The sequence below is a fragment of the Phascolarctos cinereus genome, unplaced genomic scaffold (assembly GCF_003287225.1).
Source record: "Phascolarctos cinereus isolate Bilbo 61053 unplaced genomic scaffold, phaCin_HiC Scaffold_89;HRSCAF=628, whole genome shotgun sequence".
NCBI lineage: Eukaryota > Metazoa > Chordata > Mammalia > Diprotodontia > Phascolarctidae > Phascolarctos > Phascolarctos cinereus.
The window spans coordinates 1-55974 of record NW_027556290.1 but is presented as its reverse complement, the minus strand read 5'-3'; the positions used below and the strand labels follow the sequence as shown (position 1 = coordinate 55974).

The following is a 55974-nucleotide window of genomic DNA, read 5'->3' as shown; positions in this document are numbered from 1 at the left end:
ATTGCTATATTTTTGGTTTTTATTTTACTATCAGGCAGTTTTAAAGTTTCTGTTTTGTTTTAAGGAAAAGAGTTTTAGTTCAATCAATTATCTTAGTGGAAAGAAACTTTGGACTATGTTGTGTTAACTGAAAAGGAAGTCAATTTTGCTTAGGTTCATTATTTACTTATGTTTATTATTTAATTTGGGATAAACACATATGTGGGGCATGTCCCAGAGTAGATGTGTTTTATAGACCACTTATCACCAGTTCTACTTAGGACGGAATTAGAATTAATTGCAATTGAAGTGGAAAATTAATTGGATTAAATTTTTTTAAAAACAGAAAGATCAGATGAATATATATATATATGTAATGTGGAAACATTTTCAGAATCCTACCTTCTATAATATTTAAAAATATTTAGCTTTGAAATTCTCAATTATTTGAAGTTTTGTTATTTTAATATTTTATTCCATTGACATGTAAATTTTTTTGCATTCATTTTTTAAAAAAATTGACTTCCAACTTCCTTCCCTCCCTCTTTCACCTTCAATGACAAGAAGGCAAGGAAATATGCAAATCATATTTCCATATTAGAAATGTTCAAAACCAAACACAGACTAAAAACAAGAACCTGGAAAAAAAATAAAGTTTAAAGAAGTATGCTTTGATCTACATTTAGATTTCTTTAACTCTTTCTTTGGAGGTGAATAGCATTTCTCATCGTAAGTGCTTGGGAATTGTTTTGGATCATGTTATTGCTGAGAATAGCTAAGTCATTCATAGTTGATCATCATGCAATCCTGCAGTTACTGCGGACAGTGTTGGTGTGGTTCTTCTCATTTCTTTTTGAACAGTTTATGTAAGTCTTCTATTCCAAAATGCTATTAAACTGTGCATACCCTTTCATCCAGTAATGCTAGTACTAAGTTTATATCGCAAATAGATAAAATATAAAACAAAACAAAAAAAGGCAATGATCCTTATATACAATAATATTTATATCAGCTCTTTTTGGGTGGCAACGAATTGGAAATTGAGGTGATGCCTATCAACCGGAGAATGATTAGACAATTTGTGGTATAAGATTGCAATGGAATACTATTTGCAATGAGAAATGGTGAGGAAGATTCAGAAAAACCTGTAACAAATTTGTCTCTAAAATATTTGAATCAGTTAAAAACTCTACCAAGAGTGCTTCAGTGTGCCAATTTTCTCAGATCTCCTCCAAGATTTTTCATTTACCTTATTGCCAATCCAGTAGGTGTGAGGGGGTACTTCAGAGTAGTTTTAATTTACATTTCTGTAATCAATAGCAATTTAGAGTATTTTTAAATGAGTATTGATTTCTTTGATTTCAAACTGCGTGTTCATATCTTTGACCTGGTTAGCAATTGGGGAACAATTTGTATTCTTAGTCATTCAAAGTTCACTCCTTATTTGAGAAATGAAGGCTTGATTAAAAAGAGACTTCTTTAAATTTTTCACAGTTCTTTCCCTTCACCAATAATGATAAAGTTCAGAGTAAGAAGTATCATTTTCCCATGTAGGAATGTCGACAATTTAACCTTAATTGAATTCCTTATGATCTTTCTTTCCCATTTACCTTTTAAGCTTCTCTTCAGTCTCGTATTTGAAAATCAGTTTTCAAATTCAGCTCTGGTCTTTTGATCAGGAATGCTTGAATGTCCTCTATTTCATTAAATTCCATTTCCCCCCGAAATTATGCTGGACAGGTGATTCTTCACTGTAATCCTAACTCATTTTCCCTCTAGAAAATCATATCCCAAGCCCTCTGATTCCTTTATGTAGAAGCTGCTAAATCTTATGTGATCCCAACTGAGACTTCATATTATTTGAATTCCCTTTTTTTCTGGCTACTTATGATATTTTCCCTTCACCTGATTCCTCTGCAATTTGGTAATACCAATCTTTGGAATTTTAATTTGTGTTATCTTTGAGGAGGTGAATGGCAGATTCTTTCAATTTCTATTTTACCTCTGGTACAAGATATCAAGGCAATTTTCCTTGATAATTTCTAGAAATATAAAGTCTAGGCTCTTCTTTTAATCATGTCTTTAAAGTAGTCCAATAAAGCTTAAATTTTCTTTCCTGTATTTTTAGTCAGTTTTTTTTCAGATGAGATATTTCACATTTTTTCCTATTTTTTTCTTCCTTTTGATTTTGTTTTATTGTTTCTTGATGTTTCACAGAGTTATTACCTTCCACGTGCCCAATCCTAATTTTTTTAGGAATTATTTTCTTTACTGAACTCTTGTGCTGCCTCTTCCATTTAGCCAATTCTATTTTTTAAGAATCTATTTTCTTCATCAAATTCAGTACATTTTTTCCCATTTGGCCAATTCTTTTAAAAATTCTTGTTTTTATTGAATAAACACACACACAGACACACACACACACGCACACATACATGCATACATGCATGTATATTTCCATTTGGTTGAGTGGCTTTTTAAGGAGTTCTCTTCAGTTGATTTTTGTGCCTCTTGTATTCATTCTGGTTTTTCATGTTTTTTTTTTCTTTTCCAGAATCTTCCCCATCTAAAGAACACCAGATGCTTAGTGAAGTATGATTGAAGGACCTTCTGTTGTTTTGGGAAGTCAGGCTTAGAAGTGCTGACCAGACATGTTTCTCTGGATAGAGTAAAAGCAATGATTAGAGGAAAACATGTCTTAAATGATTATGTCAACAAAATAGAGAAAGAATAGACTAATTAATTTGTGATGCAATTAAAAAAAGTAGAAAAAGAACAACACAAAAATCTCCAATCAAAAACTGAATTGGAAAACCTAAAAATCATGTGAGATTAATAGAATTGAGATTAAAAAACATGCAATTAATAAATAAAACTAGGAGTTGATTTCATGAAAAAAACAAAGTAGACAAAGAGTTAGTTAATTTGATTTAAAAAGAGAAGAAAACGAAATCAGTGGTGATGAGGGTTGAGAGGTTGGGACCCCTCAAAAAAACCAAAGTACAAAATGGGTCATCTGGAATGAATTCACAAACTCAAGCAGTCTTGAGCCAACTTGCCAAAAGTTTATTCTTGTGCTTTTCAGCAGGCAAGGATTCTTAAGGAACCTGCAATCTTAAAACAGTGTAGCTAAAGTTTATGTAGTATAACATATGACAAGACATGTATAAAATATGCTAACTAAGTGATTCAGGGAGGGATTAGGGAGTGTTTAAGGAAGGGTCAGTCCTTAACGAAACATACACTTCTATCTACTGCACAGGCGTTTTACTCAGAGTTCACTGGGAAAAGCCCACAAGGTGTGCAACATGGAGGTGTGGTTTTAGGCCTGCTACCTCACTAAGGTAACTAGAGTTCAGGGGTAACTGAGAGTTGTAGGGTCTCCCACCAATTAATGTCTTGTTTGAGAAGATAGATATAAGGAGTACACTTATATCTTAGGTCTAGAATACAGTTAATGAGGAGCCCAGGGTGTAGATAATGAGGTAGGGTGGTAAGAGGTAGTCTAGTGGGTGAAAATGTCTTTATGACCCAGTGCAAAACCAGTTTAAACTAATAAATCCTTCAGGTGCTGTTTGGTACTGCACCAAGGGGAGATATAAAGGTCTTGCTGGGGTCCACTCATGAGTAATTGCTAGGCACAGTGTCCTTGGGCTGGGGAGAAACTGTCAGGGGCAGTGTTTCTGAGGCTAGGGAGAAATTAGGGTCCAAGTACAGGCACCCAAACACAAGCACCCAAGCACCTCAACAACTAGTTTCAAAACTGAATATACAACTAATGAAGATGAACTGAATTTTAAGGAGCTATTTTTCCCAATTATATTACAATAAAATTAACAATTTAAGTGAAATGGAAGGATATTTACAAAAATATAAATTGCCTCAATTAGCAGAAAAACAAATTGAATAGGTCATAAATTAGATTCTTAAGAGAAAAGCGTCAGGATCAGATCAATTTAAAAGTGAATTCTATCAAATCTTTCAAGATCAATTAATTACAATATTAAATCAATTATGTATATAATACATAAAGAAGAGATCTTACGAAATTCCTTTTCTTAATCAAATATGATATTGATACCCAAACCAGGAGGGGTAAAAAACAGAAAAAGAAAACTATACATCAATTTCATTAAAGAATATGGATGCAAAATCCTAAATAAAATACCGGCTAAAAGGTTACAATAATATATTGTGAAGATTATACATTATGATCAAGTTTGATTTATACCAGGAGTTCAAGGATTTTTTTAACATAAGGAACACTGTTAATATAATTGGGTATATGAATAATAGAAGTAAAAAAATCATGATTGTATCAATAGATGCAGAAAAGTCTTTGATAAAGTTTAACACTAATTTTTTTTAAAAACAGTTGAAAGTATGGGTATAAATTAATTTTTCCTTAAATTGATAAATAGAATTTACCTAAGACTATCAGTAACCATTATTTGTAAGAGGGATAAAGTAGAACCCTTCCTAGTAAGATCAATCTTGAAACAAGACTGCCCACTGTCACCAGTATTATTGAGGAGTGTATTGGAAATCCTAGCAAAAGCAATAAGCGAAGAAAAAGTAATTGAAGGAATGAGAATAGGTAATGAGGTAATAAAGTTACCCCTTTTTGCAGAAGATGTGATGAGGTAGTTGGAAAATCCCAAAGACTCCACGAAAAAGTTAGTTGAAACAAGAAATAATATTAGGAAATTAGCAGGATATAAAGTAAATCCATAGAAATCATCAGGACTCCTACACGTAAGAAATAAAACCCTGTCTGAACAGATAGTAAAACTAACCCATTTTAAATAAATCTAGATGGTATAAAATACTGGAGAGTACAGCTGTCAAAAAAGAGTCATGAGCTATATAAACAAAATTATAGACACTTTTTATACAAATAAAATCTGATTGAAATAATTGGAAAAATATTAACTGTTCATATGAACTTAGGGCCAATATAGTAAAAAGGACAATTTTACCCAAACTAATTGAAATATTTAATGCCAACCAAATTATATTGCCAAAAATATCCTTTCTGAATTAAAAAAATAATAAGTTCATTTGGAAAAAGAAACAGTCAAAAATATCAAAGTAAATAATGGAAAAAATGTTAAGGAAGGAGATTTGGCTGTGCCAGATCTTAAACTATAGTATAAGGCAGTAATTATCAAAACTACCTGGTACTAATTAAGAATTTCAAATCAGATCCATAGATAAGATTAAGCACCCATTTTACAGCATCAAATAAGCACAATAACTCTGTATTTGACAAGTATGAAGTCTTAAGATTTGGGGATAAGATTTTGGTAAAATTTTTGAGAAAACTGGAAAGCAGAATGGCAGAAACTGGGCATAGATAATATCTTATACCATTTACCAAAATAAGGTCAAAATGGATATATCACCTAAATATAAAAAGTGATTTTATGAGAAAATTAGAAGGACATGGAAACAATTACTTATCAGACTTAGTGATATTAAATATCGATATTTCACTTATTGACTTATGAATAAATGAGATAGAGAGGAAAGTTAGGTGTAAAATTAATCATTTCATTTTACATTAAATTAAAAATGTAAATTATTATATTACATTAAATTGATTTAACATAAAGAAAACTATTTACCTCAAATGCATTAAATGAAAAAATATTTTTACAAATAAAACAACTGTAGCCAAGATCAGAAGGAAAAGGATACTCATCAATTGGGGAACTGCTGAACAAGTTGTGGTATATGATTGTGATGGAATACTATTGTGCTATAATAAATGATAAGCCTGATGGTTTTAGAAAAAAAAGATGGAAATTCTTGCATAAAATAATAATGAGTGAAATGAGCAGAAACGAGAATGTAGTATACAGTAACACCAATATTGTTTCAAAAACAACTTTGAGCAAATAAGTTATTTCTTCTAATATAAATACCTAAAATCACTCTAAAGGACATATGTAGAAATATGCCATCTTCATCTAGAGAAAGAACTGATGTATAGAATAATTATACATATGTATATTTTTTTGTGTGTCTAATGATAGCTACCTCTAAGGTGGAGAGGGAAGAAGAAAAGGAAAAGAAAATAACAAAAGAAATCTACATGATAAAAAAGAACCAGAGGGCTAAATAAAATTAGAAAAAATACAGTGGTCATCTCTTGAAAGAAAACCCCAAATTAAAACTTCCACGAATATTATAGCCAAAATCCAGAGCTTCCAGGTAAAGGGAAAAAAAAATTGTACAAGTAACCAGAAAGAATTCAAGTACTGAGGAGTCCAAGTCAGGATCACAAATGATTTAATAGCCACCACTATAAAGAAGTAGAAAGCTTGGAATAAACTCTTCCTAAAAGTTTACATCCAAAAACACCTTACTTATCAAAACTGTATAAAACCCTAAATGAAAAAAAATACGGATCTTTAATTAAACAGAGGACTTTAAAGAATTCCTGATAGAAAGAACAGAGTCATGAAGAAACCCTGAAAGTGAAATACAGGAGTTGAGAAACAAAAATGCAAACATGAATGAAAAATCTTGTTTCTCTGAAACCACCTCCTAGAGACAGCCAGTGGTAATGGATAAAGCTTTGGGCCTGGAATAAGGAAAACCTGAATTCAAAACTGTCTGCAGACATCAGCTTTGTAAGTCTGGGGTACATCAGCTAATTTTTTTTTACCTTGGTTTCTTCAACTATAAAGTGGGGTTAATAACAGCACCTTTATCATAAGATTGTTGTTAGGATAAAAAGAGACATTTGTAAAAATCAGTTAACACAATTCTGGGAATATAATAGGCACTGTATGAATGCCTACTACCTTCTCCCCTCTCCCTGTCTTCCCTTCTCCTTTTATCATAAACATACCAAGGACAAACTCCTTACATTTAAATATGGGGAGGTTGTGTCCCTATGGAGGAAGTCTAACTAGACAGAAGGTGAGAGTGGTTCTGTTATGTCTTCATGATCCTGAGAGCAGAATGGAAAGGGGAAGAAGAATATTCACACAAGGGAGATAGGGAAAGAAAGGTTAGAGAAAATTGTGTCACATAATTAGGCTGCACAAGTAATATGTATATAAACAAAACCACCTGACCCTTGTCCCTTATTTTCATCTGAAGTGTCTAAATAAAGGAAGAAAACTCAGACACACACACAGAGTTGAGTACAAAATGTCAGATGATGTGAGTGAAAAGGTCAGAAAACAGATTAGAGAGGGTTGAGAAGTGCCTTAAAGGAAGGTATCTGGTATATACTTTTCCTAGAAGTTAGTGAAAGGGATAACATTTGGAAAGATAGCTTGAAGATAATAGAGCATGAGAGAGCCTTTTCAGGCTTGAGAGGTCAAGATATATTTTTTAAGAACAGAAATTTAACTATATTCTATAAGCTGCTTTAAATTGTTGTGTTTCCTATAGCAATGAGGGGGGAATTCAAATGTAGGAAGAAAAAAAAACAGAAACAAAGAAAAGAAAATCCAGGTCTTGCTTTACATGATAGGAAATTTGACAGTCTCCAAGGCCGATTGGAGGATAACTTGTGTAAAAATACAAACCAGAATTCTAATGGTCCCTGATGAGAATTATTTTTTCCTCAATAAGTAAAGTTCTAGTGTAAAATGGACAGAAGACAGAAAAATGTTGTCTCAGCTGATGTCACTGTGTACAGTAGGTGGCAGCAGACTTGGTTACTCTGGGATAGAGGTCTCTGCAATCTGAGGCTCAGGCTATGACTTTCCCCACATTCTATAGAAGATATACACATTCCCCAAGGGATATGGTGTCACTGTGTCATCATACACAATGAGTCCTGAGAAAAAAAACAAGGGACTCTTTGGAGCATCCTGGAGACTCAGGGGGCTTTCTCATGCCTGACCATTTTGTGCCTCAATTCCTCCAGCTCAGAGGGATGTGAGCTTGTATGTGCTGGTAAGTTTTTTAACCCCAGCTGTCCAGGTGAGAAAAATGAATGCATTATGCACTTTTAAGTATCATCTACATTTATTACCATTCTTTCCCAACCTTTTTTTTTTTTCTAAACAATATAAAAAATCAATGAAAGTCAAACCCTGATTTTGGGTGTCTGCTGATTTCTGAAGTATAAGTACCCACATTGAACACTTCATAATGACCTGCCTCATGCCAACAAAGCATATCCTGCATACTACAAGGGATGGTGAATGGGTTTGGGGATACATAGCTCCCGTGGAATCCAACCACAAAACGAAGGAACACAAAGTAGTTCTATAAGCAAGCAGAAGTGGCAGGAGTAGGCTCAGAAATCCCACAAAAAAGCATCCTAAGGCAGATCCAATAAGGCAGATGCTGAAGATAAAAAAATGACGAAAGCTTAGAGTGCTTTCCTAATTAGAAATGGCATTGAGATAAGCTGGAAAAATAACAGCAACATAGAAAAGCCTATTGAGCAATCTCTTGGTATTGAAGGTAGATTGGAGTGATGGAGAAGGATAGACACTGAGTCCTTACCAATAATATTTGGATTCTCAGTGTCACTAACCTTCCCCAGGATTTGAGAACTAATTTTGGGGGAAACTTCTCTGCAGCTCAGGGAGGGGACTCACCACAGTGGGAAGCAGTTGCTCTTCCTCACACTAAACAGAGGAAGACATGCAAATTGTGCTCCTCCCTCTATGGATGAAAAGCAGAAAAAACCGATGTCTGCAGCTCTGGAAGAGGAGCTTTTCTTCTGTGTGGCCTTTCTCTACTAAGGACTGACCTTGTGAGGCCCGAACAATGAGTATTGGACTGCATGAAATTTTCATTCTGACTTTTTTACAAGGTAGTTTTGTATATTGTTTGTTTTTTGACCAAGGGTACACTCTTTGAAGGGGTGTATTTATGTGACTATTGTTTTAAATGACTCTGTTTGCAGGTGTCCATTGTGATGTTCAGCTGGTAGAGTCTGGGGGTGATGTGAGACAGCTGGAGGATCTCTTTGCCTCTCCTGCAAACCTTCTGGATTCACCTTCAGCATCTGTTAGATTAGCTGGGTCTGCCAGCCTCCAGGGAAGGGGCTGGAGTGGCTTGCATCTATTTATAGTAATGTAGGAAAAACATTCTATGCAGACTCTGTGAAAGGCAGATTCACCATCTCCCCAGACTACAGCAAGGTCGTGCTGCATCTGCAAATGAATTCCCTTAAAGCTGAGGACACAGCCTCGTACTATTGTGCAAGAGACACAGTGAGAAAAAGGAGTATGAGACCAGACATAAAACTCCTTATTCAGACAGGTCACATGGAGAGTGACTTAGAGACGGAAGTCAACAACACAGAGCAGAAGGAGACCACTTAGAATAACAGCTGGAGCATGAGGCTGAAAAATTTGATGAATCAGGCTGACAAATTTTTCATGATCTGTGGTTTCTTTCTAAGTTACAGTGAACATCTATCCCTTTCTGTCTGTATGTATGTCTATCTATCTACGTTTCTATGTATCTATCTATCTATGTATCTATCTATCTATCTATCTATCTATCTATCTATCTATCTATCTAATCTTCTTTGTGAGATTAGACCTAACTGTCCATAGGGACTGAGGAACATGAGGATTTGAATGTTCCTCACACAAGAAGAGGAAAACAAATAGAGTCATGAAGGTGGTAGATGACTCAGATGCACTTGGAGTGGATTTGGACTTGGTATGGCTTCCCATTTTTCTTCTCCTACAGATGGAGCCATCACCTTCATTCTTGAGTATTGAAGACAGACAGGGATAGAGTCCAGCTTTTTGGCTTGTTGGAGTGGTCAGGATCACTTAGGTTCCAGGCCAGAGGCAGTGTACTTCTTGACCAGGACTGAGTCTCCCGGGCTGAAAGCATGCGCAGGGTCAGAAGTAGGGAAGAGTAGGGCCTCTCAGATTTCAGGAGAATCCTCTGTGTCCTGGAGCACCTGCAGGAACTTAATTAGGGAAAAATTAGTGACATCCACCAGAGTTCTTCCCTTATAATGGGAAGAATTGGCTGGGTTTGCTGAACAGGATTTCAAAGGGTGTGAGCCCTAGTCTTTGGGGGTACACGGCTATGGAGCAAAGCCAGTGGAAGGAGAGTAACCCAATTTTCCTGAGTTTCTAGGACCAATGTAGTGAGGAATTCCTTGAGCATTAGGTTGGCTCTTTCTACCTGCCCTGAGCTCTTGATGGTAGGCACAATGCAATTTCCATTCCACTCCCAGGGCTTTTGTTATTCCCTGAGATATCTTTGCAATAAAGGCTGCTCCATTGTCAGAACCTAGGCCAATAGGGAGACAAAGTGGGAGGAGGTCTTCAGGATCTTTTTTACTACTACTATGGCTGTTTCATGTTTTACAGGGAAAGCCTCACCCACCCTGAAAAAGTATCCAAAAACCAAAAGATACTGTGGCCTGCTGCTGGGGGCTTCACTTCTGTGAAATCAACTTCCAATATTCTCTTGGCTGCAAACCTTGTAGCCTGATCCCCATGGGGTAATTTTTCCCTGTTTTGTGTTAACTTGTGCACATGTCTGACACCAGGCAGTTGCACTGGTAAGGAGATTGGCCAAGTGTGGGATAAAATACCTGTCTCTTAGTAGTAGGTCCATTTTATGTGCCCCTAGGTGGGTAATCTGATGTAACCATGTGACCCATTCTCTTCCCAGTGCTTCTGGGAACAAGACTTGTCCTTCAGGGAGGACACACCTTCCAAGGTCGTCTTACTGCCCCCTTTTTGCTTTGCAAATGAATCATCCCAGGATGAGTAGGATGGGAGTGCCTGACAACAGGACATAAGGGGGTAACACAAGAGTCAGGTAGAACTTCCAGGGCCACCTCGCGGCTGCATTGGCTGTGAGATTTCCCACAGCTTCTAGACAGTCCCCAGACTGATGACCAGAGCAATGAATGATGGACAGTTTAGGGGGTAGCCAGACAGCTTCTAATAAGGCCAGAATTTCCTCCTTGTTCTTAATAGTTTTTCCCACCAAGGTCGGGAGACCAAGTTCACGGTATAAGGCAGCATGAACATGGGCTGTGGCGAAGGCATAACGGCTATCAGTATAAATACTTGCTGATTTCCCAGTATCTAGTCATAAGACTTGAGTCAGTGCAATGAGTTCAGCTTTTTGGGGAGAAGTGCCATGGGGCAGAGGGGCAGACCACAGAACTGAAAGAGAAGGGGAAGAAACTACAGCTGTCCCAGCCCATGGGAAACCTGAATCAATGAAGCTACTCCCACCTGTGAAAAGGGTCATTTGGGGTCCAAATACAAGCACCCAAACATAAGAACCCAAGCACCTCATCATTCCCCCCTTAAACAGGTGGGACCAAAATCTTTTGGGGTTAGGGACGATGGTCTCAGCTTCTGAAACTGCTTCCTGCTGGGTTTGGGCATAGAGCTGTCCTGCCTCCTGGGGTCCCTTTGGTCAAGGAGTCAGTTCTCTAGCCAGTGTCTGAAACTTGGTCGATGCCAGGTCCAAGAGGTGGTGGGTTGTGGTCTCAAACAGATGTTGGTACCCAGTCTGAGCAGTCATCTGGAAGTGGAGGCCACTGAGCCTAGAGGGGACAAATCTGGCAAGGAGATTAAGCAGACAATGGCCAAAAAGAAGTAAAAGGAATATAATCAGGAGTGGGACAAGAATAGTAGTTAACATAGAAAGAAGCCAGGATCCCCAAGAAGAGGATGGACTGGTGGACTAAGGGTTGTTATGGATGTCTCACATCCAGGTGACTTTCTCTAGTCCTATTGAGCTCCACCTATTGAGAGTTGTTAATATGCACACAGCAGGAGGTGTTGGCCAGGGCACAGACACCTCCACTAAGCAAGTAGATAATCCAAAGCTATCTGATTATCCAGGACCACATTTGCCAGGGAATACAGAGGTTGCTGAATATCCCAGAGCTATAAGCTCTGTCATTTGCCAATTGATGAATGGTCCCTGTCACATCTGAAAGAATGAACTCATGTTGTAAATGTCCATACCAAGGCATGAGATACTCTGCTCCCTTTTAAGGTACCAGAGAATATTGTCCCAGAACCCACACTTCACTCTTGTTAGAGTGGAGGTACTGGGTGTAGTAATATTGAAAATGGTCAGAGGGTGCCAAAAATCCAAGGGAACACACCAAAATCCTTATAAGGTGTTAAACACCAGGTGGCCAGAACAACAGTCCTGGGGTCCTGCCAAGTAGTGGCATTTTGCTTTACTTGTTCCCCACAATCCTCACCGCCTGGCCCATCCATCCCATAAAGGAAGGAATATCCTTAGGGGTACAGATGGGACCTGTTTATAAAAGATGCTGAGCATGGATGCCCCATGGATCAGTATGATTACATGCCAATATTACAGGTGAAAGAGAAACTTTCAAAAGATCAATAAGAGTGTTACAGCTAGAAGGGGGCAGTAACATTGTGTGTCAACTAGGAAGAGAAGGTAAAATGAGAAATACCTACTAGGAGAGTGGCAGGAGGAATTTGGTCATAGGTGCAAGTAGGGAGTGTTCCCTCAGAACAGGTGATACAGCTGGCAGAGGTAAAGTTCTGAGGACACATCAGTGTAGGCATCATTACAGGTGGTGCAAGTCAACAGACCAGCAGAGACATTTACAATCCCTTCCCTGGAAAGGGTCTTTACCTATACAGTGGCCATAGAACTTGTCTCCCAAGGATATTGAGATAGAAAATTTTCCTATAAAGGAGTGGCAGTAGAAAAGGGTGGCAAAGACCTCTGAGGTGGTTACATTGGAGAGGGGGGTTCTTGTAAAGAACTGCCTTCAACCAAAGAGGTTCCGAACTTTAACCTCACAACTGAATGGATACACAGTCTTGTTCTGCAAGCTTGTTTATCCTTCTCTAATTATACTTCAGAAATTGAATCTTTTACATATGATAAATTCAAAAACTAATTTTATACTTAGGCCATGGGATGACTACAAATTCAGATCAAAACAGCCAGATCTCACATACTTATATTGTTCTGATGTCTTTTACTGACCACTTGCTCTGATCAGAGAAATCTACCATAAAAGGAAAAGGCAGGGACATGTGACATCAACATATGACAGGATAGAATATCCTTACCTCTGTTTGAATTCAGATAACAGTCACAGTTCTCCAATCATGCAGTATTAATTCCACATCATAGCGACACTCAGGAATAGTCAGGTGAGAAGCATTCCTTCTGGTAGAGTCTGGGGGTTATATGAGACAGCCTGGAGGATCTGTTAGCCTTTCCTACAAAGCTTCTGAATTCACCTTAGCAGCTAAGCATGAACTGAGTCTCCCAGTCTCCAGGAAAGGGGCCAGAGTGGGTGGCAGTTATTTGGAATGATGGAAGAACCACATACTATGCAGAGTGTGTGAGAGGCCGATTCACCATCTCCACGGACAACAGCGACAACATACTGCACCTGCAAATGAATTTCCTTAAAGCCGAGACACAGCCATGTAGAAAAAGAAGTATGAGACCAGACATAAACCTCCTCATTCAGATAAGCCATGTGGAGAATGAGTTAGAGAGGGAGCTCAAGAACACCCAACACAAGGAGACCAGTTACAATAACAGATGAAGAATTACACTGAAAAAGTTTTAAGGTCTTTGGTTTCTTCCCAATTCACAGTGAACCTCTATCCCTTCCTATGTATCTATCTACCTATCTGTGTGTATCTATCTATCATGTATCTATCTATCTATCTATCTATCTATCTACCTATCTACCTATCTATCTAATTTCCTTTGTTTTCTTGAGAATCTTTCCTATTTATGCTGCTTGCATGTACTGAGGGAAAATGTATCCTTTTAATGGTTTACATGTTTTTCCCATGGTGACTAATTTTTCTGTAGTCAAACATGAGACAGATCAGGAATTATTGAACATTTGCTATGTATCCCATAGCATTTTCATACACATGCATGTGGTAAACATACCTATCTGTATGTATGTTTAATATATATATATATACATATATATGTATATGTGTTTTTACATTTACATATCTATGTTATGTAGATGATCCTCCCCATGTGTATATATGCAGATCTACATGTGTGTATGTGTGTGTATATATATATATATATATATATATATATATATATATACATATATACATACATATGTATATATATACACATAGGTATATACACACGCACACACACACACACACACACATATATATATATATATGCATATCCCATGTATATTCATACATATATCAGAAGATCATGAAGTTTAATTGGAGGGAATCTCAAGCTTCTTTTCAATCAGATCTCACATAATATCAAAATTATATTCCTGTCTTTTTCTTTAATCATGGATTTCAGGTAGTCAAATAATTCTTAAATTATCTCCCCTCAATCTCTTTTCAAGGTCAGTTGCTTTTTTGATTAACTATTTCACATTTTCTCCTATTTCTTTACTCTTGATTTTGTTGCATTTTTCTTCATGTTTCATGGAGTCTCAGGAACTTTTGAGAGTCCCTTGAATAGGAAAGAGGCCAAATCAATCAATATCTAAAGATATTAGTTCAAGCTTTTCCCTGTAAGGTCAAATACAAAAGGTGATGCTTAAATACTTTGGCCACATGATGAGTAGATGGTATTCATTGGAAAACATTTTGATCTTGGGAAAGACTGAGAGCAAATGGAATAGGGGATGACAGAGACTGAGAAGAATAGATATTGTCGCATAAACAATAAGTAACAACTTGGAGAGACTTCGAAAGATAGCAGAGAAGAATCTGGTGTGCTATGCTGATGGAGAATGAAGAGTTAGACATGACTGAATAGCTGAACAATAGTTAAATCAGTGAGAATTCATGAGATGTTCGAATAACATATTATGGACAAAGAAAAGAAGAGAGCATAGGGCAGAATCCCGTGTAATTCCATGATGAGAAGACATGATCTGTATGATGATGCAGCAAAGAGGGGAGGAGAAGAGAACTCAGATAAGTAGGATGAGAACCAAGAGTGTGGTATCCCATAAACTTAGAAAGAAGAAGGTAACAAGGAGAAAAGAGAGGTCATGTCAAAGCAAAAGAGAGGTCAAAAACAATAGGGATTGAGAAAAAATGACCTTATCAGATGAGACAGGATTAAAGGACATAATTGTTTATGGCATATTAATGATATGAAATGAAAGAGAGAGGAAAATGGAGTTAGCAGAGAATAGCCTCAGTTTTTATTTATTTTGCTGTTGATTTTCTGGACTAAAAAAGTAATGCAAAAAATATTAGTATTGCACATTAAATTTAAAACTTTTCTAAGTGCATAATTTTTTTGGGGGTAGAAGGATGCTTGTTAAACATTTTCTAGCATATAATTGGTTCTAAATGTCCTTAATTTTCAAATTCTGTCTTCAGAACCTGAAGTTTTCAACATGAATCTGAGGAAGCAAGGTGCACAGTGGATAGAGTGCTCAGCCTGGAGTTAGGAAGACCCGAATTCAAATCTGAGCTCAGTCACTTACTACCTGTTAACAGTCATTTAGTTTACTACCCTTGACAAGTCATTTAGCTTTCATTTACCTCAATTTCCTGATCTGTATGATAGGGATAATACCAGCACCTACCTTCCAGGTTTGTTGTGAGGACTAAGTGAAATAGTTGTAAGTCACTTAGCATAGTGCCTGGTACAGAGTAAATTTTATATAAATGTAAAACATTATTATTATTATGTGTATTTTCACTCTGGTATGAAGTGTCAACTCTGAAAACAAATGACTGAAGAGTTATAAGTGTTTTACAACTGCTGTTAACTCTAAAAATACTAAAGAGCTCACTCAGGTGATCACAATCAGAGTTAACTCCGAAAAATAAAATTAAATAAAAGCAAAACCAGTGGTCATAAGCAAAAAACTTTCTATATTCCACTGGAGGATGGAAACTACCTGAGCTGAGGTTTCCTCTAGGGAGAGATCCAAGGCAGTGATGCTAAACCTTGAGAAATGTAGTTGTGGCTAGACAAAGAATCAAACAATGCAGTGCAGCAATAGTAGAGAGGCAACGTTGCCTAGTGATAAAAAGTCCATTAATAGCAGGGCTTAATGCCTGGCCCTGTTGGTGCTTGCTGGAACTTAGGAATCATCAGTTCTGTGATTTAGTTGCAACAGAGTTCATGCAGAGGGTGAGCACAAAGGACTTATGTTACTTGAATCTCAAGACAACGCTTTCTTGTTGGTCCTTAGCTCTGGAAAACAGGGTGTCTCCTAATAGTGAAAAATAAGAAGAGTAAAAAAAAAAAGAAGGGTGTTTTTGGCATGGGGATACTGACAGAAGGAAGAAAAACAACAATTTTGGTTCCTTTGAGTCTTTTGGAGTTTGCCAGTGAGGGTGACACTGTACATATCATAACATCTGATTTGTTGGTTTTTTCTTTTTTTTTTTTGATTTCCTTTTATACCACAAGGATATGTTTACTGTTAAGAATTTTACTATGCTATTTTTCTTTTTAAATGTAAATGAATTCATGATCTTTATTAGAGAATGTATACATGCATTTACACTAGTATATATCCTATAGTATATAGGGGAGAATCAGCATTTTTCCAGACTTGTCCAGGCAACATAATGAGCAGGAATAGACCCATTTATATTACATCATAATGTCCTTTTGAAGGAGGACTGAACTTTGAAAGAAAAGGGAATAGGGAAGCTCTGAGTTTCCAAGATAATGATTACTAAGAAAAATCATTTGTCACATTCCCCCATCTGATTCTCATGACAGGTGTAGCCTTCTCAATGCATCACTATCTGATATCATCAACAATTCATCAAGGGGTTTTCGGGACTTATAACAATATGGGACGGGGGAAAGAGAACAGCATTGACAGTTCAAAAGTGTAAGTATCCCTTAGTAAATACAGATACAGAGGCCCCAAGGGAAAAAGTAAAAATAAATTGTGTGTTTAAGGCTTCAGAAGTCTCTTCTCGAAGAGCTGTCTGCTGTTCAGGACATCACCTGACGAAGTTACTGATTGCAGTATTGCCAAGTGATCTCCAACAGACTGTCTTCTCAAAACACCTTGTGGAGAGCGATCTTCCTTCTTCATTAAATGTTTCCTATAAAATTAATCTTAGCAGAATTTTAAATGATCTTGCTGATAACCAGGTCAAGTAATGCAAGTTAACTCAACCTTTATATCTCTAATATTATAAAATCAAAATTGGAACATTGACCAACTCTCATGTTCAAAAAACTCAAATAAAAACAGGAAAATTAGACCCCAGTTTTCATACTTCACAACTTGACATTCATTCCACCATCAGGAGGATAATATTCCATTAAGAAATCAATAACAGAACGCTGTTCATACAAAGATGGACCCTAATACATGCATCATACATTGAGTGATCCACTTTAAAACAGTACATATTTATAAAAAAATTCCAACTTCTGGTCATGTTCAAATAAATAACCCCTAATTATAGTAGATGTTTCCTTGAAGGCATGTACAGGAATACTTGATTTAACCAAATAATTTTAGCTGAAATTTCCATTTATGGCAAAACTTCAAAAGTCATGGGACATGGTTCATGAAAGAATTTGTTTTCCTTAAATATATCTATATCTATATCTATATCTATATCTATATCTATATCTATATCTATATCTATATCTATATCTATATCTATATCTATATCTATATCTATATCTATATCTATATCTATATCTATATCTATATCTATCTATATCTATATCTATCTATCTATATCTATATCTATATCTATATCTATATCTATATCTATATCTATCTATCTATATCTATATCTATATCTATATCTATCTATATCTATATCTATATCTATATCTATATCTAATCTATATCTATATCTATATCTATATCTATATCTATATCTATATCTATATCTATATCTATATCTATATCTATATCTATATCTATATCTATATCTATATCTATATCTATATCCATATCTATATCTATATCTATATCTATATATCTCAAGGGTTCTTATAAGATAGATTTCCATTAATAGAAAAAAAATAGAAGAAAAATGGGTCAAATATAAGCTCTTCTATTTGTCATTTAAAGCCTTTTACAACTACCTTCCTACCACTTCTCTATTTTTACAAAATGCTCACTACATCATATTGCTGTTCCATACACAAAACACATTATCTCCTAACTCTACATTTGCATTTCTTTTCCGCCATGATGGGAATGCACTACTCCTAACCTTCGTATGTATGCTAGTTGCATGTTGTATTCATGTGCCCATTCTTCCCCCTGACTCTATGTATGTTTGTGGGAAAGTGTGCCTCATGTTTATAGTTAGAAAGTTCATACTATAACTTTTGTCTTTGCTTTGAACTAATTTTGTCAACTGTTTTCAAACCATGAGTGTGGATTTACAAACTTCTTGAAGTACCTCATGAATATCTAACCTGTCACTGTGACTTGGAGGAGTAGGCCAAGAGGAGGATGCTGCCTTGGGAATCACAAATTTTCTTCCTGATATCAGGAAAAAAAGTCCTTAGAATTCCTTCAACAAGAATTTAAAGAAATTTGCATCAAAATCTGATCAGACATTCATAGTCATGTGACCAACAGGATGAAGGAATCCCTATCTTCTCCAGTTCTCACAACTTCTCAAATGTTTTCAATATAACAATGATGCATGAGAAGTAAAAACAATTTCAGCTTATTAAGGACTTACCATGTGCCAGGAATGCTGCCAAGAACTGGGGATATAAAGGCAAAAACCAGTCCCAGTTTTTAAGGAGGATAGTCTCATTCAGGGAGACAACATGAAAATAATAATGCTCAAAATACATATAGTATATATGTGTGTGTATTTGTGTATATGTGTGTGTGTGTGTGTGTGTGTGTGTGTGTGTGTGTGTGTATGTATATACAGGATACATCCAGCACAAAGATACTGGAATTAGGATTGGAGAAGGAAAAGGGGGGCAGAATTTCAAGTAAGATTTGAAAAAAGCCAAAAGGGAGAAGAGGCAGGGATGAGGAAGAGAAGAATTCCTGTTTTCTTTATTGGGGGGAGGGGATAGGAAGAGGGGGCGGGCAGGGAAGCAGTGGGAGTGAAGTGACTTGCCCAGGGTCACATAGCTAATAAATTTCAAGTATCCCAGACCAGACTTGAACTCAGGTCCTTCTGAGTCTAAGGCTGGTGCTGTATCCACTACACCACCTAGCTGCCCCTAGGAGAAGAATTCCAACCAGTGACAACACATGGAGTAGGGAAATGAAATCTCTTGTGAAAGGAACAGTGAGGAGGTCAGCATCACTGAATTGCCAAGCACAAGGAAGGAAGCAAGGTAGAATAAGACAGGAAAGATAGGAAGGGGCTGTGTTATGAAAGGTTGTAAAAGCCAAATAGCATTTTATATTTTCCCTCAGAGGTAATACAGAGTCACTGGAATTTGAGGGAAATCATGATATCTGTGCCTTAGGGAGATAATTTTGATAGTTTAATTTAGTATGGACTAGAGTGAAGAGAGTACTGAGGCTGGGAGAACAACCAGCAGACTAGCATAATAGTCCAGGTTGAGCTGATAAGGGCCTACCTCCATGGTTGCACTACCTTGAGGAGAGAAGGAAGAGTATTCTAGATATGTAATGAAAGTACAATTTACAAGACATAGCTACCAATTAAATATGGGGTTGCAATGGGAGTTAGAGTCAGGCATCAAGATCGATGGCTAGCTACTGGAAAACTTGCTTTCTGCTGGAATAGAAGAAAAAACAACACAGGCCATAAATAGAAATGATTCAGATTCTCCCTACACCTGTTGCTGGATCTAGGCATCTTGTATTATTTGCACCATGAGCTCAATCCCTTTCTGGACTCAATGGCACCTCAGGGGAAGTTTCTCTATAGTCTCACATTCCTTTTCCTCACTGTGTCTGTTGCACAATAATACACAGCAGTATCCTCAGTATTAACAGAATTCACCTGTAGATATAAGATCCTGTGCCATCATCTCTGGAGATGGTGAATCAACCTTTCACAGGGTCTGCATAGCATGTCCTACTTCCACCAGTGCTAATTCTACATACATATGAAGAATACACATGGTGAAGCCAACTCAAGTCTCCACCACTTTAAGACCTTGACTTCCCTTTTCTTATTTTGAAACTTCCACATTTCTCTTTGTGGAACAGTATCTTTGCTGGTCTGGTTTTATGATTGTATCCCTTGGCCAACTTTTTTCCTTAGCTCAACTTTGGGCAACAGAGCTGACTCTTCCTTTGTTTACAGCTGGCTAGATTGCTTTTTTGTATCAACCCAAGGGACATGGCTAATCTAGATCTTGCCCGTGCAGCCTCAGTTGCTTCATCATATAAGCAAGCACCCTAAATACTCTCCGGTTGATTAAAAGTGTTGATGTAAACTAAGGAATTTAAAAAATATGAAGCTTTATTGAAATTTGCTTTACAAACAGTAAATGAGACACTCCCAAGTTTTTCAACCTTTACTATCTGTGAATAGGACACATAAGGTGATCATCTTATGTCTGAAATGGAAAAGTCTAAAATCTGAGACCCTTATATTAGCATGTCTGAAACAGTGATTTATGGGCTCAGTACTTGAAGAGGACTATTCTGAGCTTTTCCCTTCTATAGCCATTGAACTCCATTCACAACTTAGACTTGTATTCTAAATTATCCTTAATTTAGTAAACAATCGATTGAGAAGGAATCACCTCAAATATCATCAGAATAGCAAGTGGCAGAAAATAAAAAGACATGGCTGACACCCCTCCTGCTTTGTGACAAAGATTCTATGCTATAATGGTGACCAAGAGAAGAGTTAGTGGATTTTCCCTCCATGGAATTGAATCCTTCAAAATAGTGATGATCTCTAAAAGATCTCTGGATCTAGCTCTCTAAAAGCATAAGGACTCTGAAATTACAAATCCCTCTTCTGGAAAAAAAAAAGGAAAGTGGAAGTGAGAATGAAAAAATATATCTGAGTATACAATTAAATTTGCAGTAGGTGGCAGTAGAAGAGGATATTCTGGGTAATGAGAATGGTACTTGAAATATGAAAATCAATAAGAAAATGATACAGGATCTGATGAGGTGGGATCTGAACTCCTAAAAGATAAAGATTATGTCTTTGGGATCTGAATTCAAAAAAGGAAAATTCCTGGACTTTCCCACATGTTCAAATCTCTAGTTCTTCTGAGGCTTTAATCTTACCAGCTGGCCTTTTGTTATCTTCTATGCCCCCATCTCCCAATTCTCTCTTACCCTTAACCTAGCCTAGCCCTGCATTGCCTTACCTCCCTATGCCACTTCCAACTACCCCCAGCCACTTCCCACATTTAATCCTATTTGGACTCCATTCTCCCTTGGTCACATGGTCCAGGTCCCTTGCATTCTGTTGCCTCACAGTAACCCCAGCTTAATGGCCACTCACATCTTGATCCTTCTCAGACCCCTTCCTCCAGGTAACCCAGACTACTTGTGCACTTCTAGATCCCTTCCACAGTTTTTCTATATATAGGATCCATCTGTCCTACTCAATGGACTCAGATTCTTAAGATCTGGCCCAGTTATATTAGCAATACACACGCTTAGATTACTTAAGTGTCTGTCCAATCTGGCAGATTCTTTAAATCTCACTCACCTCAATCTTCTAATATACCATGACATTGGCTAAAAGAAGCCTTGGGTTGAATTCACTTGAAAAGGACCCCAGTGTTGTGATTTTGAGGTCCCAGTTCTCCTCCTCTAAACCTCAAAAGATCCATTTAATTTTAATTTTCTCAGTATTATATGCATACAGAATTTTCACATACATAATGTGCAACACATACAAAGTTTCAGAGGCATAGTTTCTCAGTACTTAATTATTTTATTAATAGTGCTGGCATGTAATTAATAAAAGGATGGCCATTTGGCCAGTTCTCTTAAAAAAAAAACCCTCATGAACCCATTCAATGCCCATTGAAAAAAGTGTTTTCTTGAGAGTTGGAATCAACTCTGATTGGTCAACAATAAGAATAGGCATATCATACTGAGACAGGGACCTATTCTATTGAGGATATGGGGTATATGATTTTGATCGCTTGGTTTTGGTGAAAGAGAATTATTTGGATACATATCCTTATCTCATAAAAGGGAGAATCCATATTTTCCCTGACTTGTCTGAGTAAAACACAATGGGCTTCAATCCATCAATTCACTTAACTTTACCTTTTGAACAGATCTGAGTTCTCCCTCTCAGTATGAGCCCTTCAAAGGCTGCCTGAGTAACCCACAGGGAGTGATTTCTGAATGAGGAAGTAGAAGGGCAAAACCTTGGTTCTATTTAAAGGAATAGTTATTAGATGTAAGAGAAAAATAATTATTTCTCTCAAATGCACAAACAGGACTTTACATAGAGATTAAAGAGTGTCCCATTCATTACTTGTGAGGAAATGTGAAGAAATATTTATACTTTGCTCCTTTAGGTGATGTAAGAAATTTCATTAATCAACCTGGGGAGATTTTAGGAACTTGAATCACGAATGAAAATGACATTACATGAGGAACTTCTAGTTATTGACGGACCAATATAGCCAAAAAATTATTAAGGCAAATGGGTAAATGTTGATAGACTAATTTATTAAAAAGAATTTAAATTCTTTTTTAAAATCAAGGAAGATCCAGATGTTCCACTCAGGTATGCCCTCAGCATGGTAGCTTGGGTTCCTGCACTCAACAGTGAGCAGAGACTGCTTCCTCAGCTCCATAACAGGAAAGTTTAGAAAAGATTTGCAATGTAGTCATCATGATCACCACTTCAGACAGTGAATATCCAGCTCCTCTAACCTTAATGAAAAGACACAATCTCTACTTCTGGTCACTAACACTGAATTCATAATGTGTGTTCATGGAGACAGATACTCTGGTACTGATAAATATTGATGAGCTTTTTGAGAGAGAGAGAGAAAGAGAAGCCATTGGCAGCACCCGACTCAGATTCGTCTGACTGTTTCAATTCCAGAGTCTTTGTTTATTGATCTTCTGCTGCAATATATAATCAGCTGGTATGCATGGCTTCTGAACAGGGCAGCTTTGGTGGTGGGGATCAGGGTTTGATGAACATCTTTTTTAACTGTTGGGCAACAACAAATATCAGAAAGCACCTGGCATTTATTTATAACCTAAGCAGGATTATTATATACTTCTACCATCCAGCATTTAAGGCACTTGGGACAAAGGCAGAATTCATGCATCTCCTGAGATGAATCAAGTCATGGAATTATACTCTAACCTCCAAATGAAAAGTTTCCGGAATGGCATTCATGATGCCACCATGACTCACAATTCCTCATCGTATGGTGGGATATCTTCAACACAAACATTTTGGTGTTGGCAAAGATACCTTCACAGAGAAAGTCCCAGAAGCAATCTCACATGTGACCATTGGGGACCTCAGCCCTCCATCCCAACCATTTTTCTCCTTCGGTGAACACAAGGAGTGGTGGGAGCAAGGCCAGCTGATTCCATTGGAGCAAATTCCTTCGACAATATCACAGGGAAATTGGACATTTAACTCCAGTAGGAACACCACAGTTTTCTCTATGCAAACATTGACAGCACAGGACTGGTTCTAGATAATGTAGCACCTAGAAAAATGTTGCATACGGCTCATTATAGTTGCTAGTGGCTTTGACTAAAGCTCCTCATTTGTACATTTATGGTACTAAAGTTGAAAACTGGACAGAAGTCAAGAAGTAAAATGCTCATTTTCTGGTCAACTAATTGCTGAGTGACTCCTCACATAAACATTAAGAGAAAATTTAACATACTTTTTGTTTAATGTGAATTAGAAATAAATTTGGTGAGTGGGAATGAAGTCATTAAACTGTGGGCCTCAGCTCCTGAAACCTGAAGAACTGGGCTCCAACCATTTGTCTTTATAAAGAGAAATGGGAAAGCCACTAATATTTGCCTTGCAAATTTTCTGTAGCAGATAGATATTTCAGGATTGATGAGAGACTACCCTGGTGGTCTCAATTCTTCTTTTATGGAATAACAACATAATTCTGTCAAACTGAGTCACAGTTTTAATAACTGTTACCAGAAATGATGGCACCCTTTTAATCTCTCTTGAAAAAGTAGATTTTGTTAAAAACCAGTTTTCTGTAAGTACTAAAGTAGCATGTAGTTCTATGCATTTTGTGGATGAGTGAGTTTTCTAAATGTTTACTCCCAGTGGCACTATGCATAACAATAAACACTTAGCAGTGAATATAAGAAGTTAGAAACTGAATGAGTTCTTACAATTCTTGGGATACATATTCATTGTTGGTGGAATTGTGAACTAATCTAATCATTTTGGAGAGCAATCCTGAATTATGTTCGATGAGTTATTAAACTGCTTATACCCTTTGACCAAGCAACACCACTACTAGGTGTACTTCCAAAGATGATTAGGGAAAAAGGAAAATAACCTAGATGTTCTAAAATATTTATAGCAGCTACCTTTGTGGTGGCAACGAACTGGTAATTGTGTGAATGTCAGTCAATTGGGGAAATGGCTGAAGCAGTCATACTGCATGATGGCAATGGAGTACTATTGTACTATAAGAAATATTGAGCCAGTTGCTCTAAGAAAAGCATAGTATGTATTACATGAACTGATCAGTGGAACAGAGTAGACCTGCAGACTACACTATCAAATGACTGTAGTTACCTTCTATTTGACAAATGCGAAAATTTATTGTTTTGGGATAAGAATTTCATATAGGTCAAAATTATTGGGAAAGCTGAGGAGCATTCTGACACAAACTGGGCAATGTAATAAAACAAATTTGCCAAGATTGGCTGGTGGTTGTCCTTTGTACTCAAAGAGGACCAAAATGACATCACTATGTTAGAGTCAAGTTACAGTGCATCTGACTGTGGTTGATCAGACCAATACAAGCTCAGAATGCTCTACCACAAGTTGGGCACAAATAGTCCACCTGTGTACATTTTGGGTGGATTCTCTAAATTTGCACATCTTGAATTTCTTTTGAGCTTCTTCAATTTTGCTTTGCTCCTAGAGCACGGCAGCTTCTATGATGAGGACCTGCTACTGTACTGTGCCAGTGTTACATAATTAATTCCAAAATTGTTAATTTAATTTTTTTTCAATTTTCAAGCAGTTGGCATTAAGTGAGTTACCCAGGGTCACACAGCTAGGAAATGTCATGTTTGGTCTGAGGCCGGAAGAGTGTTTAGTATGGTTTTGTATACATATACATAAATACATATACATATATACACACTCATATACAAACACACACACAAACATATCTGGGTGTAATGGTAGCCATCTATAAGGTGAGATGGGAAGGGAGGGAGAAAAAAAGTGCACAGTAGGGAACAAAATAAAATTTAGAAAGAAATACAGAAAATCAGGGTAGCTTTGAAAATGATATGTAGCATTACATAATTGTTTTTAAAAAGTGAATTGTGAAATGGAAATTCATTGGTTTATATTGAATCCTCTTTTTCGTGATGCTGTATAGATGAAGTTCTTCATTTGTCTTTTTGTATTTAAGTTTAAAATGAATAAAAATTTAAAAAATTTTAAAAAAGAAATTGCAATATGCAAGCAAAAAAGAAAAGGTTGGAGAACAAGGGGTAGGATTTTGAGTATTCCTCAATTATAAACGAAATGGGAGGAATACTGAATGAAATGCACATTAACAGGATTTAGCCTTCTCGAGAATTTTTGCCATTTCTTCAGAAACTACAATAAAGGTAGAATGGTTGAAGTGGTTGAAAAATAATACCAAGGTATGTGAGATTCAGAAAAGGAGGAAAGATGGATCTTACAGTGAATGTCTACTGCATGTGCTTCTCACCTTGGAAAATCCTTTAAGAGATTTCTCACACTGAATATAATAATAACAATAATATGTATCTCCCTGGATTGGTAGGAGAAAAAGTGACAGTATTTCTAAAGCTCTTTGCAAACCTTAAAGTGTAATATGAAAGGTAATTGTTATCATTGTTATCATCATGATGCTGGATGAAGAAAAAGAAATATAGTCTCTAACTTTCTATGAGATCGGCTGAATGTGTTGGTATAGCTAAAGGGAATTATGCAAGTATTAGGTTTTTAAACAAACAACAATCAAAAGAGTGAGTTAGGCAGTCACACAGATTTACCTAGAAGACAAACAGATCCATGTCCAGAACAAGTCTGTTGAATTATGGGCATAAATTTCTTTACTCCTTTATTAAAGGGATTTCAGTCATCTTCAGGGAAAATGAAAAGCATGTTTTATGAAGAATGAGGTCATATAGATGTGAAAACATGCTGTCTGAATAGGACTGAATCAAACTTTCCATCTTTATTACCATTTAACTATATCTATCTATCTATCTATCTATCTATCTATCTATCTATCTATCTATCTATCTATCTATCTATAATGTTATTTTATGGTGTTTTGATTTCCCAAAGTATATTTTAAACCAGTTTTCAAACTTTTTAAAAAAAGTTTTGGGTTCCAAATTTCATCCTTCTTTTTCTCCTTTCCTACCCTTCCCTATCCCTGAAACAGTAAGCAATCTGATATAGATTATACATGTACATGCAGTCATGTAAAACCTTTCCATATTAGTGATTTTGAACAAGAAGACTTGAGGAAAAAAAAAGGAAAAAACAAAATGAGAAATTGGCATGCTTCAGTGTGCATTCAGTCAATATCAGTTCTTTCTCTAGAGATGGATAGCTTGCTTCATCATGAGTCCTTTGGGATTATACTAGATTGTTGTATTGCTGAGAACAGCTAAGTCAATCACTGCTTTTCCTCATGCAGTATCACTGTTATTGTAGCCACTATTCTCCTGGTTCTGCTCAATTCACTTTACATCAGTACATGTAAGTCTTTCTAGTTTATTTCTGAAATCTTCCTGCTCATCATTTTTTAGAGCACAATAATTTTCCATCACAATCATATATCACAGTTTGTTCAGCCATTCCTCAGTTGATGGGCATCCCCTTAATTTCCAGTTGTTGGCCACCACAAAAGGATACGCTTTGATCCAGCAATGCTACTGCTAGGTCTATATCCCAAAGAGAATGAAAGAGGGAAAAGGACCTATTTGTAAATTTTAACTACATTCTACATAATGTATCGAATTTTAATTTTTTTCTGAGATCATGAAGCAATGACAGAAAGATGAAAATACAAGTCATGTGCCTGTGAAGGAAAAAAAAATACAAAATTGATACAGTTCAGATTTTACTCTGTATTCAAGATTTCACAATGTGAATGGCTGATATATGAAAATACTTTGTTTTTTGGACAGGTCCTAATGGACCTCATAAACTCCTACCCTTACTTCCCCACCTTCACACCCTCTCCCCCATGGGAGAAGGAAGAGAGAGTCGAAAGGAGTAGTTAAAAATACTCTATTTCCTGAGGACATAGTGACAGCAGACTTGGGAGCTCTGAGTAAGGAGAGAGGTGCACCCATTTGGAAGCTCAGTCCAAAATATTTTACCCTTGACAATGGAGAAGACAAATTCATGCCCCTAGAAAACTGTGTCACTGCCCCACCATACACAATGAACTTCTATTAGAAACAGACAATGAAGCCTAGAGAATATCTCCTGTCCACTTCATGCCTTAATTCCTCTGGCTGGAAGAGGGATGTGAAAGAACATGATTGGCACTAGAGGTAAATAACAGGCACATCCCAATTATTTTTTAAAAATTAAATTATTTTAAACAAATACTAAAACTGAAATACACAGTAAGAAAAGACAAAGAAATATTATAAAGTTATAAATATAAAAAAAAATATGCATAAGAAGAGATTATTCAAAATATACAGCAATAAATTCCTACTTCAGGAAAACCTATATAAATATATACTATGCATTTTGTTCAGAGCTGTCCATTTTGTTTCCTTCTAAGTTTTCTTATATATATAATGTATATATATGTGTGTGTATGTATGTGTACATGCATGCATGTATGTATGTATGTATGTGCGTGTGTGTGTGTATATATATATATATATATATATATATATATATATGCAATTGTACAAATAAGTAAGGGCCCTATAATGAACCACAGGAGCTGTTGTCAGCAATCAAAGAATACACCAAATGGGAGGGCATGAAATAAATATAAGATGTGGGCCAGGCTGATCAGTAAGGACTGACTCAGTTTATGAATCTGAGGGTACAGGTTACATAGAGAAAATCTACCCTAGCTAGAAAGAGTCATCCCTGTGAGACACTCCCTGAATATCTCCTGATAAGTGACAATACCTATTTTCTAGTAATCAGAGTTCCCAGATTGGAATGTAAAACTCCAAGACTTTTCCCTGGTGCCTAAGGTTGAGAGAATGAGAGGGAATGTCTCTGGAACCTCCCTTGCAGGGAGAGATTTGAAGAGCCCTGCCTCCTAAATGATTGAGCCCTGTGGGTTAAGCCTTGGCAAAGGTCAAGCTTTGTCCTGGATCTTAAACTGAGATAGGACCCTTAAAGCCCGCCCTCTACAAACTCCTCCCTTTTCGAATTTGTAAGCAGCTTGAAGAGATGAACATCTGCTCCTAACTCTCTGATCCTTGTCTTAATTAAGGTATCAATTCAGGGAATAATGAAACATAATATGATGAATAACACTGCCCAAGAAAATGCATGAAGTAACAAGGCAGGTAAATTTTTAAATATATTGATTGCACTTAATTTGTTTAAGATCTCTACAGCCAGATTTTTTGGGTTGGCCCCTGGGGAATGACTGTCTGCAGTTTCCCAGGTAATATTAGGACAAATGAGCAGAAGGGTTATTATTATGCCAAATACCTTCTAAATGATTCTTAATCTTGTCCCATTTTACAATGTATGGAAAAGGAATTAACACATACCATAGTAAAGCGATAATCACATTTTAAAGTAGCTCTAAATTCAGTTTCTGCAAGTTCATGCCCAATGAATTCCACAGTATCTTTTAATGCATCCAGTTTTTTCTCAAAATCTAAATCAATTTCCCCTTGTTTTTGAAGTGCCAATGACACATTCTGAGCCAATCCTTCAGTATACCGTGCATCCTGCAATTGTTGTGTAAACATAGTAAATGTTACTGCAGATGCAATAAGGGATGAGATAAGAGATACCAAGGACACAATTCCCCAAATGACACATTGGACACATCTCTTTTTTCTTACAGAAATCTCTTGATTAAGATAGTACAGCAGGAGCTAAAAACCATCCCTCTTCTACTTGAGTAGGAAATATAGAATATTTAGGTCTTTCTAATATCATAGCTACATATTCCCAAGTTCCATGTGCATAATATAAGCATCTATTTACAATACCATTTTTGCATGCAATTTCAGAATACCTCAGGTGTCAGTGTGATGTTGGGTCTTCCCAAAAGAAGTGCTTGATGCATGGGTAAACAGTCAACTAGCTTTTTTCTATTATAAAGAGTAATATCAGGTTTAAAGGGAGTGGCAGCACATAAGTATATAGGATCAAATGCTGCCATTGCTAACCAAAGTTTCTCCTGATGTACAGCATTCTTATTGGCACAATCCCTGGCATAGTCCACCCTTGTCTTGCACCCTCAACACTATGATCTAATTTATTCCATATTTCAAATCTTTCCCAATTGTAATTAGCTACACCCCTATACTGTGTATGACATTTTACCCCAGGTGGAAATCTATGTCATACTGATAATACAGATATATTAAACAATCTGGCCAGGGAGAAAAATGAGCTGGCCCTTTCACAGATCCAATAGTTTCTATATCAAACATAGATATATTCCCTGAGGAACTAATTGAACAGAATGAGTAACAGTTTCTAATTTAACACAGTAATCTATACATCAATCCCAAAACATATTGGGAATGGGCCAGTTTTGCCTTTAAAATCGTATCCTAAAACATCATACATTTCTAAATTTTTAACTCTCCAATCCCTTTGTCCAAAAATTTCTGCAGGCATAATGTCAATAACTGGGTCATTCCATGTGAGTGGTTTTGGCCATGGGGGGTCATTAATGTATGAACAAAGCTGCAAAGTTCTTTCTTCAATAGTCATTGTTTATAACAGCATTATCAGTTGCAGCAGCCGTCCTGCCGACTTTGCCCATCACCTTGGGTGCTGCTTTCTTGTTCTTTTGTCCTTTTTTTCAAATTTGAAGTTTCTGGAACCTCCGGTCATCTCTGATACAGATTCTGATGTTAATTTCAGGGATCCATATTGGTCCTTCTGCACCATCTGGAAGAAGCATACCCTCGTCCCCAAGTGAACAATTTATCTGGCCCAAACCAATGATTGGTGTTTGGGTCCTTCCACTTGACTCTTTTTTGAGTCTTTTATTTTTACTATATGTAATCTCAAGTATTTTTCAGCTGGGGTACAGCCTCCTCTATCAGGAGTAAGAAAATTTAAAGCATATATTGCTTGAGCCAATTGATTTCGTGGTCTACCCCTGGCTTCTCCCCCTTTTTGCTTTTGAAGAAATGTTTTAAGAGATCTATTTTTCCTTTCCACAATTGCTTGACTAGTAGGATTATAAGGAATACCGGTAATGTGGTGTATATGAAACGTAAGACAGAACGTAGGAAATGCATGAGAAACATAAGCAGGGCCATTATCAGTTTTTAAAACTGAAGGCACACCAGAAATGGAAAAGCAATGAAGCATATGATCTATAACATTTTGTACTGCTTCTCCTGCTTGTTCAGTAGCCATAGTGAAGGAAGAGAAAGTATAAACTGTTACATGAATAAATTGTAACTTTGCAAAACTGCTGTAATGAGTAACATCCATTTGCCAAATTTCTCCTGAATGTAATCCACATGGATAAACAGCCAATTTATATGGTGTAGGGGTGGAAGGAAGACATTTGCAACAGGATTTTATTATCTGACCAGCCTGCTCTCTAGTAATCCCAAATTGTGTCCTTAACATGGAGATAGACTGATGAAATTTATTATGTGATTACTTAGCTTCCTCAACGGACAACATTAACAAGGTTTGTCTAGTAAGGTCATCAGCTATCTGATTCCTGCTTGTGACAGGTCCTGGAAGCTCCGTATGTGAAGGACCATGTGTACAATATACTGGGGAAGTTCATTGCAGAATAGTTTTTTGTAACATCACAAAAAGTTGCAATATATTATAATTAGATGACACTTTAATTTGAGCAGTTTCTATATTATTAACCATTCCTACTGCATATTTACTGTCTGAAAATATATTAAGACGACCAGAATATCTTTGTAGTAATAACATTATAGCATAAATTTCATTTTGTTGGGTAGAATCTAATGGTGTGTGTGCTACATATCTCTCATGAGGGGGAATAAAATATGTTGACATGTGATTAGGGGTAAGTGTCAGTAAAGGCACAGAGCGCTCCCACTATGGGATTCTTTTGTACTATCATATTAATAATCCACTGATGTTTCCTAGCAAGTTGTAAAATTGGGTATTGATATGTATTGTCTATTTCCCCTTGAAAAATAGTAAGAAGCACCTGCCAAGAATGGTCTTGACTGAGCAATTCTTCTATTTGTTTTTTGTCATAAGGCTGATGTATAATATTAGGGGCATTTCCAACTAATTTTAATACTCTTTTGCAGGCTTTCTTAGCCAAATCTGCTACCATAGAAGGATATGTTTGAAGGGTATATTTTGGCTGCTAAGGCCGAAAAACCCACTCCAGTAACTTCTCTTTCTGATGTATACATGAAAAGGTATATCTGGGGTATCTAATATTGTAACTTCTAAAGGCATACCAGATTCTATGTGATAAACCATTGCAGTTTCTATTGATTTCCATATTTTTTCTAATTGCTGTTTTGCTTTGGTGGTAAGTGTTCTAGGAGATGTAGGGTCAGGATCACCTCTAAGAATATCATATAGTTTCTGTAATTCATGAGTTCCTATTTTTAAATAAGATCTGATCCAATTAATGTCTCCTAGGAGTTTTTGAAAATCATTTAATGTTTTTAGTTTATCTTGTCTAATACATATCTTCTGAGGCTGAATTTCTTTCATTCCTACTATTTGTCCTAAGTATGAATAAGGAGGTGCTTTTTGAATCTTTTCAGGTGTTATCTCTAAACCGTGCTCTGTAAGAGCTTTAAATCCCCATAATACTGGCTAATTGTTCTTTTTGTGGTTCTGCTATATATTGCTGACACATGGTGGGGCTATTTTTCATCCCTTGAGGAAGCACCTTCCACTGATATCTTTGGTGAGGCTGCTTTAGGTTTTCTGATGGTAATGAGAATGCAAAATATTTACAATCTTCTGCTCTAAGGGGTATAGTATAAAAACAATCCTTTAAGTCAATTACCCACAAAGCCCAGTCTGCCAGGATTGCAATTCGAGAAGGCGGCCCTGGCTGCCATAGTTATCATGTGGGCATTGATTTATCTGAGATCCATTAACATTCTCCATTTACCTGATGTTTTCTTAACAGCAAATATAGAAGAATTCTATGGACTTCTGGAAAATTCTATGCAACCTGCTGCCAATTGTCTGGTTCTTATATCTTGAAGAGCCCTGATTTTTTCCAAATTAAGGAGCCACTGGTCCACCCATATGGGGGGCCCTTCTTTCCAAGTTATTTTAGGAACCTGTACTGTTCTTTTCTCTTTGGATGTGACCCCTACTAAAAATTTTTGCTACTTATAATAACCTTCATGTGTTTCAATAAATCTCTTCCCCAGAGGCAGCATGGAAGGTGTGGCAATACATATGGTCTAACTTTTCCTTGCTGCCCCTCCACTTTCCAAGAGAGCCATGCCATGTTTTGTGCAGGAGTGTCTATTTCTCCTATTCCCTGTAACATCACATTTCCTTGATCTAGTGGACATTCTCTAGGCCAGGCCCATAAAGTGATAAGTGACTTAACAGCTCTTGCATCTATTAACCCTTCAAATCCCTTTCCCTGTACCTCCATTTTTAGAGTTGGTCTGGCATCTGTGATAGTTCTATACCAAAACAGTCCTGTACCACCAAATCCTACTGTCCCCCTTATTTTTTCTGTCATCTTTCCCAGTTTTTTATAGTCCATTACAATCATTTGTGCTATTCTTTCCATTTTTTGAATGAAAAAATGACAACAAGGAAAAGCATATACCATAACCTCAATTTCTCCAGTGTAATCAGAATCCACCACTCCAGGGATGACCATGAGTCCCCTAAGTGTCTGGGAACTATGACCTAATATTAAACCCACCATCCCTGGGGGTAATGGACCATTTACTCCAGTGGGAATGCATATAACTTCACCCTTGATGTCTTTATCAAGACTGGACCTTAAATCTAATCCAGCACTACCTGGGGTGGCATGAATGAGGCCTAGTATTGTGAGTTTTGTGGGTGTGGAGCAGGGACTGGTTGAATCAGTGAAAGTGCTGCTCCAATTGTCTTCCTGGAAGTTCTGGGGGTTTAAAGTCTGCCCATTAACATCTGAAGTAGATCTCCATTGTGATGCCCAATGATTTCCCCTTTGACACCTAGGACAAGGAGTACTGGGGGGCTGTTATAGTGACTTCCTAAGATCCCTGCAATCCTTTTTCATATGGCTGGGCTTTCTGCAATTAAAGCATTTTATCTTTCCTTGGTCCTGTGACTTTCATAATTCAGTTTCTCCACAGAAAAGATTTAAAAAAGGTATATGATCTATTCCTATTAAGGCAATGAGTGAGTATAACTGAAACTATGGGTAAATAATTTAGGTGAAATGTAATCCTAGGGAAAAGGAGAGAAAAAGTTGACTTAGGAAGCAGTAGAGTGCCAAAGATCAGTAAAAGAGACCCTGAGAAGGAAATGATTCATAAAAGACCGTTCAATCTATTAGTCATTGGAAATGGAAGATGTTTGAGAAGGTTTGACAATTAGAAATGGGCCTAAGGTGGGATAGAAATTTATTATGAGTGCAGAAAAGCCTACTACATGTGATCCAACACTTTAGAGTTATTGAAGTGATGTGGGGTGGTTGACACTGAGTCAAAACCATCAGTTCTGAAAGTTTCAGTGTCAACAACATTCCCTAGTGCTTTGGAACTAGCTCTAAGAGAACTGTCAGAAGTTCAGGAAAGGAACTTCTCCCTGGGAGGAAGAAGGTGTTCTTCCTCTTTTTGAATAGAGCAAGACATGCAAATTGGTTCCCTCCCTACTGGGATGAAAGCAGCCCCAAATCTGTACCTGTAACTCCTCTGGGAGACAAGCTCAAGCTCTTTGCGTCCTTCCCTGCAGAGGACTTATCTGGAAACGCACCATGAAATTTAGGCTGAACTGGATTTTCCTTATGACTATTTTCCAAGGTAGCTTTATGGAAAGGAAGGGACAATATGAAGTGGTGACTTCATTTGATGATTGACTTTAATTCAATGTCTCTGTGTTGCAGATGTCCAGTGTGATGTGGAGCTTTTGGAGTCTGGGGGAGATGTGATACAGCCTGGGGGATCTCTTAGTCTCTCCTGCAAAGGTTCTGGATTTACTTTCAGTGGCTACAGGATGAGCTGGGTCCACCAGGCTCCGGGGGAAGGGACTGGAATGGGTTGCATACATTAGTACTAGTAGTAGTACATACTGTGCAGACTCTGTGAAAGGCCGATTCACCATCTCCAGAGATAATGGCAACAGCATGTCATATCTACAAATGACTTCCGTAGAGACTGAGAACACAGCTGTGTATTACTGTGCAAGAGACACAGTGAGGAAAAGCAATGTGAGACCAGATAAAACCTTCCCCTGCCTGGAGGTGAGGTTACAGTGAGGCAAGAAGTGGACTGAGCTCATGATGCACAGAGTAAAAGATACCTAGATCCAGCAACAGGTGTAGAGTGAATTTTTATTTATGGCTTGTGTGTTTTTTCTTCTATCCCAGGAGAAAGGAACTTTTCCAGTACCTAGCCATCATTCTTAGTGACTCACTCTCAGTCCCACCTCTACCCTCAAATCATTTGGTATTTAGGTACTGTCCATTCTACTTTTATTACAAATCTAGTATACTCTCCTTTCTCTCCTCAAGGTACTTCAACCACCTTGAGGTAGGCCTTTACCAATTCACCCCTGGACTCTTGTGCTAGCCTGATGTTTGTTCTCCCAGCCTTAGTACTCTCTTCACTCCAGTCCACACTGAACTGGAGCTATTAATATCACCTTCCTAAAACATAGATCTGACCATGTTCCCCAAATTCTGGTGACTCCAGGATAAAATATAAGTTCTGATTTGGCTTTTCAATCCTTTTGTAGCCTGGCTCCTTCCTGTCTTATTCTACCTTAGTCCTTTGCACATACTCATCAATCCAATGGCACTGATCTCCTTGCTGTTCCTTTCATAACAGATTCCATCTTTCTGCTGTGTATTTTTACTGGCTGGAATTTTTCTGCTCCTCATCCCTGCCTTCTGGCCTCCTTGACCTCCTTAAATCTTACCTAAAATACTCCCCACCTTCTACTTTCCCTGTCCTCTCTAATTCCAGTATCTTTAAGCTGCATACACACAAACTCACTCACTCACACACACACACACACACACACACACACAGGGGGATAGATTGATGGTGCAGTATTATTTTCATGTCTCTCTGAATGAGACTGACTTCCTTAAAAACAGGACAATTTTTTGCCTGTCTTAATATCCCTAGTACTTAGCACTGTGCTTGGCACGTAATTTACTATGCTCAATAGAAAAATTCTTGTTGCTGATTTGACCTTCTGTTTCGTTTTCAATGAGGCTCTCCGATATTGCTGAGATTTGTTGTATTTGTATTTTCCATGTTATATACAGAATGAGTAAATGCTCTGACATTTTGACATATTGACATGAGGTATTAGAAATTATTGAGTATTATTTGAATTAAATTCAACAAAAAGTAAATTATGGCACCTTTCTCTAAGCAAGATAACATTCTATTATCAAGGTTGGTAACCTGAGAACAAGATGGGTCAATAACTACCTCAGTCCCCAGCCAAAGATCACAAGCAAAAAACCAGCTCCCCTTGTATAGACTTTGGCAAATACAGAACAAAGAACAGAACAGGATAGGTGACATCAGGGGCTTGAGGTCAACATGATTTTTTACATAGCTGAAGTGTGGGGAACAACACGATTCTCCCTTGGTCACATGGTCCAGGTCCCTGGCATTTTGCTACCTCACAGTATCCCCAGCTTACTGGCCACTCCCATGAAATCCTCCTTAGACTCCTCCTCCAGTCACCCCAGACTACTTGGCCACTCCTAAATCCTACCCAAAGTCTTTCTCTATAAAAGTTCTGTCTTTCCTCCTTAAGGGACTCAGATTCTTAACATTTGGCCCAGTTGCATTAGCAATACACATGCTTAGATTCCTCCAGAGTGTGTCCAATCTGGGACATTCTTTAAATCTCACCCAACGCAATGTTCTAATAAACCTTGTCTTTGGCTGAAAGAAGGCTTCTTTTGAATTCATTTCTGCAGGACCTGGGTGCTGTGATTTTTGGGGTCCCAGCTCTCCTACACCTCTAAAGCTCAACAGATCCATTTTAATTTTAATTTTCTCAGTATTATATGCATGCGGAAATCTCACATACATTATGTGTGACATATAAAAAGTTTGAGAGGCATAGCTCCTCAATAATTAATCATTTTATTAATAATGCTAGCATGTTATTGATAAAAGGATGGCCATTTGGCCATATCTCTTTGAAAAAAAAACCCTCATGAACCCATTCAACATGGAAAAATGTGTGTTCTTGAGAGCTGAAATCAACTCTGATTGGTCAACAAGAAGAGAATGAATATTATACTGAGACATGGACCTATGCTACTGAGGGTGTGGGGTATATGATTCCAATCACTTGGTTTTGGTCAAAGAGAATTATTTGGATCCATGTCCTCATCTGACAAAAGGGAGAATCCACATTTTACCAGACTTGTGTGAGTAAATCACAATGGGCTTCAATCCATTAATTCACCAAACTTTACCTTTTGAACAGACCTGAGCTCTTCCTCTCAGTATCAGCCCTTCAAGGGCTGCCTGAGTAACCCACAGGGAGTGACTTCTGGATGAGGAAGAAGAAGGGCAAAACCTTGGCCTTATTTAAAGAAACAGTTATTAAATGTAAGAGAGAAATAATTATTTCTCTCAAATGCATAAACATGACTTTACATAGAGACTAATGAGTGTCCCATTCCTATTTTGTAAGGAAATGTAAAGAAATGTTTATACTTTTCTCCTTTATTTGATGTGAGAAATTTCGTTAATCCAATTGAAGAGATTTTAGGACCTTGAATCATGAATGAAAATGACATTGCATGAGGAACTTCTAGTGATTGACTGACCAATATAGCCAAAAAACTATTAAGGCAAGTGGATAAACCTTGCTGGAATAACTTATTAAAAAGGATTTAAATTATTTTTTAAAAGAAAGGAAGATCTAGATGTTCCACTCAGGTGCCCTCTCATCACAGTGCCTTGGGTTCCTCTAGTCAACATTGAGCAGTGACTGCCTTCTCAGCTCCATAACATGAAAGTTGAGAAAAGATTTTCAATGTAGTTATCATGATCATCATCTCAGACAGTGACTATCCAGCTCCTCTAACCTTAATGAAAAGACACAATCTCTACTTCTTGTCACTAATACACAATTCATAATGTGTGTTCATGGAGGCAGATACTCTGGTACTGGCAAATGTTGACAAGCTTTTTGAGAGAGAGAGAGAGAGAGAGAGAAGGTATTGGTATCACCAAACTCAGATTGGTCTGACTGTTTCAATTCCACTCTTTGTTTATTGATCTTCTGCTGAGATATACAGTCAGCTGTTATGCATGGCTTCTAAACAGGGCAGCTTTGGTTTTGGGGATCAGAGTTTGAGGAACATCTTCTTTAACTGTTGGGCAACAACAAATATCAGAAAGCACCTGGCATTTATTTATAACCTAAGCAGCATTATTATATATTTCTACCATCCAGCATTTAAGGCACTTGGGGCAAGGCAGAATTCATGCATCTCCTGAGATGAATCAAGTCATGGAATTATACTCTAACCCCCAAATGAAAAGTTGCATGAATGACATTTATGAACCCACTATGACTCACAATTCCTCACTGTTTGGTGGGATATCTTCAACACCAACATTTTGCCTTTCTCTAGCAGTTTGGTGTTGGCAAAGATACCCTCACAGAGAAAGTCCTAGATGCAATCTCACATATTACCACAGGGGACTTCAGCCCTCCATTCCAACCATTTTTATCCTTGGGTGAACATAAGTAGTGGTGGAAGCAAGGCCAGCTGATTCCATAGGAGCAAATTTCTTCAACAATATGAAGGAGAAACTGGACATTCAATTCCAGTAGGAACACCACAGTTTTCTTTATGCCAACACTGACAGCACAGGCAGGCTCTAGATAATGTAGCATCTAGAAAAGTGTTGCATATGGTTCATTATAGTTGTTAGTGGCTGTGACTAAAGCTCCTCATTTGTACATTTATAGTACTAAAGTTGGAAACTGGACAGAAGTCAAGAAGTAAAAAGCTCATTTTCTGGTCAACTAATTGGCTCCTCACATTCAGAGAATATTGAAGAAACTCTTTATTTAATGTGAATTACAAATAAATTTGGTGAGTGGGAATGAAGTCATTAAACTATGGGCCTCAGTTTCTGAAACCTGAAGAACTGGGCTCCAATCATTTCTCTTTATAAAGATAAATGGGAAAGCCACTAATATTTGCCTTGAAAAATTTCTGTCGCATATAGATATTTCAGGATTGATCAGAGACTGTCCTAGTGGTCCCAGTTCTTCTTTTATGGAATAGCAATGTAATACTGTCAAATTGAGTCACAACTTTAATAACTGTTACCAGAAATGATGGTACCCTTTTAACCTCTCTTTAAATGTTTTTTTTAAAAAACCAGTTTTCTGTATGTTGTAAGGTAGCATGCAGTTCTATGCATTTTGGGGATGAGTGAGTTTTTTGAATGTTTACTTCCGGTGGCACTATGCATAAGAGTAAAGACTTAGCAGTGAAAATAGGAAGTTAGAAACGGAATGTATTCTTACAGTTCTTGGGACACATATTCATTATTGGTGGAATTGTGATCATTTTGGAGAGCTAACTTGAGTTATGCTCACCGAGTTATTAAACTGCCTATACCCTTTCACCCCACAATACCACTACTAGGTCTATTTCCAAAGATGATTTGGGAAAAAGGAAAATAACTTAGATGTTCTAAAATATTTATAGCAGCTATCTTTGTGGTGGCAAAGAACTGGTAATTGTGGAAATGTCAGTCAATTGGGGAAATGGATGAACCAGTTGTGCTGTGTGATTGTGACGGAAAGCTATTGTACTATAAGAAACATTGAGCAGGATGCTCTCACATATGCATAGAAAGAATTACATGAACTGATCAGTGGAACAGTGTAGACATGCAGCAAATGACAATAGTAAACCTGTAGTTGATAAATGTGAAAATTTAAGCTTTTGGGATAAGAATTTCTTATTGGTCAAAATTGTTGGGGAAGGTGAAGAGCAGTGTGACACAAACTGGGCCAATGTAATAAGACCAATGTCATACCATTTACCAAGATTGGTTAGTGGTTGTCCTTTGTTTTCAAAGAGGACCAAAATGACATCACTATGTTAGAGTCAAGTTACAGTGCATCTGACTGTGGTTGATCAGACCAATACAAGCTCAGAATGCTCTACCACAAGTTGGGCACAAATAGTCCACCTGTGAACATTTGGGGTGGATTCTCTAAATTTGCACATCTTGCATTTCTTTTGAGCTTCTTCAATTTTGCTTTGACCCTAGGGCACAGCACCTTCTCTGATGAGAACATGCCACTGTCCTGTGCCAGTGTCACATAATCAATTCCAACATTCTCAATTTTTTTATTGTTTTCAGACAGTTTGGATTAAGTGAGTTGCCCAGGGTCACACAGCTAGTAAATGTCATGTTTGGTCTGAGGCCGAATTTGAACTCAGGTGCTCCTGACTCCAGGGCTGGTGCTCTATCCCCTGTGCCACCTAGCTGCTCCATTTCTAAAATTCATAAGAGATCTTCATCATTTTTTCTGACCCTGATATGAGCACTTGCTCTGTGTGAGCTCCCCATAAGACAGTCTTTTTGGAAAGCACACGTTTGGCATTTGAATGATGTGGCCAGTCCACTGAAGCTGTGCTCTCTGCAGTAGAGTTTGAATGCTTGGCAGTTCAGCTCAAAAAACACCTGAGTGTGTGGTATCTTATGTTACCAGGTGATCTTCAGAATCTTCTTAAGACAGTACAAATGGAAGCAGTTTATTTTTTCTGGCATGGTGCTGGTGTATTGTGTAAGTTTCACAGGCATACAACAATGGGGTTAGCCCAGCAGCTCTCTAGTCCTTGTGTTTGGCAGTAAGTCTTATATCTCTTGTCTTACACTCTTTCCTTTGAAGGCTCCCAAGTACTGAACTAGCTCTGGCAATGCATACATCAACCTCATTATCAATGTGTACATCCCTGGAAAGTATTCTGCCAAGGTAAGTGAACTTATCCACCTCCTGCAAAACTCCATTTGCTGTGACCAGTGGTTCCATGTATGGATGGCATGGTGGTGGTTGCTGGAACATCTGAGCATTGTTGGTGTTGTTAGACCAAAATGAGCACAAACAACAGAGAACAGATCCATTCTTTGCTGTACCTCAGCTTTAGAGGCCGCATTGAGTTCACAGTCATCTGCAAACAGAAAATCATGCATTGACACTTCCTCTACTTTGGTCTTGGCTTGTAAGCTTTTCAAGTTGAACAATTTACCATCAGTGCTGGAGCTGATTTTGATGCTTATATGTCCTCATTGAAGGTGTTTGACAACATGGCTGAAAAAATCATGCTAAAAAGCATGGGAGCAAGCACACAGCTTTTTTCCACTCCATTGGTGAATAGGAGAGCAGAAGACCATGGTCCATTATCTAGAACTTGGCAGGCATACTCTCATGAAATTGATATACTTATGATGATCTTCCCTTGGGATCTAAACTTTGACATAAGATAAGTTCAAAATGTATGCAGGACCTAGATAGATAGGTTGAAATTATCAAAATTAGAAGAATATGGCCCATTTTACCTATTAGACTTATGGGGTGGAAGGCACCTTATGAATAAAGAAGAAATACAGGGCATTGTGTGGCATAAAATGAATATCAATTACATCAAATCAAAAAGGTTTTGTACAAATAAAACCAATGTGGCCAAGATCAGAAGGAAAACAGAAAATTGGGGGAAAAATTTTAAAGATGCTTTCTCAGATAAATGTTTCATATATGCTAAGTAAATCCTTTGTCTAATTTGTAAGAATATAAGTCATCTCCCAATATATAAATTGTGAAAGGATATGAACAGGCAGTTTTTCAATGAAGAAATCAAAACTATAGTCATACGAAAAATGCTCTAAATCATCATTAAACCAACTTTAAGATATTACCTTAAACCTATCAGATAAGATAAAATGTTGGAGGGGATATGGAATAATTGGAACACATTCACTGTTGGTGGAACTGTGAACTGATCCAACCATTTTATCGAGTCACCTGGAATTATGTCCAAAGAGTTAGAAAACTGTTTATAATCTCTGTCCCTGGAATACTACTATTAAATCTGTTTCCAAGCTAATTTAAGGAAAAAGGAAAAAGAATCATGTGTTCTAAAATAATTCATAGCAGCTCTCAAAGGACTGGAAATTCAGTGGATCGCTCATCAATTGGGGAATGGCCAAACAAGTTGTGATATTTGATTATGACAGAATACTACTGTGTCATAAGAAATGATAAGTGGATAGATTGTAGATAAAACATTGAAAGGCTGAAATAATGAAGAGTGAAATAAGCAGAACCAGAAGAACATTGTACGCAGCAACAGCAAAACAACTATGAATGACTGTCTTTTGGAGTATTATAAATACGCAAATGAACTACAAAGGACATATGAAGGAATATACTATCCATACCCATAGAAAGAACTGATAAGTAGAAGAATGTTTAGTATGGTTTTACATACATACAAATACATAAATACATATACATATATACACACACATGTACAAACAGACACACAAACATATTTGTGTGTAATCGCAGCCATCTGCGAGATGGGAAGGGAGGGAGAAAAAAAGTGCACAGCAGAGAACAAAATAAAATCTAGAAAGAAATACAGAAAACCAGGGTAGCTTTGAAAATGATATGTAGTATTACAGAGTTTTTTAAAAAAGTAAACAATAAAATGGAAATTAATTGTGTATACTGAATCCTCTTTTTCGTTGTGCTGTGTAAAAGCTCTTGTTTTGGTTTTTTGTATTTAAGTTTAAAATGAATAAAAATTTTAAAAAATTAAAAATTAAATTGGAAAAGCACACAAAAAAGAAAAGGTTGAAGAACAGGGGGTAGGGTTTTGATTATTATCGAGTTATAGAAGAAATTGTAGGGGTACTGAGTCAAATGCACATTAACAGAATTTAGCCTTCTCGAGAATTTTTGCCTTTTCTTCAGAAAGTACACTAAAAGTAAAATGGTTGAAATGGTTAAAAAACGGTGCCGAGGGATTTAGAGATTCCGAAAAGTAGGAAATATTGCTCTTGCAGTGAATGTGTATTGTATGTGTTTCTCACCCTGGAAAATCCTTTAAGAAATTTTGCACACTGAATAGACTCTCCCAGGGTTGTGAGGATAAAAAGTGATAGTATTTCTAAAGCTCTTTGCAAACCTTAAAGAGCAATATGAAAGGTAATTATTATTATTGTTATCATCATGATGATGTATGAAGACGATATGTAGTCTCTCTTTCCATGAGATCAGCTGAGTGTGTTGATCTTCCTAAAGAGAGTTATGCAGGCATTAGGTTTTCAAAGAAACAACAATCAAAAGAGTGAGCTAGGCAGCCCTTGTGACTTAGAAGGCAAAGAGATCCATGTCCAGAAGAAGTCTGATCAATTATTGACATAAATTTCTTTACTCCTTTATTAAAGGGATTTCAATCATCTTCAGGGAAACTGAAAAGCGTGGTTTTTTTTTGTTTGTTTTGTTTTCGTTTTTTTTTTTTTGTCTAGGCAATGGGGTTAAGTGACTTGCCCAGGGTCACACAGTTAGTTAAGTGTTATGTATCTGAGCCCAGATTTGAACTCAGGTCCTTCTGAATTCAAGGCCATTGCTCTGTCCACTACACCACGTAGCTGCTGCATGAAAACCATGTTTTAAGGAGAATGAGGTCACATAGACCTGAAAGCATACTGTCTGAATAGGACTGACAGAAATTTTCCACCTTTATAACAACTTAACTATATTCTATTTATTATTGTTGTGTTTTATTTTTCCCAAATTATATGTTAAAACAATTTTCAAAGTTTTTAAAAAAAGTTTTGAGTTGCAAATTTTATCCTTCCTATCCTCCTTTCCTACCCTTCCCCATCCTTGAAACAGTAAGCAATCCAATGTACATTATACATGTGTGTGCAATCATGTAAAACATTTCCATGTTAGTGATTTTCTACAAGAAGACTTGAATAAAAAAAAGTGAAAGAAAGAAAGTGAAAAATTGTCATGCTTCAGTCTGCATTCAGTCAATATCAGTTCTTTCTCTGGAGATGGACAGAATGCTTCATCATGAGTCCTTTGGGATTGTACTAGATTGTTCTATTGCTGAGAGCAGCCAAGTCAGTGACAGCACTTCCTCATACAATTTTGCTGTTAATGTATCCACTGTTCTCCTGGTTCTGCTCAATTCACTTTACATCAGTTCATGCAAGTCTTTCTAGGTTTTTCTGAAATCATCCTGCTCATCATTTTTTAGAGCACAAGAATTTTCCATCACAATCATATATCACAGTTTGTCCTGCCATTCCTCAATTGATGGGCAACCCCTCAATTTTCAGTTCTTTGCCACCACACAAGGATACCCTTTCATCCAGCAACACTACTGCTAGGTCTATATCCCAAAGAGAATAAAAAAGGGAAAAGGATTCGTTAGTAAAATTTAACTACATTCTACATAATCCATTGAATTTTAATTTCTTTCTAAAATAATGAAGCAGTGACAGTAAAATGAAAATACAAGTCCTGTGCCAGTGAAGGAAGAAAAAAAACATACAAAATTGACACAGTTCAGATTCTACGCACTATATAAGATTTCATAATCCCAATGCCTGATACAAAACTAATTTATTTTTTGGAAAGGTCCTAATGGACCTCATAAACCCCTACCCTTACTTTACCACCCTCACCCCCTCTCCCCTATGGAATAACAGTACTGACCTACCTCATTCCCTGCTCAGTAGAGAAGAAAGAGAAAGTTGAAAAGAGCAGGGAAAAATACTTTATCTCTTGAGGACTTAGTGACAGCAGACTTGGGAGCTCTGAGTAAGGAGAGAGGTGCCTTCATTTTGAAGCTCAGTCCAAAATGCTCTACCCCTGACAATGGAGAAGACAAACTCATGCCTCTAGAGAACTGTGTCACTGCCCCAGCATACACAAGGAGCTTCTGTTAGAAACAGACAATGAAGCCTACAGAACATCTCCTGTCTCTTTCATGCCTTAATTCCTCCAGCTGGAAGAGGGATATGAGAGAACATGATTAGCACTAGAGGTAAATAACAGGCAGATCCCAAGTATTTTTTAAAACTTAAATTACTTTGAACAAATACCAAAACACAGAAGAAAAGAAAGAGGAACAGTATAAAGTTAAATGTCAAAAATATAATAAAAGAAGAAAAGAAAAAATAAATGCATTCCCATTTGCACAGCAAAACATGAGATGATTCAAAATATACAGCAATAAATTTCCACTTCAAGAAAGCCTATATACTATGCATTTTGTTTAGAACTATCCATATTTGCTTCCTTCTAAGTTTTCTTATACATATATATTTAATAATATGTATGTATGTATAAGTATATATGTACATGTGTATGTGTATGTGCATATATAAATATAAATATGTGTATTCCAATTCTAAAAATAAGAAAGGGCACTAGAATGAAGCATGGGAGCCAAAGGACAGGGGCAGAGATACTGAGAAAAAAGTAACCCATGAGGAAATTCAGTTCAAAATCAGTCAGAAATAGAAGGAGATTGACTCAGAAAATATCAGAAACAGAAATGCTTTATAAGCATTCTCTTAGTATGAAAACAGTTGGAATGATGGGTAATTTCAATGAGGCCGGAGCTGGTCTCTAATATGTGCGTGGCAGGCATCAAACAAAGCAGGATAGAGACAGGAGAGTCAGGAAGCAGACAGAAGTTTAATTTCAAAGTGATGGAAAATGGCTTGCAATCATGGACACATATACCGGAGCTCCATCCCTAGTGTAGGACTTGAAGCATTGTGGGGAGATCTCAGTATTTATACTAATGGCTAAGTAGTGACCTCTGACATTGACAAGGGTAAAATTAATAATGTGACAAATTTGATTCAAAGCAGGGCTTCATGACTGCAACATGGGTACTAATGGTGCTTGTCCATACTCAGAGTTCACCTAATGCTGGTGTGTAACAATTCTGGGATTTTGCTGTGGCTGAGATCATGCTGAGGGTGAGCACAAAGGATTGTTTTCAAAGGAAGCTCAGGGCACAGCCTGCTTGCTGGGCCTTAGCTCTGGAAAACAAGGTGTCTCCTTGTATCTTGTCAGGAAGGACAGACACTGTCTTTCTCAACATCAATATTGAATGTTATTTTTTTCTTTTTTTAATTATTAAGTCCTTTTGAATGATCAACAATCACTTCCACAAGCTTTTGAGTTTTAAATTTTTCTCCCCTTCCCTCCCCACCTTCTCCCCAAGACAGCGAGCAAACTGATATAAGCTAATATTTTATATTCTTAGTGTCATAATATGTTCTCCAGGGCTTTAGAGCCAGTTCTGGAGGATCTTTCTTTTGCATTTCAGGGAGAGGACTAACCCAAAGGAGATGGCAGCTGTTTTTTCTCTTGTTGAAGAAGGTAAAACATGCAGATTTCTTTCTCCCTTGGTATGAAAACCAGCCCAGAATCTTTAGCTGCAGGAGAGGGGCTTCAGTCTTGTGTGGCTTCTTCTTTATCCTGAAGACTGACCTTGTGGAGATTCCACACTGGAATTTCGGCTGATTGGATTTTTTTTTCGATGATGCAACCGGGGTTAAGTGAGTTGCCCAGGGTCACACAGCTAGTTAAATGTCAAGTGTGTGAGGCTGGATTTGAACTCAGATCCGGATATCCCAGTGTCTGTGCTTTGTCAATTACACCACCTAGTTGCCTCCTGAATTGGATTAAAAAAAATTACTTTCTTTTTAATTCATAGAACAAAACAAACATTTTATAACACAGTACCATAAAAAAGATGATTGGACATGAAACTGCAAAACTACCATGTACAACTTGCCATTCCCTCCAAATATACAACAATATATCACGTAAATTTTTCTCCTGCCCCACCTCCCCACCCCTAGATGTGGATGGCAACCATTACATCAAAATATGTTTATGTATATATATGTACACTTATTCTATTTATACACTTCTATTTATCAGTTCCTTCCTGGACAGTTAGCCTGTTCCTTCCTATGTCCTTTATTTTAATTTGTGTATTCATAATACTCAAAATTACTTCGTTGCTCAAAATTGTTCTTAAAACAATATTGCTTTTACTGTGTAGAAACTCTTGGTCCTGCTCACTTTGCTCTTTGTCATTTTATGCAAATCTTTCCTTGCCTTCCTGAATTGGCATTTTATTCTGATCATTTTCCAAGGTAGAATTTTGCACATGGAGAGACACTGTTGTTTTGGTGTGACATGACTGTTGTCTTTAAATGCAATCTCTCTGTCTTTGTAGGTATTCAGTGTAATTTTCAGCTGGTGGAGCTTGGCAGAGGTGTGAGACTTCCTGGGTCTCTTGCTCCTCTCCTGTAAAGGTGCAAAGATTCCTCTAGAGAATCACCCTCAATGACTACTGAATGCGCTGGGTCTGCCACGCTTTTGGGAAGGGGTTAGGTAGGTCTCCGTTATTAATAGTGATGGCAGTGAGAAATACTATGCAGTTACCATGATGTGTTGTTTGATCCCCAAGTATTTCACTCTTGAACGTTTGATTTCAGGAAAAAAATTCCCACTTAGGCCTTACTTAAAAGTGCATGCCCTTTTGTTTTAATTTTAAGATCATCATTTCTGTGGCTGAGATGAGAGGTATGGTTTCATCTTCAATCCTCTGGATTCATGTTGTATATATTGTATTGAACTAATTCTAAATTCTTTTCAAAATTATTTTTCTCTGTAGTGATGCTGTCATCGTATAAATTGTTCACCTAGTGCTACTCCTCTCTGAGCAGTTCATAGATGTTTTCCCAGTTTTCTCTGAACCTGGCTGTTTCATCAATTCTTGTGCATCATAGCTTCCAGTATATTAATATACCATGATTTATTTAGTGTAACAGTTCCTTACTTTCCTATGTAAGTATTAATTAATATAACAACAATTATAATTACCACTATTATTATTAGATATATTCCTCATATACATAATTTCTTATTGCACAGTAATGTTCTATTATGTTCATGTTCCACAATTTATTAAGCAATTGTCTAATTAATGGATATCTACTTTATTTCCAATTTTTGGCAGTTTTCATCAAATAAGGAGCTACTTCTTAAATGTCTGATATTTTATAAATTTTTGGTTCTTCCAAGTTGTTATCATCTAAGGAGAGATGTATGCTAGTCTCCTGGCCTATGCTTCGATCTGTGAGGGACCACAAGTACTCTTTACGTCCCTGGAAATCCACTGTGAGTGTAAGCTCTGGTGTGCTAGTGCTCCTCTTTGCCCCAGGACTGCCATCCAGGACTTCCTCAGGGCTTACAAAGAGACCCTGTAATTCTTTTGACCACTTGTTTGACCCCCTTACTGTCTTTAGGCTGAGAACTCCGGGAGCAGCTGCTACCATTGTTGATTCAGTGGCTCTCAAGGTGTGCTCCTGCTTTGTTGTGGGTGGGGCTGTGCTGGCATGGCCTGCATTGGAGTATGCTCCACTTTTACCTGGGTGCTACAGACTTTCCTGCTGACCTAAATTATCCAGTAGTATGCACTGGAATTGTCTAAATACCAGCATTGGCATCTGTGCGCTAAGAGGTCTGCAAACCACCACTGCTGCCACTGATTCAGCTGCCCTGAGGCCTGCTACTAGTTTGCTGAGGCCTGGTCTGCACTGGTATGGCCTGCACTGGACTGTGCTCATCTTTCACCCTGGTGCCCAGACCTCGCTTCCTGACCTTCTCAGTTTTCTTGGGCTGCAAATTGTTTCACCCTGTCTTTTGGTGGTTTCTGCTGGTCTAGAATTTGTTTAAAATCATTATTTAAAGGTATTTGGAGGGATTAGGGGAGAGAATTCAAGTGAGTCCCTTCTTTTACTCTGACATCTTGACTCCACGTCTTGATTTTTAAGTTTTTGGACTTGCCATGTTTTTCCACGCGACCTATAATCCTTAGGTTGTCTTTTTTGTAATCTTTTGTAATTTTAAATGTTACTGCTTTTACTCTTCTCCTTCCAGACTATTCCTGTCTTTTGTATACTTATAATTCCAATCACTTATTCTTTGTTTTTATCTTTGGTGAGATTTTCCAGCATTTATTTAATTTTTTCTATGCTGTCGATTACGTATGTTATGCAGGAGATAAATTCAACTTTTACAACTCTCTCTCTCTCTCTCTCTCTCTCTCTCTCTCTCTCTCTCTCTCTCTCTCTTTCTACAATGGAGTTAAGTGACTTACCCAGGGACACACTGCTTGTCAATGTCAGGTGTCTAAGGCCTGATTTGAATTTAGTTCCTCCTGACTCCAGGGCAGTGGTCTATCCATTGTGCCTTCTAGCTGCCCCCAATTTCACAATTCACATTTTTTTCTGGCACTATTTCTTGCACCATTAGGAAACATTCTGCTGTGACTCCATGCTGTCACCTCCTAAGAGACCTTGGGAATCCACAGAACCTTCTATTTGGTCATGTATAGATTAATTTTTCTTTGTATTGCAGTATTTATTCGCTGTTTGGAATTTTTTAGGTGTTCAAGGGGCTCTTTTCTTAAGTTATTAATATCTTCCTTATCTGTTTATTTAATTATCTTCAAGGTCTCTAACTGAATTTTCTTCTTCTTGAGACCTTTGGAAATGTCAATCTTTTTTCATTATATACACCTGTCCCATCCCTTCTGACTCCTTCCACTTTGATGTTAGATTCCCTGATGTCTGGACCTGAAATCTGTGTTGGCCTCTTTCTGTTGTAGGTGGATTCACATTTCAGTGCCTTCAGTCTCTGCCCATGTGATTTCTGAAAGTAAAAAATGGCTTCAGGTGGATTCCAGGACCTTTTCCTTCAGATCTGTTGGAGTTGTACACATTCTGACTTCCTCCTGCGGTTCCTTCTGTTTCTTAGTTTTTCTAGCTAAGACCTGCTGTAGCACAGAATACTGCCATACTGCCACTACAAGGAAAGCAAAACTCTGATTTTCTATACCTCCACCTCTGCTACACAGTATGGATTGGGAAGAATTTAGTTCTCTTGTGAGCCATCGGTGAAGTTGTGCCACCCCTGCAAGGGTTTAGGAGCTGGTATGAGAGGGAATTTTGAGTGAGCATGTTCATGTTTAGGATAATAAGCCTTCTCTGCTGTTAATTCATCAGCTTGCTGCCTTGTTAGAATTCTTGGTGCTTAGGTGGTGTTGCTAGCTGAAACTGCTTTTTCTTCTCATGCGTTACTGTTATTTTGGAAACATTTGAGAGGTTGTGAGAATTGGAGAGGAAAGAGATTTCTCCAGTTTGTTAGTCACATGACTAAGAATATATGATCAGATTTTGATACAAATTTCTTCATATTCTATTAAAGGAAATTTAAAAAAAATGTCCCCCAGAAGGTGTGGTTTCTAATGTAACATTCCCCTGTTGGTCTACTCCTCTACATCATGTTTACAGGTTGGATGATCAAAAGGTCAATGACCCCAGGGATTTGTGACTCCACACTCAAGGACTCAAACCACTTGACACAACTAGTTCAAAGCAAAGAAAACAATTAGAGTGTGAACCTTTCAACTACAAATATGAAGCACACTTTCCCACAAATACGCGTAGAATCAATGGGAAGAGTGGGCTGATGCATGGTATGCTAGTTAAAAGATACACATAAGGAACACATGTGGCCAGGCCAACTCAAGTTTCTGCCACTTCAGCACCCTGGCTTCCTTTCTCTTATTGTGAAATTTCCGTAGTGCTCTTTAAAAATGTTTTAAAATGTATTTCCTTTTTATTTATGGAATACAGGAACCATCTCCATAATATAGTATGATAAAAAGTGATTGCATCTGAAACTGAAAATATATTATGCACAGCATGCTATTCCCTTTAAATAAGTTTAAATAAACTTTTAAAAAGTTATCATGTAAATAACTTTTTTTATTCCCTCCCACCCTATTAGACACAAATTGGCATATTTGTAAAATCATTCTATAATCTATTATCAGTTCTTATGCAGATAGTGTCTTCTTTTACCTTTTGTAGTTAATCTGGGTATTTATAACTGAAAATGTTACTTTTTCTTGAAACAGTATCCTTGCTGGCCAGTTCTTACTGTTGGATTCCCTGGGGCTGCTTTTCTCCTTAGCTCAACTTCTGACAGCAGAGCTGATTCTCATTCTATTTAAAATAGAGCCTGCTAGATTGTTTCTTTTTTAATATATCAAGGCAAGGAGCTTGGCTAATCTAGCCTTTGTTTCCATGGCATCAGTTGCCTTCATCATGTGAGCAAGCACCCTAAATACTCTCAGGTTAATCAAAAGTGTTCATATTAACTAAGGGAGTTAAAAATGTTAAGCTTTATTTAAATTTGCTTTACAAAGAATGAATTAGACACTCCCAAGTTTTGCAACCTTTACTATATGTGAATAGGACACATGGGTGATCATTTTATGTCTGAAATGGGAAAACTTTAAAAATCTAAGACACTTATAACAGCAAGTCTGAAAAAATGAGTTATGGAGTCAGCACTTGAAGAGTACCAATGTATGGTTTTCTCTTCTATACTCATTGAGCTCTGTTCAGAGCTGTATTGTATTATAAATTATCCTTAATTTGGTAAACAACAGAGTAAGAAGGAACCACTCAAAATGTAATAACAATAACAGGAGAAAGAAACCAAGGAAACATGGCTCAGAGTCCTTTTTTTATGATGAAGACTCCATAGCTATAATGGTGATTAAGACAGGGATTGTTGGCTTTTTACTTGTTTTTTTTTCCCCTACTGAGTTGAGTCCTTGAGAAAAAAAAAAAGATGACATTGGAATGATTCTAGATATAGAACTCTAAAAAGATAAGGCCCCTGACATTATACATATCCCTTCTTTAAAAAAAGAATGTGAAAGTCAGAATGGAAACATATTTCTGAGTATACAATAAAATATTCAGCAGGTGGCAGCAGAGCTAGATCTTCTGGGTGATGAAAATGGAACTTGAAATATAAGGATCATCTCATGGAAATCTTATCCATACTTGCTGCATAATCACAAAGGATAACAGTTTCTGTCTCCCATTAAATACGCTATGTCTGATTGAGGAACAAGGTGTTGTTGAAGGAGACTTGCAAATCTCTTTTTGTGAACAGTGAGTTTCATAACTCAGTTTCTCCACCTAGAAGATTTAAAAAAGGTATATGAGGTATTCCTATCAAGGCAATGAGTGGGTGTAACTGAAACTGTCGGTAAATAATTTAGGTGAAATGTAATCCTAGGTAAAAGGAGATGAAAAGTTGAGTTGGAAGCAATAGAGTGCCAAGGATCAGGAAAAGAGACCCTGAGAAGAAACTGATTCTCAAAAAAGATTCAGTGTTGTTCATTGGAAATGGAAGATGTTTGAGGACGTCTGACATACAGAAATGGGCCTAAGATCAATTAGAAACATATTAAGAGCACAGAAAAGCCTAGAACATATCATCCAACTGTTCAGAGTTATTTAAGTAATGTGGGGTCATTGACACTGAGTCAAAACCATCAGTTCTGAGAGTCTCAGTGTCAACAACATTCCCCAGTCCTTTGGCACTAGTTCTAAGAGAACTATCCGAAGTTCAGGAAAGAAACTTCTCCCTGGGAGGAAGAAGGTGTTCTTCCTCTTTTTGAATAGAGCAAGACATGCAAATTGGGTCCCTCCCTACTGGGATGAAAAGCAGCCCCAAACCTGTACCTGTACCTCCTGTGGGAGACAAACTCAAGTGCTCTGTGTCCTTCCCACAGAGGACTAACCTGGAAACTCACCATGAAATTTAGGCTGAACTGGATTTTCCTTCTGACCATTTTCCAAGGTAGTTTTATGGAGAGGAAGGGACAATGTGAAGTGGTGACTTCATGTGACTATTGACTTTAATGTAATGTCTCTGTGTTGCAGGTGTCCAGTGTGATGTGGAGCTGGTGGAGTCTGGGGGAGATGTGATACAGCCTGGGGGATCTCTGAGTCTCTCCTGCAAAGCTTCTGGATTTACTTTCAGCAGCTACGGATGAGCTGGGTCCGCCAGGCTTCAGGAAAGGGACTGGAATGGGTTGCAAGCATTGTAGTAGTAGTAGTACATACTATGCAGACTCTGTGAAAGGCCGATTCACCATCTCCAGAGATAATGGCAACAGCATGTTATATCTACAAATGACTTCCGTTGAGACTGAGGACACAGCTGTGTATTACTGTGCAAGAGACACAGTGAGGAAAAGGAATGTGAGACCTGATAAAAAACTTCCCCTGCCAGGAGGGAAGTGTCAGTGAGGCAAGAAGTGGACTGAGCTCATGATGCACAAAGTAAAAGATGCCTATATCCAGGAACAGGTATAGTGAATTTCTATTTATGGCTTGTGGTGTTTTTTTCTACTGTCCCAGGAGAAAGCAACTTTTCCAGTACTAGCTATCATTCTTAATGCCTCACTCTCAGTCCCACCTCTACCCCATAATCAATTGGTAGTTATGTATTGTCCATTCTACTTGTATCAGAATTCTACTCTACTCTACTCTACCTTCTCTCCTCAAGGTGCTGCAACCACCCTGAGGTAGGCCTTTACCAACTCATACCTGGACTATTATGCTAGCTTGATGGTTGTTCTCCCAGCCTTAGTACTCTCTTCACTCCAGTTCACAGGAAACTCAGCTATTAATATCACCTTCCTGAAACATAGATCTGACAGTTTTTCCCAAGTTCTGGTGAATCCAGAATAAAACATAAGTTCTGATTTGGCTTTTAAATCCTTTTGTAGCATGGCTCCTTCCTGTCTTATTCTACCTTAGTTCTTTCCACATGCTCATCAATCCAATGACACTGATCTCCTTGCTGTTCCTTTCACAACAGATTCCATCTCTCTACTGTGTATTTTCACTGGCTGGAATTCTTCTCCTCCTCATCCCTGCCTCCTGGCCCCTTGACCTCTTTAAATCTTACCTAAAATACTCCCCACCTTCTACTTTCCCATCCTCTTTAATTCCACCTTTATGCTGCATATATACATATACTACACACACACAGATGTAGATAAATAGATAGTGCATTATTATTTCAATGTTGTCTCTTTGAATAAGAGTGACCACCTTAAAAAAGGTACAATTTTTTCCTTTCTTCATATCCCAGTACTTAGCGCTGTGCTTGGCACATAGTTTACTATGCTCAATAAATAAATACTTGTTGCTGATTTGACCTTCTGTTCCTTTTTGAATTTGGCTCTCCTAAATTGCTGAGCTTTGTTCTATTTCTGATTTCCATGTTATATACATAATGAGTAAATACTTCACATTTTAACATATCCATATGAGGTATAATAAATTATTGAGTATTGTTATGAATTAAATTTAACAAAAAGGTAAATTAAGGCACCTTTCTCTAAGCAAGATATATTCTATTTCAAGGCTGGAACCTGAGAACAAGATGGGTCAAAACTGCCTCAGTCTCCAGCCAAAGATCCCAAGCAAAAAACAGCTCTCCTTGTATAGAGTCTGGCTAGTACAGAACAAAGAACAGAACAGGATAGGTGACATCAAGGGCTTGAGGTCAACATGAGTTTTTTACATAGGTGAAGTGTGGGGAACAACATGATTGTTTGGAAATTTGGAGTGGGGCCTAACACCAACCCTCCTTCTTTCCCATTTATGACTAAGAAGTGGTTATTTTGAGTCTACTTTCATGTTAGAAGATAGTGGTCTAGACTTCTTCTGATAGCAAACCAGATAGCCCTGAAGGATAGTTTGTGTGTAAAGATATTAGACCCAATTCCCTTATGGCAAACCATATTCCCTCAGGGTTAGCAGAATTCCTTCAGACAGAATACACACTGATTAGCAAGAGAACTGGATTTCAAACTTAACCCCTTACAGGTCAGCTGAATTCTGAACTAAGTTGAGAGACGTAGAACCATAACTAAGTACTCAGTTATAGGGCATAATCAATTAATTGTAAATAAGATAAATGAGAAAATGATACAGGATCCATTTTAATCTTCCCAGTATTATATGCATACAGCCATATCACATGCATTACGCATAGATTAAAAATGCCTTTACAAAGAGACTAAAGAGTGTCCCACTCACAACTTGTAATCAAGTATAAAAAAAAGTGTTTATAGCTTTAGCTGATGTAAGTAATTTCATTAATCAACCTGAGAGGATTTTTAGGCTTGAATATGAAAGGAACTGACTCTACATGAGGAAGTTGTAGGACTGGCTAACCAAGAATCCCAAAACTGTTAAAGCAAATGGGCAAACCCTGCTCAAATGAGTTATTAAAAAGGATTTAAATTCATTTTTAAAAGTAAGGAAATTCTAGTTGCTCCTCTCAGGTGCCTTCTTACCCTGACACCTGAGCTTTTTGACTCATAGCAATTAGCTGCTCCTCAGCAATGTTGACTCCATTGGCACCAGAACAGAAATGTTTAGAAAATTTTCAATGCAGTCATCATTGCCGACATCTTGGAAAGTGAGGATTCAGCTCATCTAAACTTAATGAAAAAAGTGCTTGGTGTCTTGTTTACCAAACTCCATTTCTGATCACCCATTCAGTATTCAAAATGTCTGTTCATGGATGTAGATATTCTGGTACTGACAAAATTGATGAGCTTTAAAATTAATATTATTTTGCACTTAATAGTATTTTATGTTTTCCAATTGCATGTAAAGATTGTTTTCAACATTCATTTTACAAGATTTTGAATTCTGAATTTTTCTCCCTCCCTCCTTTGTAACAGATACAATCATGTTAAATATATTTTCACATTAGTCATATTATGAAAGAAGAATCAGAACAAAAGGGAAAAACTAGGACAAAGAAAAAAATAGTTAAAATAGTATGCTTTGATCTGCATTCAGACTCCATAGTTCTTTCTCTGGAGTTGGATACCATGATTCATCTTGAGTCCTTTGGAAATATTTTGGATCATTGTGTTGCTGACAAAGCTAAGTCCATCATAGCTGATCATCAAACAATGTAGCTGTTACTGTGTACAACTTTTTCTGGTTCTGCTCACTTTACTTTGTATCAGTTCAAGTAAGTGTTTCAGGTTTTCCTGAAATCATCTTGCTTGTTATTTCTTACAGCACAATAATATTCTGTCACAATCATATATCACAGCTTATTTAGCCATTCCCCAGTTCATACATATCACCTCAATTTCCATTTCTTGGCCACAACATAAGGATACCCATTCATCCAAGAATACCACTGCTAAGTCTATATCCTAATGAGAATGAAAAAAGGGGAAAGGACCTACTTGTAAAATTTAACTATGTTCTACATAATGTATGGAATTTTTACTTTCTTTTGTAAAGATTATGAAGCAGTGACTGAAAAATGAAAATACAAGTCCTGTGCCAGTGAAGGAAAAAAAAAACATACAAAATTGACATAGTTCAGATTCTATGCATTATACAAGATTTCACAATCCCAATGGCTGATGTGAAAATAATTTGTTTTTATGGAAAGGTCCTAATGGACCTTGCAAACCCTTACCCTTACTTTCCCATCTTATCCCCTCATAGAGTAAGAGCACTGACCCACCCCTTTCCTACTCAGTACAAAACAAAGGCAA

The 55974-nt window shown here is 37.3% G+C and overlaps 2 pseudogenes across 1 annotated transcript; both read left to right on the top strand.

The window, feature by feature from the left end:
* Positions 1-22799: 22799 nt before the first annotated feature.
* LOC110204075 (glycogenin-1 pseudogene) lies at positions 22800-23468 on the top strand (annotated as a pseudogene).
* A 28649-nt stretch (positions 23469-52117) lies between these two features.
* LOC144454958 (immunoglobulin heavy variable 3-23 pseudogene) lies at positions 52118-52678 on the top strand (annotated as a pseudogene). The gene is made up of 2 exons (XR_013483504.1): positions 52118-52226; positions 52310-52678. The product of XR_013483504.1 is annotated as an immunoglobulin heavy variable 3-23 pseudogene (transcript).
* Positions 52679-55974: the final 3296 nt, after the last annotated feature.